Source organism: Anneissia japonica, unplaced genomic scaffold (genome assembly GCF_011630105.1).
Source record: "Anneissia japonica isolate Jap-2015-1 unplaced genomic scaffold, ASM1163010v1 scaffold1489_len2284818_cov182, whole genome shotgun sequence".
NCBI classification, from domain to species: Eukaryota; Metazoa; Echinodermata; class Crinoidea; order Comatulida; family Comatulidae; genus Anneissia; species Anneissia japonica.
The window spans coordinates 295,278-367,366 of record NW_022698455.1 but is presented as its reverse complement, the minus strand read 5'-3'; the positions used below and the strand labels follow the sequence as shown (position 1 = coordinate 367,366).

Sequence of the window (72,089 nt, the reverse complement as noted above, 5' to 3'; positions counted from 1 at the left end):
TTCAACGTTTTAAATCTGGGGCTTTCCTAGAGAAACAACATGCAACTATCGGAGTTGATTTTACTATGAAAACATTAAATATTGATGGAGCTAGAGTAAAGGTTTGTTGTTAGTAGTTTTAAGTCTAGTTAGTAGTCTATAATCTGAAGTTAAGTTACTTGTAAATTTAAAATCATACGTACGGCTGCCATAAGTAAGCTTGTGAGACATCGAGGTTTACACTAATGGAAAGTAAACACGGAACAGATTCACTAGGACTGGGAGGTGTTGGCTCAGATGGTGGTGGTAGGAGAAGGTCAAGGGCTAGCCAGAGTTTTATAGTAATAATATGCAGGTCGGTATTACTTCTGACTACATATTTATGGCTAGGAGCCTTAGGCAATTTTGGTCCTCTAGCACCATATAGTAACTATAGGCCTAGGCTAGGCCTAATTCAATTATATATAATTAGGGGAATCCCCTAGGCTAGGGTAGGCCTACACCTTTTCTGAATATTTTAATTGGTTAGAAATGAATTCACTGTACATTTTCAAATGTTGCTGAACAAAGAACAGGTCAACTTGGCCCAAGTCAAACTCATCCCAACAAGTCAGTGAAGAGTCGTTTTGACCTGGGCCGAATTGACTCAGGGCCAAAAAACAACCCGGATTCAAACAAATCCCAAGCCCAAGTCAAGCTGCCACAGAGTCAACTTTCCCCCATGTCAACAGCCTAAGAATAACATCAACTTTGTCCAAAGAAAGTCAGCTTGGCCTCACATCAACTCAACCATGAATTTGGGTTCCCCTTCCCAGTTCCCAACCACTACATTGATCTTTCGGCATACAATTTTTTACGATGGCCAGTGTGCAAAATTCCTTGCATATATATCACAGCCTATCGAGCCATTAACATCTATTGTACATTTGTTTTCATTTGTATGTAGCAACCAATCATCACGTCATTTTCCAGTTAAGTGACTTTAACTATTCAGTCATATGAACAAATTACAGCTTTTGATATTTTAAATTACTCAAAAATGATATACTGTACTTCTACTGGCCCAGGATACTAATCAGTGGTGATCCAGGAATTCAAAATACTGTAGAGGGGGTCCCAGGTGGGAACTTTCACACAATGGACCCTACAGTAGACCACCTCAGCCCGTCATGGTTGGGGCTGAGGTAAGAAAATCAATGATTATGGCACCTCTAGATGGCCGGAATTTAGGGGTGGGAGCAGGCTGGCTGGGCACTCCTCCACCCCCCTAACCATATACGCTACCAATATTTTGAATTGAAATTATACAGGGTACCCTGTCATTGATATTCATTACTGTGCACAATAATACCTCAAAATATAAATTATATCCTTTTATTTATATTTAGCTTCAAGTATGGGACACAGCTGGTCAGGAGAGGTTTAGAACAATAACACAGAGCTATTACCGAAGTGCAAACGGCGTAGTATTAGCTTACGATATCACCAAAAAAGAATCATTTAATAACATTCCACGATGGATAGAAGATGTACAGAAGTATGCTGGTACCAACGTACTTCAAGTTCTTATAGGTAAATTGTCGCCCCCCCCCCCCCCTTGATTGTGAAGTGGATGGTTTCTTGTTTTTATTATATTTTATAAATGTTAACAGCCAAGCTACAGCCATTTTATAACTACAAAATATTTATTGTTTTTGTTTTGATCTTTATCTTCTATCCTTTTCTCTTTTATTTGGTCATTTCCTTAGTTTGAATCTTTCTGTAAAACCAGGCTTATGTAACGAAAATAATTTGATTATAATTAACATAATTCTAAATATTTTTTAAGGTCTTGGTATAAACTAGTATGATAATTCAATTCAGTTCTGTATTTATCCATCTTCAAATCAATTTACAAATATAAATTTTTTAAATGTTAAAAAGTTCATAAAAGATGAAAAGGACCTTTCTGAAACTCTAATAAGGAGCTTGTAAAATGAAGACCTGGATGTACAATATTAAAATTTTACGAGGACACATGACAATACAACCTCACCTAAACTAACATTAAGAAAAATAATTTAAATAGCAAGCAAGAATTTAAATAGTAAGCAAACCAATAACCAAGTACAACTTTCAATGGGTTGGGGATGCTTGGTAATACAATGATAAAAAATCTTCTATTCTGTACTCTTGAAAAGTATAAGACTGCTTTTTCTAATAATCAACCTGAACTGGAAACAACATGCAATTTAAACAAGGATTTCACAATACTTTATATTTGTCATCTAGTGGTTAGAAATTGCCAAGGCAAGTCAACTGACAATCTAAGACAAGAATAATTCTTTCCATACACTATATTACCATTCAACATTTCTTGCATTTGGCATAGCTTTTATGGTAGCAAGCTTTCCCTCCTAAAATAATAATCATTAAAAAAAAAACAAATCTTTTTATTGTACAAAATTACTTTCATTTCCATTCTGACAAGGATGTAGAAACGTACCATTACCGGTATACAGTGTGCAAGCGTGGAGCACATTGTGCAAAAGTCATTGCAAAATAACTGGTTAAAATTCACACGGAATGACGACAGCATTTTGCCTACACGCATACAGTATTGTATAAATTCCATACTTCAAATACTGTCCTTAAGACAAAGTTAAAGAAGCAACAAGGGCTTGAACAATTGATCTGCGAGTTTAACAACTTTACGCCTCACTGCCTTACTTCAAAACACATTTTAAATACAGTACTTCAATATGATGACCCTTGATTGAATTTTTAAAAGGTTACAGTATGACCTTCAAGATCTAAAGAACTTAAAATTCCTGATAACAGACTTTGATTAAGCTCCAGATAGCCTTTTGGTAAGAACTTGTGGTTAAAAAGACATCCTTTGGGATTATTAGCATACAATTGTTCTTTTTGTATTGGAATGTTCATAAGATCAACTTGTAGATCCATACAAAATATTTATAATTCAAGTTATATTATCTAAATATATCCTTATGTTTTATGTTACTACAGTAGTTGCCACTATTGTTTCAATTCACATAGTGTTTAGTTATATCTTAAATTATTATTATTTTATAAGATATATATAGTGGACATATCCAATTAATGGAAGAACAATTCTCAAGGCGCTTCTTTTCTGTGGTCATTGGATACAGAATCAATCATATACAACATGCAGACTCCTCCACTCCCTGGGGATTATTCCTATCTATGCTTGTAATCAGCATTACTGCAGTAATTTTATTCTGAAGCATCATCTCTTACCATGCTCCTACCAAGTAACAATTTATACAAGCATCGGTCTCGAACCCCCGATCTTCCGATAGAAAGCTCAAGACCTGACATTCTGCGCCTCATGCAAATCAGGTTGTATTAGCATAAGGGTTGATAGGAGGGAGCCACGATGGGAAAGTTTAGAGGAGTTAGTTTAGGATTGAAGGGATTATGAACTACCAGGGGTGCCTAAGGGAGGAGGCACTAACTTTACATGGGGGGGGGGGGGTGCCTCCACTCCTTACATTTATGCTGCTTATCTAATCACATCTTTACCACTGTAACACTTTATGCATTACTGTAAAGTAATTTATTCGTTTTTAGATTTAGTGTTTTTATTTCTTTATTATTAATTGATTATTATCAGCATCTTTTTCAAAGAAAAGTATTTGCTTTACATTTTTACAGGTAATAAAAAAGACTTAGAATCATCAAGGGAAGTAAAATTCTCAGATGCGCAAGCTTTGGCTAATCATCACGGAATGCTTATGTGTATGGAAACATCGGCAAAAGATTCAACAAACGTTGACGACACATTTTACCAATTGGCAACAGTTTTGAAGAAGAGGCATGGTGGAGGACCGGCACTAGACACAGGCGGAAACGATACTATTAACCCAATGGATTCAAAAAGGCTGGATGGTTGGGGATGCTGTGGTTCGTAGGTAAATTATTAGTCAAATGAGGGCAGCATTCATCTTATGAGTGCTGTTGACCTTTGAGTTCAGCATTCATTTCAATGAATGCTGTTAACACGAGTTCTTATTTACTTGCCATTCGTATTATTGCCTCCCAGCTTTATCACTCTCAATCAACCCTAAAGTCTGTACCAACCTGAACATACTGTGTGGTCTTAGAGAAGAGGCAACAATAAAAGTGTAGCTGAAATGAATGGAAACAAAGAGGAATGCAACAGTTAGAAAATGTGAATTGATTTTTGCTTTGTATGTCTAGCATGACGTTACTGATTTAAGCAGTAAACAGATGATAGGTTTTTTATACAATAGAGTATTTTTGAAACACCATGCTTCCAGCAGAAAGTCGATGCAAGATTTGATAGAAAAGAAATGAAATATTAATCGTACAGTAGGTCTCACTTCTTCTGCCTAGGAAACCATTCCATTATAATCTAATTTTATATGCTGATAATTTGTATTGCACTTCAAAACATTGTTTTAAACATTATTGTTATAATTTTACACTCATATCAGTATACAGTAGTAGCACATATTTATTGCTTTCTTTTTTAAAAACACTGTTCTACAGGAGTGCCCAGAGGTCAAAGATAGTTCACCAAAGATATGTTTATACTGTATGTATTCAATATTAGACACAAAAGTAGACTGGCACTTCCATGCAGCTACTGTAATACCCAAACAACATAATACAATTATGGAAATTAGGAGTGTATCAATTCACCTTTTTAGACAAAAAAAATGATTTCATTTATTAATTTTATTTATTTATTTTGGACATCATATTTGTATCTCGAAATGTTCTATAATATTGAACAGTAGACACACCACCTAAAGGCCTGTTTATACTTCAACGATAACGATATGCGATAACAACATATTTTGACAAATCAAATCAGATGACCGTCATAATCATGGAAAAACATTAAAATTGTAGTAGTAGCAACGATTTTATCGTTTAACGATGATTATGATGTCATCTGATTTGATTTGTTAAAATATTTTGTTATCGTATACACAATAAATCGTTATCGAATCGTCCTAGTGTAAAAAATTCTTATTTCTTTTGTTTTCTATATGAACAATCGCTTTTTAGCTTTTTTTTTATTGTCATCATTATCGTTGAAGTATAAACAGGCCTTTAGCCTGCTTCTCTACTGAAACCAAATGGTAATGAAAGAATAGAAGTATTTGAGGCCTGTTTAAAATCTTGAAAATAATGCCAACTAAAAACTTAGGTGATTGACTTATTAATTGTAATCGACATATATTAATAGTAATTGTAAACTATACGCTGGATGATACTATCACCAGGGTCCCAAGTTGGAAGGAGCCACTACCAAGAGACCTGATGAGCTTTCTAAACACATTTAATTTTATTTTTGCTGCGCATGGCGATACCAATCGGCACAGAATTTTGGGAGACATTGATAATACAGTGGTAAAAAACATGCAAATATTGTGAATTTGCGGTAGATGGGTTATTTTCTTGGAGATCTTGCTTGCAGGAGTGCAGGAGGAACTCCTGCGAGTTGTAAGAGACTTGGGACCCCTCTTATTATGTCAGATTAGTGCATTCTAGAAATTTTCTGCAAAATTTTACATTAATCTTAACATTTCTAAGCAATGTCTAACCAGCATATTGTACTGTACTGAAATCACCATCAACCTTCTGGTACAAGAAAAAATTGAATTCTTCCATTGCATGGTATAAAAATGACAAATTGAAGAAAGCAGGCGTACACTTTTAGAGTGCAGGCCTGCTGTGATGACCTACCTGTTGTCTTTCCACTGTGTATTGCTTTACATGTCAATTATTCAATGGGATCCTCAAATAGTGATTTTGTCTTTCCAAATTAGCAAGCACTTATATATTATTAATTATACTATCAAACATGTTTTTGCAATATTACCAAAAATAGACCAATGCGATAACTGCTTGTATTTAATATAGCAAGTACATAAGTGTAGGATTGGTCAAATGCATTGGTAAATAACTGTGAGTCTTCAAGTGCAACTGTTTATTATAACGTGATAGCGTTTGTAAATTTTCATATTCAGTGTTGGCATTTATCTATATTTTAAATGAGGAACATTATCAATTCTTGTATTTCATGATGTTTGTACCATAATTAATTTTTAAGTAGTTTATCTTTCCTTGAACAAAATAAATATTTGAAGCAAAAATATGGATCAAATAATGAGTAATTACCTATAGAGTCTGCGGTAGTAAAAAAAATAAATATCCTTAATTTTTTTGAATACAAATTATTTAGCACATTTCTGTATTGTTTTTATGTATCATCATTTTATGTGTATTACTGTACATCAGTGTTGTTTTAAAAATGATATTAGTTTTCTGTTGTAAGGTGTGTACTGTAATAGTAACTTGAATTATTATTGTTTAAACAAAGCTAAAGCATTCCATGTATATATACTATATATCAAACATTACATAAGATATATCCATCAACATACAATATGTAAGCATATCTGTCAATGTGTAAACCACACACAACAAAAATATTAAACTGAATAACAATAACTTCCATAACAATATAACAACAATATAATTTGCATTATTGTCTACTTATTAATATGGCATCAACTTTCAACCCATGGCTTGTATAGACCATCATATACTGTAAACACCTGCATACATTTGTAAAATGTAGACTTACTAAAAGTGAGTTTTCAAGTTGTATTTTTATTATTTCTTTATGTGTACAAATGTATTTAGCCTACATGTACATAACTGCCCATCTAGTTATGCATAATAATGTTAAATTACCTTTTTTTTTTGCATAATTTTGCTGATTACTATTAAAGAAGGTACTGAGATTAGAGGGGAAGATATATTTTCATAATTGTTTATTACGATATTATTATTTAGCCATGTTTTCACTAGAAATTAGTGAACTGTATATTTAACTTGTAAGAAAGTACTTTAATACTTATGTATCCATTAATTGACAAGGATTTTTTTTTTAAAGCTAATAGCATAGGTATATGAAAAATTTGTCATTTGATCGTGATAAACTGATTCCGAATTTCCAAAGAACTCCAAAATTATAACTAAACGCTAGATCCTATTTAGAGTGGGTTCCAGTCCCTAAACTTTGTCTAAATCAGTGAAAATGTTTAAAAATAAATCGATTTTGGCACCAATGGCGTTTCATAAGTATACATTTTCTGCGATTAGGAAGTTTCTCGACATACTGTAAACCGATCGCTGGTGCCGCTTTCCAAAATTTGCTAAAGAAAAATTAATAAATTAGAGACTTTAGTTATATTATTAGCTTTTCCTTTACCTTTATGCACTAACAATGTCAGAATACAGAGGTGAAAAAATGATATATGCAAGTAAGAAAACATACAAGCAAATTTGGGGTGGGGATGCCATTCACCTGCCACCCCTGTCTTCACAATTTCTGTTCCAGGGGTTGGAATATTTGCTATTTAAATTTATATCCACCACATTGAACAGTGTAAGATCATCCACTTTTAGCAGGCTTTAATAGAATGACTGAATGAATGAGTTGTTAAAAATTATAAGGTACAATAAAGTGGGTTTACCTGAACAGAATGTTGATTTGTAAGTTTTAAGTTACAGTTTATTTTTAATTTAAAGTAAATTGATTTTGTTGTTACTGAATTCTTGTATGTTTATAGTCAAATAAGAAGTATTGCATTTCATTCAATTCTGGTATGGTGCTGATTTTCTTTAATGATTAAATTTTACATTATCACAATTACATTTTTTAATCAGATTATTATATTTGGTATTAAGCCCAAGTCACGGCTTCGGGCTTTCAAATCAAACAATTTTGTGATCGAGTCCTAGGCTGGGCAAGGCACTTTTGTTTGTCATATATCTGGGGGTTGGGTGTGGTTAGCACACCTTCCAGAAAAAGGTTTCATCCCTCCCTAAACTAAAAATAACCTCAAATCACTGTGCACCCTCTCACTTTACCATTGCGACCTCCTATAATTCATTTGTCAATACTTATAATTATGCCACTGGCCTGTACTGAATGACATGCATGGATGTGAGAAAGTTGCACATTAATCATAAATGTATTTTGGTATACAAATCCTACCGAAGCCCAAGGCTTCAATTTGAGGTTTTACGGTATATTAGAATTTGAATACAGTTGAGATTATATAGCTGGTTAATTTGATAAACAGATGACTAATGTATTGAATGATTTCATGTACTGTATTGTAATTATTTATATCTTTCAAATATTTAATTATAATTAATATCAATTTGTAAATCATTTTGTTTTAATCACTTTGTTGTAATTTTACACATTTAACAAGAAAATATTTGTTGAAATTTCTATAAATAATAAATATGAAAGTTTTATGTTTGCTTTTACTGTATTTAGAAAAAAAATATTAAGTTTGTACAGTTGATGTATTGTTTTTCAGGTTTTTATTACACGATATTTACAAAGGTGTTGACTGCTAATTAAAAGTAATTAGAATAGTATAAAGGGTTGTTATTCAGACCTGAAGCACCATCTAAGAGGAACAGCATTTATTTGTTACAAATTATATATTTCATGTTCAACATCTGTCAATTTTACTTCTACATTTATAATATAATAAATGACATCTGGTGAGAATTGTCAGTGCCAGGATTTTCGTGATCATTGTCTGACACTATCCAGTAAGGTGCACAGGCCTAGCCCCCTGCTGCATCTGACCAATATTGGACCATTTTAAGCTGTTCCAAAGCACATTTTACCCACTAAAAAGGTTTTTTTTTTCATTCCTACTATAAATGATTTTATTTTGTCATGATTTTAATTAATTGTGATTAGGATGGTTTATGGTAGTGACATACTTATTACGTTAAATGTTTCCTGTGAGGTATCTATATCTTCCAAACGTAAGAAACGTGATTTCTTTCCTTTTTAAAATAAAAAAACCTGCAATATATTTGGGTATAAAGAAAACAATTTGTGGTGACTTTTTCTTCTCTACAGTTGTGCAATAGTTTTAGAAAATTTAACCAGCCATTTGCATGATACAAAAGGGTACATTATTTTTGTAAACACCCTTATCCCACCTCTATTCTACCTACTTAATATAGTTAACATTTAGATTTTTATGAAGATTCTTTTAAGCACTTTTCTGTAGCGTCATTCAAACTTATGGGAACTGAGCAAACAAAACAACAAGGCAAGGCTTACACAGAAGCTGTTGTTTTGTGGGACCTAGCAACAATTTTGAAGGGGAAAGGTGCGGTGCTCCAGAAATTTGCCGACAAGGGGTCCGACCAAGGGGCCGACTGTACAGTGATGGTACTACACTAAAAAAAATACAGTACCTGTACTGAAATTAAATTCCTGTAACATCCTGCAGATTTTCCTAAACAATGATTATTAGACACCTACAAATCTAAAAGGCCATAGCTTTGGGAGCTTCAGCCCAAGACCTACACTTGCAATGATAAAACAATTTAAATTTAAAAACATCCAAATACGGTGCCTAGGTGTAGTCTTCCGGAAATCCACCAAGACCCCATCTTGCACCCTGCCACTCAACCCCACCTGGCCCCTAGTCATCATGATCCTCTAGACCTATTCATTGAGTACCTAGTGTCTATACAGCCTGAAGGTTTTATCAATGATTTCCTCTTCAACTAATTCCAGAAAAGCATTACCGTAGGATTAGATAATATACTGTACAGTACATAACAACAGAGCCATAGTTAGAATTTTATTGTTAAGTGTCTTATCTGTTGTATGTGAATGATTATAAACACCTCACATTAACTCAAATCGCTTTTCAAACAAAATCTTTCATCATTATGCTTTTATTGAAAACATCATCTACATCATTGAACCAATGTTTCATCTAGGTTCATAGTGCTAATATACCATAGGCAAATAGCATCCCCAACAAAAAATTCTGACACTCCAAACATAAAATAAATCAATGTTACAGTCTGTCGAATAAATATGTCACACATATACGGCACTTTATCCAAAGAAGTATTGAGTACATAAATGATCAAATTAGCGCCTCTTTCCTATAAGCCTCGGTGCATATTATAGATTTTGTCATTTTGCATAAACAAGCACCTCAAGTGTGTACAGTATAATGTATATCATAGAGACTTATACAAATGTTATCGGGATGAGCCTTAAATTAAATGCTTTGCTATGAACAAAAATATCAACTATGGTATGCTTCATAGCATGCAGTGTAGGCCCATAACCAGTTCATGGGAAGGACGGTTTCCTATTAGCCAAAACTAAACAACATTATGGTAAGATATTACTGCAGTAGTAAACTGTTCAAAAAGGGGATTCAGCTGAACCCCCAAACCACCCCACCCCCGGTTAAGAGCCTGCACTGCACTCCAAAAAGACTATGACTAATAACTGCAATACTTTAGACAAATAATTTGAGTAAACAAATTGTTCTTCATAGACTATTTTGAATCAGGAATCTAAAAATGTACACCGCTACATGTTTTGGAATCTTAGCAAGAAACTTGGATTTTGATACAAGTGGGTTGAGCAGATTGTACTATAGGAGGATACTGTATGGGAATGATATATATAACTTACAAAGCTTGCACTTTATGCTAATTTTGACAAAATTCATGTGAAAGTTCTGAATGAGAGGAAACTCCAAACCCTAACTATCTCTTAAATATACAATATTCATTTAAAATATATTAGTATCACCTCTGGATATGACCACTGAACTCCATAAGTTTTTACATAAAAAAAGTTGTATGCTTTGCCTATATATGGGTCACATAATATTTGATAAGTATGAATAGGGCTTTATAGTTAAAAGGTGACATTGATAAAACTTGAAAAACCCTCAAATACAACATTTAATTGCTCATATGAGGCATGTTGTGGCAAAATGGCAAAGTTGTAGCAAAAATTGAAATTCATGTTATTTGGTATTTTCAGATACCTGAGTTTGTGATCATTAAAATGAGTGGTCAATTATTTAAATTGGACATTTCAAGCTTAAGTTATTGGAAAGTAAAAGTACAGCACTCAGTCAAGATAAACATGATTTTGAGTAATTGCCTTCCAAAGTTATTTGTGCATACATTGTTTAATAGAATTAACTATCTTAAATAACATTAAATAAACAATTTATTGACCACTTCCAGAACTAATGCTTTGGGACATGATTAAAAAGACATTAAACTGTTGATGTATAGTGAAAAAAAATATTGGATTTTTAGGCAGTTTTTTGAGCTCCCATTTTTTATAGCTCATTTACTCAATACTAGCCTGTGCGACAACTTAACCATTTTGCCATGACATGCCTTATATTTAAAAGGATGATGTAAGTTACCAACTTCCAATATGACATAGAACGAAACCATTCAGTTTTTGCTGATCTACAATTTTTCGTTAAATTGATTGGGTGAAAATTTTTGTATGCCTTGTTTAGTGCACCCACTGCCCGCTAATAATGGTGATTTTGAATAAAAATAAAATTTTATATTTGCCCAATTAGCACATCACCGCCACGAAAAAATGGAAATTTCAGAAAAAAATTCTTTATTTTTATTACGCATGTCACTGCCTTCAAATCTCCAAAAATAAGATATGTATATTTCTTTCTATTTATATAAATTTAAAGCACTTAACCATCCCATTACTTCACTGTTTATATTCACCAATGAAATTGTATTCTTATTTTCTCCTCCGTCTGGATAATAATAATGAGGATAATAAGTTCTTCTATAGTGCATTCCGACTCAATGCGCTTGGATGTTAGTTAGCTAAATGAAAAACCAAAGATTTATTTTTATTCCAGCCTGCTCTGATGTCAATCTTTAAAAAACTTAATTTTGCAAAACAAGGTATGAAAAAAGCCTCGCTATTGCATCCAATTCAAGGGTACACGGTAAGAATATAGAAAATCCTATTGTTGGTGCATCAATTAATTGGCAAGGGGTTAATATTGTTTTGTTAAAATATTCAATTAGAAGTTAATAATTTACTTCAATACAGAGTAACAATGATGGTACCAGAGGGTTCCCGATGGGGGGGGGGGGAGTGGTCAAAGAACCTTAACAGTGGATCAAGTCCCCAGAGGAAATGTCCAATATCCCCAATAGCGAGTCTACATCCACCTTCAAAGACGAGGAAAATTTTAAGAATATGCATCACCTCCAGATGACCAGAAATGGACCTCTCAAATTGCGAAAATGCTATTCAAAGCAAAGTCCCCCAAGGAAATAATCAATGTCTTCCCCTACAGATGGTCTGTGATTTCTGGACAGGGCCCCCTGCTGCCGTCACTACAAGGTAAGCCATTCAAATACAGAAATTTATAAAGAAAAAAAAGATATATACCGGTACACACAATACAGAAAGTTTTTTTAATTGCGCAACAACTGTAAGATCTAGGACATAACATCACAGTCACCTATACATGAAATGACTCACAAAAGTTCTCAGAGCCTGAATTCTAGGACATGGTTTTGGTCAAATCTATGCTGTGCAGAGAACATAGGACAATGAAAGACAAGTGAATACGTCCTAAGTTCACATTGTCGTCACAATAAAAAACAAATCCTAATTGAAAAGATCACATCACCACAATTCATAATTTTGCATAATTCATATAAAATTATTCTTATTAATCTAGTTTTCAAACTAAAAAATCAGCTTTTAACTGTACCAGCACATTACAAAACTTTCATCATTAATTACATCTCATTTAATTTGTAAAATAAGGAGAAACACTTAGCTAAAATATTTTAAGTTTCTCACTCGTGGCTAGTTACTTTCGGTTGAACAAAATATCCTACAAGGAATCTGGCCTAGGCCCAGTTAGTTTCCTTAAAACTCTACAACCCAAGATGACAGGGACTCAACAGATGCTGGCACGCCCATGTTAGATCCTTGATTAGCACCAAGGATACAACCTTGGTCAGCTCTGAAGGCATATCCTTATAACACGATTTTGATGCCAGGTTTAGAGTGCAGAAAACCAATATTTTGAAGATTTTTCTATTATATTCTTTTGAAATTTTCCAGTTCATCATTTTCACATGCGTGCATAGACTATAATAGTATTTTGCACTAAAAATGTTACATTTTACCACTAATTAAACAAGTAACCGTTAAACATGATGCATTTTGGGTAATAAATTTATTACCTAATTGCCACAATAAGGCACAAAAAAATTCAGTGACTTGCAGAGATCGCATAGAAATAACTTACAATAATTTTATAAACCATTTATATATAACAATTTGAAGAGCTGCACACTATTAATAAATACAGTATATTAAAAAACATATGATTTCTGAAACTTTTACAACATATTAGTTGGCTTAAAACTTTATTAACTATACAAAAAATGATAAAAGGCAATAAATTACATTAGATATATACCGGTACACACAATACAGAAAGTTTTTTTAATTGCGCAACAACTGTAAGATCTAGGACATAACATCACATAGTCACCTATACATGAAATGACTCACAAAAGTTCTCGGAGCCTGAATTCTAGGACATGGTTTTGGTCAAATCTATGCTGTGCAGAGAACATAGGACAATGAAAGACGAGTGAATACGTCCTAAGTTCACATTGTCGTCACAATAAAAAACAAATCCTAATTGAAAAGATCACATCACCACAATTCATAATTTTGCATAATTCATATAAAATTATTCTTATAAATCTGGTTTTCAAACTAAACAATCAGCTTTTAACTGTACCAGCACATTACAAAACTTTCATCATTAATTACATCTCATTTCATTTGTAAAATAAGGAGAAACACTTAGCTAAAATATTTTAAGTTTCTCACTCGTGGCTAGTTACTTTCGGTTGAACAAAATATGCTACAAGGAATCTGGCCTAGGCCCAGTTAGTTTCCTTAAAACTCTACAACCCAAGATGACAGGGACTCAACAGATGCTGGCGCGCCCATGTTAGATCCTTGATTAGCACCAAGGATACAACCTTGGTCAGCGCTGAAGGCATATCCTTATAACAAAATTTTGATGCCAGGTTTTAAGAGTGCAGAAAACCAATATTTTGAAGATTTTTCTATTATATTCTTTTGAAATTTTCCAGTTCATCATTTTCACATGCGTGCATAGACTATAATAGTATTTTGCACTAAAAATGTTACATTTTACCACTAATTAAACAAGTAACCGTTAAACATGATGCATTTTGGGTAATAAATTTATTACCTAATTGCCACAATAAGGCACAAAAAAATTCAGTGACTTGCAGAGATCGCATAGAAATAACTTACAATAATTTTATAAACCATTTATATATAACAATTTGAAGAGCTGCACACTATTAATAAATACAGTATATTAAAAAACATATGTTTTCTGACACTTTTACAACATATTAGTTGGCTTAAAACTTTATTAACTATACAAAAAATGATAAAAGGCAATAAATTACATTCACAATTTTGAGATTCAAGTTTATTAAAGATACACCATCTGTCAAAAAATGAGGAAATAATTAAAAATACAGTTTAATAGCTCATATAGATCAAATATTCATTATAAAAATACCTCTCAATACAAAAATCCTTATTGATTGCCTGCCGATTTAAAGTCAAGTTCCGGATGAAGGGGTGTTTGAAGAATTAGGAACAGCTAATAAAATACAAATTTTGAAAATTGAATAATTGAAAAAAACTATTATTATTACCCCTTTCCCTCTTTTTTATTTTTAAAAATGTATGTTATTAGGCATTCCCAATTAGTCCTTAAACACCCTTCAATGTCTTAGAATATATATTTGTAAAATATATCAAATCCCATCCCTCCCCACCCCCACCCCAAAAAAAAAAGCCTGACCTTAAGGGTTTAATATAAGAGATTATAGAAAAGGTGTAATTTGGCATAGAAAATGAATTAATTTTCTACTGGAAGCAACAACTAACATAAATATACAAAGTGATCAATTTAAATATTGAATATATATTTTTAGTGCATTACAGATGGCATACCTTTAATATGACAAAAAAATATATACTTCTGTCTTTCTATAGTGACCAACACATCAGAATCACGTCTCCCTCCAATTAAAGATCGCTTTTGGGACAGTGGTTTGCAGGGTTTTTAGCAGCATTGGCCTTTAATTGGACAAAATATTCATATTAAGGTAGGTAGGTGCTTACAGTACTGTATTGGGGAAGGAGGGGCCACAGAAAAGTAGTCTTTAAATTGGAGGTGGCCTTTAATTGGAGGGATTTTAATTAGAGGGGTCTTTAATTAGAGGAAGACCTGCAATTATATCTTGTGATTCATTTTAAAACAAATAAGTCACAAAGATAATAATGATGTCTGACTCTACTCTAAAACTGTCCAGGTTTTCAATTTTTCTTTGACAAAAAACTGTTGTATTCCCATATATAGTCATGATGTGCCTATATATGGCAGGGGCGGATTTAGGGGTGGGCCGGCCCGGCCCCGGCCCCCCCTTTTGGGAGGTAAAAAAAAAGGAAAAAAAAGAAAAAAAAGAGAGAAAAAGAAAAAAATGATAGCCCAGAATGCCTCAAATGTTATGTTCGGGCGTCTAGAACACAACAATTTCGTGGGTGCATGCCCCAGGACCCCTACGACAGTGTTGTCTCAATCGGCCCAACTTTCGGCCCCCGCTTCCGGCCCCCCCTTTTGGACATTTCTGGATCCGCCCCTGTATGGTTATGATGTGATGTCATCATGACCATATTTAGGCATGTCACATGTTTTTGTCAAATAAAATTTGATAGTCTGGACAGGGCTTAAAATATTAAAAAACATTGGTTTATTTCGGCAACTAAAATGCTTCTCTTCCAAGAGACTTGCATGAAGAGGCTAACATTACACTACACTATAGTGGTGCACCACCCAAAAAATTAACAGAAAAAAAATAATTGAATTGATCAATTAAAAAAGCAACCACAGCTTCAACTTTCACAAAGAAACAGATAAAAAAAAATGATGATGATTTAATATGGAAATCCCTAATTTGTTTTTTCTATAAATTTATCGCACCTGTTATCCAAAAACTGTAGGAATGATATTTTCTAAATGTCTGTAAACTGCAAAAAAAAAATCTGTTTTTTAATAATGCAATTTTTAAAAATATTTTCAAGTCTGTACTTGGATTTAAGTGGCAGTTATAAGTTATTGGCTAGACTATCAAAATTAATTTGACAAAAAACTCACGTATACACATATATAGTCATGATGTGATGTCTTCATGACCATATTTAGGAATGTCACATAATTATTTTTGTCAAGTAAAATTTAATAGTCTGGCCAAAGTTTTACTGTAGTCACATGTTTTAAGCACATACTTTTCATTTCCTGTTCCTACCACCCTCTGGTTTTTGTTCTATTAAATCTAGAAGCACATAATAACCTTCTAACGACATACCATCAATGTGCAATCCTTCAAAAAAATCCATTTAAAAAATTGAATTGCTTATTTAAAAAAAAAAAAAAGAAAGTTTTCCCTTTCATAAGATGTTGATCCAAACAATTCTGATTTCGAAACATCTCACTCAGAAAATTTATAAATTGAGTATTAGCCACATACAAGGACCTATGCATTGACTGTCACAACACCATGTGATTCCCAATGGTTATTGAGCAATGCCACCAAAGTTGTATGTAGTAAACATAAGCCTATGGTCCCAACCAGGTTGGTAACTATGATAGTTATAGATAGTGAGTTTTCATGTTTTTATCAGATTTTTATTCAGAAATTAAGTTTTGATAATTCAGTTAAAAAAGCTAAAAAAAATTGTAGCTACTTAGGTAGTTGCTTAGTAACAAAGAGTTGCCACATGATTGAGTGATGTCGTGATGTGGTACTTTATAAGAATAGCGTTATCTATGCATCAGTTTATTGGCAAGAAAAATATTTTCTCAAAACTAATTATTGTATTCCATTCTACAGCATACCTTGGAATATAAGAAACAGTGGCGTATCTAGAAGGTGTGCACGCCCATCCCAAAAAAAACTTATGCCCCCCCCCCCAGCTGCCTCCACCCCACTAAAAATTTTTAAAAAATTACACTCATATGTCACCTTATTTTGCAAGAAAACATGCTCTTCTTGCTTAATCGTTGAGCCCCCTCCCCAGCTCACCTTTCCCCCTATCAGCCCCCATTTTAAGAATCCCTGATACACCACTGATGGGAAATAGTAAGATTATAAAGTATTTTCCTCTCTATCTGTATAAGAACGATTGCTTAAATTTTATGTGCAAGATATGATTTTTAGAAAAACAATTAAGATAAAAACATTTACATACTGTACTTCAAAATTTAGGCAATTATATTCCTGGTTCTTTTTTTTATAGAAAATTCAGTATCGTGTGAAAATACGATCTAATAAATACATGTTGCACAATTTCTAACATTGCACCGATGAGGAGTCTACATGGTTATGTGAATGTAAGATCCTGGTCTCCACGGAAATTAAATTTCAACTAAAACGTTGAAACAAAGCCACTTTTCCCCGATTATGCTGAAACCAAACCCCAACGCTATGTCACACATTATTTTCGTCTTTTAAACCAACCAACAGAGTTTCATCAATCAAAGTTCTCTCGCTTGAAAATCTCCTTAATCGCCAGATGAACGCACGGAACTTCAATGGACGGAGTTGCTAATTTAGGAACAAAATGAAAATCCCGGTGGCCGTGATCTACTGGATCCTTTTCCAGAACTTCAAGGCTTGTCGTTTTGGAATAAACACCGGTACAAACAAGAACAGATTCCATAACTTCCGCGCAGTTGTGCTCCATATTTTCAATGACAACCTCGCTGGAATCTAGGAAGTTGCTGGAATTGCCACCAATGGCTACAGACTTGGCCTGGCTCATCTGTTGCAATAACTTTGATCCTAAGTATTCATTGTATAGATTAGCCCCATAGATGTCAGTAGCAGGGTTATCTCTGTTGATGAACAAAATTGCGTAACATTTGCATTTAATTGAACAGTAATATTCTAGAATTTTTAATAGGTTCTTTGTGTTTTTTTTTTTAATTCTCAGCCAACAGCAAGTGTCTTTCCTCTTACAGGAGTGATGCTCTGGCAAAAAATGTACTAATCATAAAAAGGTATATATTTCTCAACCAAGATTTGTCGCTTTCACACGACTAAATACAAACCTAATTTATACGCACAGTGAAGTTACATCCAATGCTAAAGTGAAAGATAAAGCTGGACCCAAATAACGCACAGATATTTGCTAAATAACTTTACAGGCCTACTGTACTTTTGTCTGTCTTTTTACCAAGATATCTTGATGATAATAATAAGCCAATTAATACCCAATTCACAGGACAGAAAATGTACTATTATTATAGAAATATCCGTTCTGATATTTCCCTGCCAAGATTCATCAGTTTCACACTAAATAAATTTGCTAATAGTTGGTACAGCATAATCGATACGCAGAAAATGAATATACATGCCCCATGACCGTGCACACTGACCATTTGGTTTTTGAAGCTTTTTGAATTATTCTTTGTAACTCGTCACCACCCTTTGCTCTTGCTTTTATTGTTGAAGTTTTCTTTCTTTGTGTCTCGTCCTGTTTTTGTGAAGCGCTTTGAGGTTGGATCAAAAGGAGGCGCCATATAAATTAACATTATTATATTTTCTAAATATCTCTAGAACTTAACAGGCCTCCTTCGAAATCTGCTTTTTTATTGAGTTCCTTGGTAAAGGATTTGCATTCTCACAACCGAAATACCCTTTCTAGCTTTGCTGGCTAGAGAAAAAAAATATTTGTGGCACAATTTGGTAACATTTAGTACATTTTTGTTGTTTAGGGGGTGGAGTTGTTAAGTTGCGAGAAAAACTCCTGGTGTATTTGAACCATCGACAGTGGATTCAATCATCTTAACCACCAAGCTATAATTCCACTCTTGTCTCTGTGATTGTTTAATACTAACAAAAAAATCAACTACTGTATAAAAAGTCATCATCACCCCTTTCCCCAAATCAAGAATATGCAACTAGTTGCTTTTTGTGAAGTAGATATACTGTAGGTAATCCAGATGGTCTGTAAAATACCACAGCACCCCATTACCTGTACTGAACACACATGAATTTGCGCTACACTTACCCTATTGCATACAGGGTCCTAATTGGGGACTGGATGCCCATCTTGCGTGCTTGTTGTATAAGAACCGTCTCTGCATAATGGTACGTTATTTCACTAGGTTTGCCAGTCAACACAGTGTACCGTAGTTTATGGCCAGTTATTTTCTACAATGGAAACACAGATTTAAAATATATGGAACAATATATTCTGTAAAATTGTGACAACTATCTACCAATCAAGCCTGCAATGGACATGTTATCTGTAACAATATATCTTGCACACCTCACCCATACATTAAGTACAACTTTGATTGTAGTGAGCACAAGAAATGACAAAGACATTTAATCTTAAACACAGTTGAACTTCCCCTAAGTCAAATCCAAAATGACATTGAAAAATTGTTTGAATTTCATATTAATTAGTGGAAAACACAACAATCTAGCATGTAAAATACTGTAAGATCAATTTAGAAATTATTTGAGTTACGCAAAGTCGACTGAGGCAAGTTTAACTGTATATAATCATATCATGGACTTAAATAGCATTTAAGAAAATTATGTTTAAAAATTATTAAATTCAAAAAGTAGAGTTTAAAAAAAGACCTATCATCAAATGAAAATTAAATTAGTATTATATTTATATAAGCATAATTTAGAAATATTCATCAACACATCAAACCTGATATGAATATAAACACTGTTATAGAAAATAACCAATTTTTAAACCTTTAATCATTTATTTTTATAACTTAAATTGTATATAGTTGGCCACTATTTTTAACTGTAAGTCATATAATCAATAATATTTTCTGTGTATTTTAATTATAATTTTATTTTATAGGCTTAATATTGATCTTAAAATATTGTACGATTTTCACTTCGCTGTACTTTTTGTTTAAAATTTTTCATTGAACTGTCAACAAAACAGATTTCCGCATGAACAATAAAGATTTCTGTATTCTGTATTGTATTCTGTAATTAACTGACATAATTTTAAATTTACAAGAGTGAGGCATCATAAGTAAGCTTACCTGGTACAAAGCTTCAAGGCATAGTAAAAATGATCCATGTCCAATTCTATAAAAACAAAAATAAGTATTGTCATTAGCCATAATATATTTCTGCAATGGTTGTTGTGGGTTCACATTCACATTAGGCAAAAAAAAAAAAAAAAAAAATTTGTGTTCGCACACGTTTTAGGAAAATCCCAAAAATGGGTATGTTGGTAGGGAAAGTTTTTTTTTTATTCATTTTACCGATGTGTTTATGCCTAAAATGTAGAAAATACACCATTTTTAAAATCTATATTAAAGAGCAAAACAATCACATAACACTGTCGTATCGCCTAACAGTCGCAAGAAAAGCCTATTTCAGCTTTTTTAGTTCATTAAAAAAAAATTTTACGTTGTAGTCAATTAAAAAAAAAAAATTATAATAATAATAATAAAATTCTGAACCTCCAATTTCAAACATTTTGGGTTGTTCGAGCATGGCCAACAAAATAACTTTATTTATGTGGCCTTATTAGGGTATTAAAGCCGGTTTTCTCCACTACGCAAGTGAAGTGCAAGTGTTCAAACGTACGCACGCGCAGTTTTGATTTTCATACACAAGTCTTTCAGCAGATTGTTCACTTTTTTGCTGGTGGTGGTTTGCTGGCTAATATTGTTACATGCTATACATAGGAGGTTGAACAATAATGGTGAATCTAGAAAGTAAGTTGATTGGTTTTATTCTCAGTGGATAACCACACATGGTATGTAGAAGAAGAATCCTTCTAATGGCAAGGACTGGGGTTATGGTGGATCACAACACAGGGTTAGACTCCTCTGAACATTTTAAAAGATGTTGGAAGAATAAAATGTACAATATCTTAAATACCAAGCAACAGTTCCACAACAATAAAATTACTAAACCTGACACCCCCATGGAGAATGCAACATGACAAGGCGTATGCAACATTTTTATTAATTATCTGCTCAGTCTACCATCGACAAGTAGCAGACGGCTTTGCGTCGTCAAAGGCTCGCAGAGAGTAGAGATGGATTCATTGACTGATGGTCGTATGGTATAACGCATTGTGTACCTGGCTTACCTTGGTAAATGGGCTTCAGCCATCCATAATAAATCAACATTGCATGCAATGACGGGTAAATGTGTCTTAGGAACCTCCGTGGGTCTGCTATAAAGGCAGCCATTGGTTAGAACAGTGTCAATCACAAGTTGAAGGCTGGTCTCCCATCTGATTGGCTCTCCAAACAAAACAACTGCTTCAATTTGAGGATGATCAATTTTAGGTTTCTCTCCATTCGTCATTTTCTAAAAAAAGTTAGATTAGGAAAACAAAAAAAATATATAGCAAATTTCATGACAAAAAACCCCCAAAAAGATGCAGATTTAAATTCCACAGGCTTTCATAATGGTACAACAAAAATTAAGATACTGGACTTTGAGAATTAAATTGCACAGGCTTTCATGATTTTGATAAAAATTAAGATCCTGGGCTTTGATATTTAAATTGCACAGGCTTTCATGATGGTAAAACATAAATTAAGATGCCAGACTTTGAGGATTGCACAGGCTTTCAAGACTAATATGGATACACAGCCACTTTACAGTGATATCAAATGCAAATCATTTATAGTAATCATTATTATGCTAGCTGTACATTTGCTCCAAAAATATATTGTACAGCTGGTACCAGTCAGCACAAGCATATAAGTGACCGTCTGTGGCAAAACCCTCCCTTTATCGCAATTTCTAATTTCCCACAAGCACCCAAAACGTTAAATAGAATCAGAATTTTGAACATTTTCATGTTTTGCATTTTATAAAAGGAGATATATATTCACGTACATTTCTGCAAAATAATAATCACTAAATCTAAGTGAAAAGTAAATATAAAATTATTTTAAAAATAAAAATCTCTAATAAAAAACTACTGATTTTGGAATCTTTGGAAGCCGATTCTCATAAAAACTATATGGCTAATACCCAATCAATTAAATATTCATAACTTCACTAATACTCAACTGATTTCCATCAAATAAACAGTTTTAAAAAAAGATTTCATGCAGAATATAAAAAAAACCAAAAATTATTAAAATTTTAAATTTTTCCAACAAACAGCTGGTTTTGCTAGAGCTGTCCACATATTATACTGTACGAGGCTATATACAATACAATACATCTGGCATATAAAACAAATATATAATTATTTAAAATGTTATGATCTAGCACTGAAGCAAGAGGATTAACTATATTATACTAAAATCATTTGTTCTAATATCATTGACATATCTAAAAGGAAGGGACATTCACCATCCCCCAAAAAAGCTTGTGCACTCAATCACATCCCATTGGACATCTTTGAATCTAGAAAGTAGTTAAACATCAACTCATACAACCAATATTTTGCCAAATAGCACTCCCTCATTCTATCATCTAGCCGTCCCACTTCACCTTTGCACCACTACCCCATTTTAATACCCCTACTGTGTAATATTGTTTTACCTTAAGTATAGTCCTCCTTGAATGGTCAACAGAATCAAGATGCGGGTACATGTCACGAAGTTCATCAACAGTTGTTATCTTATGAAAACCGAGTCTTTAAAATTGAAATATGATGTTAAGGAAAAAACACACTAAACCAATATACTCAAGATAAACATTGGGCCCAGCAGATGTAGAAATCTATGAAAGGAGAAAATTATGTATGCCATGTATATTGAATGTAAAATTACAAGTGCAGTGGCGGATCCAGGAATTCAAAATAGATGGGGGCCCAGAGAGGGACTTTCATACATGGAAGGTAAAGGCTATGTTCTCACATGGCAGCTAATGGTTAGCAGGAACCAGATCCTGCTAACCGTTAGCTGCCGTGCGTCCATGCGAGAAACTCCCGATCCGGATACCAACAATATGATGATCGAATCACCGGCCAATAAGAAACTGGAAATTGTAAACGTGTACGTGTGATTGGTTGATAATAGAAACGCCCTCAACTTGCTAACCGATAGCGCTTGCTAACTGTTAGCGTATCCGGATACCGCTAACGGTTAGCGCTAACTGATCGGGCATTCTCACGCAGGTGCTAACGGTTAGCTCCCGATCTGGATACTTGGGTTCTCGTGAGAACCAGGCTATAGACAATCTTAGCCCATAATGGTTAGGGCTGAGGTAAGAAAATTTATGATTTTTATAATTTTCAAAAATTTAGGGGAAAAACTGGGCCTCCCTTGAATCTTCCACCGCCAAAATGATTGTATCTGTATTTTCAGCGATACCATACAATCTTTGTTATATTTTATCTGTGATTTATAATACCATTATGACATGTAATGAATTAAATAGCAAATTTCTAAAATTTTATGATTTTGTTTGTTCATCCTTGATTTTCTTTTGATTAGTCATCATGGTTTCAGTCATTTGGCTAGACTAGGTTAGTTGTACAAGACCTGAAGCCCTAAATATCACACTAGGTATACTAGTGACAGGTTGCCAAATACGGTATTCCACCACATAATTGCTAATAACAACAGCAATAGAGCACACTGTTAAAAACAAAATGAAATACAGGATATTAGCATTATGGTATTCAATTCCATTTGAAAAAAAAATACTTTAATTACTTAGGGGTTTTTATTAACATGGAAAGAAAAATCGAAATATATATACACTTCTACTGAACTCTGTTCTGTTTTGTTACTTAAAATATCCATGATGTCATTGGTGTTATTTACAAGTCGTAAAGATATAAGGACTTCTGGATAATTTAACTGGTGGGCTAATGTGGTTAATCAAATACAACCTAGCTATTACCTCCAACAAGGACATGCATGGTGTACTAATGCAACAATATTTACATTTGCGAGAATACTGTTGTGTACTATTTGTAAGTAAAACTACAACAAAGAGATCAGTATCAAAAACATGGTTTTGAACACATACTGTACTTATTTGTTCTACAGTATATAGTCACACATGACTCAGCAAATAATAACAATTCTGATCATGTAATGCTTACGGTGCAAAGTGCAACAGTGTCGCCAGTAACAGGGTTAGGAACAAGCTTTAAGCCGTCGTCTGTGACTCCCTCCAACAAAAAAAGGGAAACATTGTTTTCATAGTTTTTGGCGCCATTTGTAACCTTTAAACCTGTACTGTACAAGCTATGCTAAGTGAGTGGGGAATTCCTGCAGAAAGGCTTGAGATGCTCAGGGGCAGATCCAGAATTTCTTCAAAACGGAGGGTGTGGGGGAAACATCATATTCAAAATAGATAATGAGTAGCATTAACTTCAATTATATGCACTGAAATTTGAAAATTTAGTGGCAAAACTGGTGGCATTTAGTGGCATACTGGATCCACCCCTGGTGCTTAAGGGTAGCGAGTGTGATGGCGAGTGATTTGGTGCACTTACACTGTACAGTGATAAAATAAAGACTCTATAGTTCGCATTCATTAATTACTTCTGTTTGAAAGTCCACTAAATTCTATTATGTATCTATCTAAGAATGTCTCAAATGGCAAAATAAATCGAACTTGAAAAGTCTATAATGGCGCAGAATTTTCAAGTTTCTCTAGGGACAAGAGAGATGAACACCATCAAGGCCTAATGATCTCACAGGCACCCTCTGAAAATTGTCAGACAACCCAGATGAACAGCTCTTCACCCCCTGTACTACTGTACTACAGCCAGCCAACACTGAGTACAACAATGACCTTCCTACAGCACTGTAGGCTAACATTAACAACAAAAAAGTCAGAAATTGATGTAAATACTGTAACAATGTAGGTTATATATATGACCCTTCTTAATAATTGGACAATCTCCATAAAAGAACAGCCTGTTGGTTATGTAATATTACTAAAACATTTTGAGAGAGTAACAATAGGATATCTATATAATTAAGTTTTAAAGCAAAATAACCTGTAGGTTATTTATATTGAAATCTGTAATAAATTTAGAATAACAATATGCTATCTATAAAATAGAATCTGTTAAAGTTTTAAAAATAATAGGCCTACTAATAGGTTATTTATAGTGAAATCTGTAATGAATTTAGAATAACAATATGCTTTCTATAAAATAGAATCTGTTATAGTTTCAAAAAATAATATGCCTACTAATAGCCTGTACAAACTATAGTTTATTTACAGTAAAATCTGTAATAAACAAGACAATTTCCAGAGAATCACAGAAGGCAACATTGTAGAATCTGTAAAGTTAGATTGAAGACCTACAGTCATGGCAGACTACCGTAAATTTCTTCCAATACTGGTGGAAATTTCATCTAATGTCTAAATTTGTTTTGAGACTCTATTATAATGACCCTCCTTTTCTTAAACACACCACAGAAACAAACTTTCAAACCACCAGCAATTTTTAATATGTTCATTTCTCATTTAGGAATTTGTCAGGGCATGATCAAATTCCTCTTTGAAGTTCCCTCTCCATGGGTGACTGAACAAATGGAGAAAAACAAACTATGAAATATAGTTTGCAGTGCAATTCAAGATCACCTACTGTATGAGACCTGACAATCTGGAGTTGTCTCAGGGTTCATTCTCCAATTATAGGATATTTATTAATAATAATAATAATAATAATGGCATCTTGTAAGGCGCACGTATCCATCTCAGAGAGCTGCTCGCGGCGCCACTTCCACTTGCAAAGAGAAACCGCCTTTTCTGCATTTCATTTATTGTATTTTTAAAGGTTATTTCATTTTATATAAATTCTATTTATTTCTTTAATTTTTTAAAGGTTATTTCATTTTATATAAATTCTATTTATTTCTTTAATTTTTATTTATTTATTTATTTTTAAATACTTACATTAATTGTCAACTTAACTACAGAGAACAGACAAACAAGCACAAGATTTTAGAGGGTCATCCATCCATCGCCTCTGTCGCATTCCCGAACCTCTACGTGGCTCGAACAAAGCAACAGGAAACACATTTGCCCTGCCACAGACGAACGGGTGCTCAGAGGCAGCAATCGGGATAGTGGCCCCTAGAGATAGATGTAGGCCTGACAAAAAGGAGGGGGTTGATTGTAGTCAAATTAATAAAAATAAGAAAGGAAAAGAAAACTTGAACTCGCTTAGAGACAAAATGCAACGGATGTCTTGAGGAAAGTCATTCCAGATTTTTCCTTTGCGGCTTGGAAAGACCTCAATCCCCAAAGGTTATTTGTCCGGCGTTCATAAAGCAGCAAAAGATTAGCAGAGCGGAGACTTGATCGTAACAGTTTGTATGGAGTCACAAGCCATTTGATGTAAGTGGTGAAACATCGTGCAAAGCTTTGAAGACCAGCAACCCTAGCTTATACTGGATTCACTGTTTCACAGGTAGCCTGATAGCTCCTTTAGGACAGGTGTTATGTGCTCCTGTTTTTTTCCTTCATCATTATCAAACGTGCAGCATTGTTCTGGACACGTTGTAATTTGCCGATGAGTGACGAGTTCACACCATACATTACAGAATTACAATTATCAAGTCTAGATGTTACAAAACAATAAACTAAAATTTCAGCAATGTGAGTGTTTAAATTTTTTCTAATGCGGCTAATGTTATGGAGTGAAAAGAGAGCTGATCTACAAACCACATTCACATAATGAATTGTGCTATGATTTGCGAAGATTGGTACTTTCCAAAAAGTGTTCTATAGGAGCCCCAGAATTTGAGGGTGGACTACAGAATACCGCAATTTTGGAGAAAAGACTTACAGGATATCTGGTTTAATGATCTTTCTTAATCCATTATATTTACACTATTATGATGTACATGGTATAATACCCATGGACAACTAAACATCAGGATATACTTAATATAAGAGTCAGTTATAAACATGCAAAAAGTTTGAATTTGCATGAAAATGGGTAGTTTACAGGACACTTTTGTTTATTAGCTGGAGTTCTGGATATTTGTCAATTTAAAAAAAAACCCATGTGACTTACGCCAGACTTGGAACGTAATGCTAATGGTCATTTATATAGAACCTTTTCCTCGCGACTACAAAACATTTGTATCAAGTACAATTGTGTAGCTAAGGTGAGACCTTTTTTATTCCTTGTCTCACGTACTTATTTTTAGTCGGCTGGTTCGTTAAACAAGGTACAAAAAAGTCTTACCTACAGAGTAAACATTAAAAAAAAAGCAACAATGTAATAGACATATTCAACAATTAAGACATATTTCAAAGGATACCCCTTAGCAATATCTTTGACGGGTCCTTGGCCTGACACAAGTATATGCTTATCATGTAGGTGACGACACATCTTCAAAGGACTGTGTGACATCACAACTTGATCTGGCGTTACCTGTAGAAGAATAAAATATTTTGATTATTATTATTATTATAATAATTAATTAATAAATATTAATCATTAATATTTGATAATTAATAAATTATTACTAGATGTTCATTATTAGTTCCTATTAATTGATTAATTAATAATGATATTAATCGCTAATCTAGTCCCTGTTTCTTGTATATCATACTGCAGTGTAGACATCAAATCAATTAAACATAGGCCTAGTATTCAAAACATAATATTAACATTTGAAAGTAAACCAATAAAATCACCTGTTATATAAAATCTTTATTACTTTAGTAATTTTAACCAAAAATATTACACAAATATATAGTGCTATGACACCTAGTCATATTTTTTCTAATTCATAGATTCAGTTTTCCTTCCTGAGTGACTTACAACAATAAACCGTAGACACAATTTTTTTATCAGTTTGTTTCATTTGGCCAACCTGCATTTTTACTCATATCGTTACAAATAAACCTGCTGAAAATGATAAGGTTTTCATGAAATCTTATATCGAAACTTAAATACGGTACTGAGTGATAAGTTTTCTGTCAGCGGCTTTAACTGCAAAGAAATTATACTAATCATTCAGTTTTTACATCATTTTTTAAAGACAATACAAAACACTCTTTTCTGTGACCACCTTCCCTTTTCCCTTACAGTAAGACCGAGGTCATAATAAAATGTTGACTATTTCATAAATGAGAATGTTAATATTTTTATTTCCATAAAAGTACATACACGGATTACTCTCTCTCTCTCTCTCTCTCTCTCTCTCTCTGCAATGTTTGTTGTATTATAAAATAGCACTGTAAACAAACGCCATAAGAAAATGAAATAAACACTTGTTTGATACTGTACGTTTGTACAGTAGTTCTTTTTCTAGTTTGCTTTTACTTGAGATAAAAGCTGGCATTAATTGTGAGAGAAAGGTACGTTTGTAAATTCACTGAAAGCCAGGCAATTACTGCTATTCAACTCCACTCCCTGTGAGTGTAAGATGACACGACACCCGTCCTCCGCTTGTTGCCAGTGGCAGTTTGTCAGTTGTGTGCGTGTTGGCGTTGCATTCTTCATAGAATTGCATCCTCCGTCAAATGTCGGGGTGCAGTTAAGTGCCCGGCTTGATACGTATAATTTCAATCAACAAAATCCACACAGCAGTATTGTAGAAAGGATATTTTGCACTTAACTGATAGTAGAAAGTTGTACAGTATTATAGGAAATACAAATTTTACTGATAGTGTTACTTATAATGAGTTTGTACTGTATACTGACTTACTAATAAGCAAATAAACAGGAAGTCTAGGAGTTGTATTACAGTAAGACTGCTCAAATATCACATAAACATAATAAAACATTTATTGTGCCTGTAAATCCACATAAGTAGGGACAATACCGTGCAAACAGACAATTTCGATTGTTGGTTTGCCACTGGGAAAATTTATAAAAGAATACCTCTTGCGAATAATAATGGCTTGGTGCAAGGGCCCAAGGCCCAATGATTCTCGCCCATATTAATTTGGGATCACCATCCATGCATAGCCAGAAAAATGCACACACACAAAAAAAAGATTATTAACCTTGACATATACAAAAATTTCCACAAGATCATTTTGTAGAATACTGTTTACGCCTTTAAAGTACATTTATAAATAGATTCTAGTTTCATGAAGCTATGTTATTCTATAGAATCCTATTAAATGCCAATTCAATAGAAAGACTACAAGGCTAGAACGTGTTTTTAATTCAATCCCGGTTGCTAGTGGGAGGAGTTACTGTACATTGTAACAGCTGTTTAGTACGGTAATTGTGACTTGCTAAAATAACACTAGGATACTGTAGGCCACATTTTAGACTACACCTATGATTTAATTAATCACCCATTAAAACTACTCTACATACTGGGTATTCTACTCACATGTCATCGCATCATATTTCTACATCACAGTAAATACAAGTTTAAAATCATTATCAATAAATATTACTTCCACAATCATACAGCACAGTAGTTCATGGGCAAATCTAGGACAATAGAAACAGGAGATTGTAGAAACTAGAAGGGTGGAAGGGAGGGGGGTTGAAATAACATGTTCAAAAAATACTGACATATATCTGGTGGAAGGAGGGTTGGGGGAAACATACCACAACCCCATTACGGTCTTGACAGTTCTGTAGAATCAATGCCCTTCACACATGCTTTCTTCATTTGAGTTGGGATCCTTCCATAATGTTATGACAAATATTCACAAAAAGTGGGCCTAATTAATTAATTTAAAAGTCCACTATGCACAAAATCAGATCTCTGTAATTTGCACCTTAGTTTTCTGTCATGTATCTTTGATAATCATCCAATCCCGGTTGTAAATTTGTTGATATTCCATTGCCATAATTTTCGCCTACTTGGCAATGGCAGCTTTAAGCCTAACCATGGTTTTTACCTAATTCACACATTACTGTAATACTAAATTTTGAACATTTTTTTCATGCTCAGTCAGTCAAAAAAAATAATAATTTCAAGAAAAAATGTACATGACAAATATTGGAGGCAATAAGCAAACCTCGTTGGTTAGGGTTAACAATACCTTCAGTACAACTTATTAACACTTCACCTCTTGTAGTCCTATTAATTTGGTTTCTGTTTATAAACATAAATTACTTCATCAATTAGGTTTTTTTTTAATCGGTTACCAATTCCATGTTTGCGTAAAGTAAAAATGTCAACATATTTTTTTTTTATCTTATTTATGATCTCTGACATTAAATACATAGTCATAGAGCTTTTGGGAAGAATGTTTGTATTGGGAAATCCATAAATCAAATCAAATTTATGTGATGTATTGAACAGTGGCACACAACAGGTAGAAACTATGTATATTTTCAAAACATTTATAGAACCATATTCAAAAGCCACAAAAATATTAACACATTTTTCAATAGTTATACTAACCAGTAACAACAAAAAAAGTACATACAAGATTACGTACCATAGAGGAATTGCAAGCACAAGCCAGTAATAATTAACAAAAAATATTAATGAAAATACACTTTTTAACACTCTGACCGCCAGGGGTTTCAAAAAATAGTATCAGCCACCGCCAGACTTTTTAGCGAATTTTAACCCTTTTCCGAAGCTCATTGAGAGTGCGTATGTGATCAAATTGACATATAATTAATACTACAGTACAAGAACCACAAACATCTTAGCTTTACAATGGTACCAAACACTTTATTCTAATCACAATCTATAACCCGTAACAATAAAATGAAAATTTCCGTGTTTGGCGGTTGAGCGTTGCGTTACCAAACACGCGGGCAGAGTGTTAATTATCACATTACTATTCATAGTTGTTATAATAACTGTATACCTGGAGGTCAAAAACTTTTCCAGTCTTGTTTAAACAATTGATTTACTTGCAAAGCACATAAGCTTATCTTTAATACTTTGCAATATCATGGTTATTCCCTAAATTGTATCCGTGTCCAAAAATCAGAGAGCTTATTCTACAAATACTGGTCACTTCCTGAATACTGTAATCACCTAAAATAATTACCAACTGGAAATGTGTAGGCCTACAGTTTTGCAAGTCATAAAATATAAAGTAAACTGGTAGCCAATGAACATACACATTCCTACTGTAGCAAATAAAAATCATAAATTTTTTACTACTATGGCATACTGTACTGATGTCAATCCTCAATTAAGAACTTAAAGTATTACTAATATTACAAATTAAATATTACTTAGTTTCCTGGTAGCAGTATAAACAAAAACTAATAATTAAGAAAAAAAACCAAAAAACAGCTACGACTACATCCAAGAGCGTACAACGCTACCTGTAGTGGCTCTTTGTGTGTAAACATTAATGGCATTGTTTTGAACTACCAACTACAGTAGCTATTCTTATCCACCTAACGATGAGAAAAGAACAATTTGCACACCTCAATAGTGTTTTTTCATAAATGATGTGATGCTTAGACTAACATACACAAGTTATCTACAGACTAAGATATCTGCATAGAAAAGTCTCATATGGAGGGAGTGCAGTTGATTCAAAAATTGAAAAATTCAGGATTCCATGACAGGAACTGAACCCATGACCTTAGGATTGGAGAGAATCTTATACCCTATTCAGACTAGACTTTGCATTGCGACCGGTTGCGATGTAATCAGTGGTAAACAGTTGTAATCCACATTGTTTGCAACCATTCGCAAACTTCGACAGCATTCAGACACCTTTTTACTTTGATACTTTACATCACTAGCAACGATATAGGTCGTCCTGTTTTACCTCAGCCAATCAGTGCCTGTGCAATCCATTGCGAGCGGATTCCGTGGTAATCGGGAGAAATAAAGTTTGTAGCACCCAACCGCAATGGGTAACAATTGCGAAATCGATTACTTATCGACTACTGTACTATTGGTGAGCTTTCAAACATGGTTTTACTTTGCGATTGGGTGCGATTGGGTGTCGCAATTGCTACAACCGATCGCAATGCGAAGCTAGTCTGAATGGGGTATTAACCACAATGCTATTCAACTCTACAGTACAGTGCTTTTTAAGCGAGTTCTGTCTGTAGTCAATGTCTGTTATTATTTTAAGTGTTGGCATGAAGTATGTCATCTATTATTAATATTATTATATTATATAGTATTTCCACCAGGGTTTATCAAGTAGGTAAATTAAAATTAAAATTTTATGAAGTGCAGCAGGTGAGTATAGTTTGTTAGTTCACTTGTTTACTTTATTACTACTACAGCTGATACTGAAATAATAGTAATTATAGAGGGTCGGAATGGCTAACAATCAATGCAATACAATGTCAAATGTTATTGATTATAACAATATATAGCTGAAAATAAAATTTTTTAATAACAGAAATATAAAACTGAATTATTATATACTGGTTAACAAATATGATATAAAAAATAATTAAATCAAATTTAGACTACCTTAAAATTAAGCATCTCTGAGAGCTGTTCAGCCTTGGTTTGTCGGAGACAGTTTCCAGCATTGGTGACAAACACAACCGGGACTCGGAGTTTGCCATGTCTGTCCCTTAGCTTGTTGAACGCACTAGTGGCCTCCGGCAGAACTTGATGTCCCCGGCATAGAACCCCATCAATATCAAACAGCAGACCAAAGCCAGCTTCTTTTATATGATGCTTGAAAAAAAGATGAGGAAAAGATTCTTTATTTCAAGATGACACGAATGAAGACAGTGTATTCAGTATTTGTAATCTCACCTCATTATTGTTGGTACAGTATGCATTCTGTAAATGGTAGGCAGAATGTTCAATAATAATATTGTTAAATGTTAAATGTTATAATATCTAGGCCTAGAAAATTATTTTTTAGTGCCTAGTAGAGGGCCTAGGCCTATTTCTAGTAGGCCTAGGCCTAGTAGGACAATCATTTGACTGATCAGTGATGCTACTAAACCGGTAAGATAGAATTTCTTGATATCTATTTTATACAAAGCTAACATATACATTATTGAAAATGTAAATGAAAAACAATAACAATATTGTATTCTGTGGTAAAGATCATGAGGAAGTAAGCATTGAATCTGAACTACGCCACACACCAGAGCACGAGTGCTACATACTGGGAAACGTGATCGACTCACAATCACACAGTCCAGTTGACACAGTGCCGGGTTTGGGCCTACAGGTTGGATGTACTCATAGTCTTTTTAGTGTAGGTACTTACCGAATTTTCAGAATTACCATTCAAACATCTTCTGCTTTCTGTGCTTGTAAACAATTTACAGTTTGACTGTCGTAAGAATTTGTGTAGTCCGCGAAAAACAACATTTTCTACGGCAGTAGCCATTTGCATCAGCTGGAAGTCTGTTATCGGAGCGTATGACGTTAAAAGAAGGTGTGACCAATAGAAACCCGTGTGAATGTGCATGTGACGAATTCCGTTCCGTATCAATGGACTGATCTAGAGAGTACAGTACTGTATTTTGTTTTGTCTCCATTAGCCTATATTCATTCTTTGTCAGTTAGACGAGGCTTTTTTATACCTTGTTTACAAAACCCACCGACTGCAAATATTGATAATTTCGAATAAAAATAACATTTTATTTTTGGCCAATTAACGTACCCGCCTCTAAAGTGTAAACTTCAGAAAAAAATAAAAGTTTTCTTTATTTTTATTACCGGTATACCCTCTGAGACCTTGAAATCTCCAAAGATAAGATATGTATATTTCTTAATAATTATATAAATTTGAAGCATTTAACCATCCTATATTACATTCATCAATACAATTTTATTTTTATTTTCTCTTCCGTCTGGATGATTTTTGTAAAATTATTCGCTAAAAAAAACCCAAAATTTTATTTTTTATTCTGCCCTCCTCCGATAATCTTTGAAAAAAATAAGTACGCGAAACAAATAAGAAAAGGTCTCTCGTTATTACCAGAGGCGTAATGGCCATGAGTACATGGAGGCGCAGTCCCAAGCCAGGGCCCCCGTCGGAGAGAAACAAAATTTATACGTATTTTCTACGTTCCCTATTAGTAGACTCTAAAATCGATTAAATAAGCCTTTGAAACCCAGGAACACTTTCAAAAGATCTGGGACATCGCCACTCCCTCGTCGGACGCCCCATCACGCAAATCCTGGCGCCACCCCTGCCGGTCCCCCACTCCAATTGGGCCCCGGAGGGCCTGGGGAAATTCTACTACATAGAACAACTTTAAAACGGTAACGCCTGTGCGCTTTTGCGCAAGGCAATTCAACAGAAGAACGCATCTAGGGACATCAAAGGTTGTAACTCTGGCAAAGACAATGGCAGTAATAATAAGCTCATCAATAATTTATTATACCTGTCTCTTATACACATCTAGATGTGTATAAGAGACAGATATAATGGAAAAATAAATAATATAGATAAATAAATGTAAAAAATAAATAGAAAATGAAAGCAACTTTGAGGAGATGGGAGTGATGAAACCCAAAGAGTAACGGAGAGGGATAAAAAAAGAGGAGAAATTCCAGAAAATGACTAATCAAGTGGAGTAAAAGTGGAGATGATTAAATTTACTGCTTATAGGCAACGAAACGCATTTTTAAGTGCAAGTTTAAAGCTGTTAATCGAGGGTGAATTTTGGGTTTTTACATCAAGGGAGTTCAAAAGATTTGCACCAGAATATTTAATTGATTGGCGTAAGAGATTAAATTTGAAATTTGTGAAAAGAGAGAGTAGCAGGTCTTGTAATTATGAAATTGGTTATTTTTGTGGAAGAAAATCCTTGAATGATATTGGAAACATAAAACTAATTTATTTATATATGTTTAACGTATTAAATTGTAAAATAAAGGTTTTGTATGAGAGATAATAATAATAATAATAATAATAATAATAATAATAATAATAATAATAATAATAATAATAATAATAATAATAATAATAATAATAATAATAATAATAATAATTTTAGCTTATATAGCGCATTATGCTAAAGCCTCAATGCGCTTAACAGTAAAAATAAAATTCGGGGGAAAAAAATTAAGAAAAATACAAGTTAAAAAGGTGAGTTTTTAAAGCTGCCTTAAAATCATCAATGGAAGTTGCCTGTCGGATTGTAATAGGCAGAGCATTCCAAAGAAAGACAGAAGCCCAAGAGAAAGAACGACTACCATAATGCTTTGTCGACGGGCGAGTGGAATGAGCAAGTACTGTAGAGACTCTGAACTAGATCTCAGAGACCTCTTAAGAATGTAAGGATGAATGAGTTGTGAAATAAACATTGGCGAGGAATTATGAAGTGCTTTGAAAACAAATAATAAAATCTTGTAAGTAATTCTCTGTGTTACAGGAAGCCAATGAAGGTGCCTTAAAGGAGTGATATGATCCCTAATTGGCTTAAAGTGACCAAACGGGCAGGTATAATTGAATACAAATTCGTAGAGCTTTCTTTTGTACTTTAAATATGTTGTCAAGTCTTGAAGTTTCGGTACTAAACCAAGAATATTAACTGTGAACTTATCGTTTAACACAGCCCATGAAATATTGCAATATGAAATATGTGGAAGGATGAGTGTATTATAAGTTTAGGGGCGTTGGGCGGTTCCCAACTGAGGGTGGGAAAATTGTAAATACGGAACTACAAAGAATCAGTGGCGTGTGGGGTGAAGACCCCAGCCGCTCCGGTGTTTGTATTGTTTTGTGATGTATTTTAATGTATTTTCTCAAAATATGGATTGAAAACGAACTAACGAACATCATGCATATTATTGCGTCACAAATAAAATAATGAAGGTACCTGGGCCTAGCCAAGGTCTGTGTAAAGTGATGCATCCATCAGTGATGTTCTTTTAACTATCACAACGTCAGTGCCTCGTCAACTTCGGCCTTATATGCAATAATATGGGATGTGTTTTGGTAAATGTCTCCATTATTATACACTACTTCACTTAAGGTTTATTCTATTACTTTTATAACAAATGTTTCCAAATTTGTAATCTAAATCTAATTATATCTCCTCAGAAGTACTGCAACGGTAATGATTTGAATGTCAAGTTGAAAGATATGGCAGCTGATTACGAGAACATTCAGGGATGGTTTGAAGAAATATAAATAAAGTTTTTGCTGATTGTTAAATAAATAATTTATAAATTACTGTGCAGTACAATTTAAATAAGAGAAAATAAAATAAAATGGCAGTTAATAATTTTACTACTGTATAAAAGAACGTTTTTTGACAGTTGCAATTCTGTAGGTCTATAGAAACCAAAATAAAGTTCTAAGGAAACTCTATACATGTAGATGATTGTGTTCAAGTTCTAACAAAATTCTTTAGAGTTTTAATCGACTTTCTAAAGAACCATATAGAGTTTCTGTAGAAACTCTATAGGAATTCTGTTAGGACGTCCATAACATTTCAATAGATTTTCTACAGAAATTTTATAAGCCAGGTTTTAGAAAACTATATAGATTACCGGTATAGGCTTACCTATAGAAGCTCTATAGAATTTTGAATTGTTTCTATTAACATTCTATAATTTTAAATAAGTATTCTTTAGAAATTCCTAATTTTGTATCGTGATTTGACAAAATAACTGTAATATAAGATAATACTTTGTTCGTCTGTAACCTAATTTCTTGTTACACATTGTTTCATTTACATCATATTATATAAAACAAATTATTAAATAAAGTTTAAAAACGTTCAATTAATTTTTTAATTATTACTGTTTCATGTGTCATTGGTATTATTGAAAAGATTACATGGAAATATGAATGTAATTAAAAAATAATAATGGCGGCGTCATGTTGATATATTTTAAAAATTATGATAACATTTAAAACCCATTAATTCACATTAGGCTGTTGCTTCGACTAGGCCTATACATTTCTCCTGGACTGTATGCTATGTTCTGTACGGAAGAATGCTGTTTAAGAATCTTTTTCTTTTTTGCTCTGATAGAGTTTGAGGCACACGTCAATTAAATTTGATAATTCCAACGATTAACCCCTTTTTCCATATTTCTCCCAAGTTTTTAAATATTCAAAAATTTATCCCATTAAGCGCTTTTTATCTCATTAACCCATTTTATCGTCGAAGTTTAAGAATAATAATTAGAGCATGATAACTTTTCTAGTGTTTATTGCATTTTCTCTTGTGTAGATACCAGAGTCCGTTTTAATATCGCAATCCACTGGCACAAAATTTTTTATGCAGTCTGCCCAATAGTGCGAATAATGAATTTTGGCTCATTGTCATAAGCATGGGCAGTAAAGTGAACTTCGTAGTTAATTGTTGAACATGCTTGACTTCCTCATCGCGAATCGCAGAAACAGTGTTCGCTGCTTTTGGAATATAAAAGCTAAGGCGTATTTGTTTCAAAATCTCTTGGAAATCGGTCGAGGCAGTGTATAGTCAACAGTGAAACTTAATGGACTACAGTATTCAAATTATAGTACCGGTATCACTATGCCAGACACTGTTTATACGTACAGCATCTTTACAAATATAAAAGCAGTTGTTTGAGTATTGTAAAGTATAGCAATACATACTATTCTGCTATGTACTACCGATTCTGAAGGATATAAACGTTTATAAATGCTCGGACAATTCTGTATTATTTAAATGTTGATTTCTCACGAACATTTCGTTCATAATCAACATGAATAAAAGTAATAGTATATAGCAAGCAGATATACTATAAACATTACCATATCCGACAATATTCTATACACATGATAACGTATTGTTAAAGGCTGTCCCAATTAAAAAAATAAATAGCTTATTTAAAACGATCAAAATCAGATGAAAGTTTAAAAAAAAAATATGCGGTTCTACAAAAAAATCCTTAAATGAAATACCAGCTATGAATCATTAAAAAAAAACACAGCAAATACGCTCACTGTCCCAGCTAATTTACAGGGTTTTTTCTTTTTCTCATAAAAGTTTTTAGTTGTAATACTAAGTTAACTGTTACCGAAGTTATCTGAGCATTTCTTATCCTTCAGAATCAGTACTGCTATATGGGGCACAATTGCTAAACACGTGTCATATGTAGTGCTATATACTACGGCCTACTCAAATAGCCAGATTCAATACCGGTAGTGTACTATACTGCGCTTTTTTATATTTCAAAGACCATGCTTTACATAAACTGTGTCTATAGTCATAGGGATATTATTACAATTTATAGTCCATTAATCTTCAAACTGTCTTGACTACATTTGGAGGACAGCCAGGTTCAGGAAACTGTTACCGCTGTCGTCCGTAGAGTTCACCAAACGCTGATGTGTGTTTGGTATCAGCGATGCAGAAGTAAATACTCGTTTGAAATTGTCAATGTCTTCATTTTTCAGCATGTGGAATAGTGTATGTTTAACTTCTTCTTCATGACATAGCTTAGTACTACCACACTCTGCCATAATGAGTACGGTACTCAGCAATCTTTTCTCAGCTGCTTGTTTTTGTTATAAACCTTCTTCTGCTATGGATGCAGGAAGCAATATTTTTTTCCTATATGAGAATTTGCCAATAAAGGAAAATTAAGCAGCCTGATTGGCTGCTGTCTCTTATACACATAATATAAATCAAGATATATATATTGAATAGACATAATTGAATCGTATTTAAAATTTAGCTCAAAGTTGTACTGGTTATTACGCAAGTCCTCTACTTAACTGTAACTTAAATGGTGTCTTATTTTGTCCATTGTTTACTTTTTTGGATCCAATATTGCCATTATCATCCTGCAAAACTGAAGACGACTATGATCATTCATTGTATAAGTAGCATCAGTAGAAAAGTCTTCCAGAGATATGAGATTATATTCTGGAACAAAGAATGAAGGAACTGTGCCTTGTTTATCTGTTAAAAACTTCTCCAACTGCTTAAAAATGGCAAATGCCCATGCTCTAATTTGTTCTCCGTCCGTTACGTCATTGTTTAGTTTTTCTTGGTCCTCACCACTTGTGTCACTGTCAAGAATATATAAGAGACAGGTTTTCAGCATGTAACTTGATATCAGTTCACTCGCTAGATGCTTATATTCACCGTCATCGCTAATTCGTAGCGGAGGAACCAGCTCTATCATGTTCTTGGCGAGCTTGTATCCTTTTTTTACTTGGTCACTCTGCTTTCTAATCAGGAATGTTTCTACTTCAGAAAATGAAACACGCAGAAATTTTGTCATCTTGTAGGCAGGCACGAATTGAAACTTTTCTGATTTGTCAGATTTAGTTATTAGTAAGCATCCGATAGATGAGACGTGTTTGTCTGTTGTTAATCTTGACTTTTGAATTTGTGATGGCCACCATTTTCTTTTTGGAATAGTGGGAACGAAATCAATCGATATCACCAACTTTTTGATCAGCCATCCCATCCACTGCACAGTTAAGGAATGTATTCTACCTTTTGCCACCTTTGGTTGACCATATAATAGGAATCGTGGAAACTTTGACAAGATATCTTTACCGGAAATCACTTTTCTGATAAGCTGATAAAAACATCTCGACACCCGGTCCTGTTGTAAAAGTGAATCGTTGAAAAATTCAGCAAATTCTGAACGCTGGCTTCTAGTATTTTGCGTATTCATGACGAGGGATGCAAAACAGGCTGGTCTGTTTGGATCTGTTTCAACAACAGTGGTGATGCTATCAAACTTGTGTAGACAGCAGAGATAGTCAAATTCATTAGGAAGAAATATCTTAGTGCCTTCGCTCACACTTCCAGACAAAACGGCTGAGGCTTCAAATCTAGAATCAATATCTGTTATTTTCATCAAAATCTGTCTGACAAGTTCATCTATAGAATCATGGATATAGTGGGCTTCTCTTGAACTTGCAATTTCATCAAAATATGGGTTTTCTATGATGTGATTGAGTGTATTTCCATGATACAACTTAAACTGTTCTATGAATTGTGGAATTTCCTCCTCTTTGATAGGTGTTAAACTGTCAGGAGCTATTTCATCAATATCTATGTCGCTGTTGTCAGCTTCAACCTCTTCAGGTGAAGTATTAACTACATCACTTTCATTGCTCTTCTTAATTTCCTCGTTCATTTCGGAAGATTCTCCCTCACTACTGGAATCATCTGCATTGTCATCTTCACATCCGAACAGTTCAACAAACTGCATGTTACCAATAAATTCTGCAACACTGACAGCAGTATTTCCTTGCATGTCCTTTCTTTTCAGGTCAACGAAGGTTCGCAGGAATTCTACGCAGTTAGGATGTGTTCCTGCTGAGTACCAAGCTGCATAGTGTGCTACAGTAGATCCATTAATGTCTGTCGCTTCAATATCTGCCCCACTTTTAAGCAGCAAATCAAGAAGACTCTTATATTCATCAATCCATGCTACAGCAAAGTGAATAGGAACAGTTCCACTTTTGTTTGGTGCATTCACATTAGCGCCCTCTTCAATCAGCATTTGCGTTATATCATATGAAGGCAGGTCTATGGCATAGTGTAAGGGTGTAGAACCGTTTATGTCGTTTTCATCAACAGAGACTCCACGTTTGATCAGTGATTTACATATTTGTAGCATTTGAGTAGGTCTATGGTTTTCCTCTGAAGAAGTAAGACTATTCATTATACATGTATGAAGTGGCGTTCTTCCTAAGTTATCTTTGACGCTTATATCCGCACCATAATTAATGATCATGTTGACAATTTCAGTTGTTGAGTTACATACTTTATGTAGCACACTGTCACCGAATGTATTCACATGATTGATATTACCCCCTTTGTCTAACAGTACAACAAGAGCTTTTTCAGTTTCAGTAATATCAATAGAATCATTGTTAAATGCTTCATCCTTCAATGATTTTGCATTAAAATGAATATTGAAGAACAAATGGTTGAGCGGTGTTTCGCCATGAGAATCTACTACATTCACAAGTGCACCATTATCCAGCAGATAAGTTATTGCTCGAGCACAACAATTAAGAGCCGAATTATGTAAAGCAGTGGTGTCATCTTTTTCTTTTGCGTTAACGTCGGCACCGGCTTCGACCAATAGTTTAACTATGGCGAGACATTCACATACATCTTCAGGTTTTAAAGTAATATGACTACCTTCTGTAACGATTGTTTTTGTGGCTTTGTGAAGTGCAGTGTTTTCACACTGATCTAAAGCATTCACATCCGCTTTAGCTGCCAACAGAATCTTTGTTTTCTCCGGCTGATAAAATTCACATACATCATGAAGAGGTGTTTCAAATACTTTGTTTGTTACGTTTGGGTTAGCTCCATATTCTATGAGCAGTTCCACTATCGACACATCAACTTCTGGTGAAGCAGCATAATGTAATGGATACATTTGCCACTCTTGATCACCTACATCAGGGGAGGCACCGTTTATCAATAAAAAGCGACACAACTCTAGTTGATTCATTTCTACAGCCAGGTTCAGGAAACTGTTACCGCTGTCGTCCGTAGAGTTCACCAAACGCTGATGTGTGTTTGGTATCAGCGATGCAGAAGTAAATACTCGTTTGAAATTGTCAATGTCTTCATTTTTCAGCATGTGGAATAGTGTATGTTTAACTTCTTCTTCATGACATAGCTTAGTACTACCACACTCTGCCATAATGAGTACGGTACTCAGCAATCTTTTCTCAGCTGCTTGTTTTTGTTATAAACCTTCTTCTGCTATGGATGCAGGAAGCAATATTTTTTTCCTATATGAGAATTTGCCAATAAAGGAAAATTAAGCAGCCTGATTGGCTGTTCTACGTCACGTAACTCCTCAAATTCAGTCGAGCATAGAATTAACAAGTACAGTAGTACGATTAACCATAGAGAAAATATCTATTTTCTCAATGGATTAACAGCCCATCAACAAGCACCACTTGGTTCGTCTGTATATGTTCTGTCTTTCAGTGTGACCAGTGATTAAAATCAAATTATGCCGAGGCTGATGGAAAACTATGCTAAATTATGCCATATGGTAAATTTCGAATAAGCACCCCCCTCCAAATTTTAAATTTCGAATAAGCGTACCCTCCAAATGTTCAATTTCGAATAAGCGCCCCTCTAAATGTTCACTCTTATTACAGTAAATAGGCCTATTTATGTGTGTATATGTGCATAAAAAATTGAATCGCATACGTATTCTTCTTTTCATGAACCGATGAACCACAAAGGGGAAGGGGGGTCCTCCCCCGGGAAAATGTTAAAAATTTTCCATCCCTAGATGGCAGGAAATTAGCTTTGCCGACTTCTGAGCTGTCTTTTAATGACTTTAATTCTTGAAATTTTAAGTTTTCCCCCTTGAAAACGGTCAGGTAACTTTCTCATTCTTATTACAGTAAATACTAGTAGGCATATTATGTGTGTATAAAGTACATCACATACATATTCTTCTTTCCATGAATCGGTGAACCACAAAGAGGAAGGGACACCCCACCCCCAACAAAGGAAAAAAAAAAACAAATCCGCCAATGTGAATTGCGGGAAATAACTTAGTCGGGGATTGCATAAACACTCTCTTTCCCCTCCCTCTCCTCCTTCTTCCCTCTTTCTTTTCTTGCATTTCTTTCCGATCATACAAAAATCTCCATGGACATTATATATTTTCAGCCACAAAGTGAGAGGGGTCCCCCGGCCACCCCGGTTCGGCCGGCCATGTATAACACATTACAAAAACAAAATATGTATTTGCACAGACATTGCATAGTTGAGCAGCAAAAGCGAAACCACTGCAGTTGTTATAACCAACTCCCTGATCAGTGTAGTATAGAGTATCAGCCCGAGTATCAGTATCTTAATTTAAAACTCAGTAGTCGGTAGAGTTAAGGGGGTATAATATACCTCCTTGACTACTCCTGGACGTATGCCTCCCGGATGAACCGAACGAACGCGAACTCCCGCCTCATCAGCAATCACTAAGACATACTCTGAGTCTGGTGTCGACTCGATGTTTAATGTCATGCCCAGAAGGGCGCAATCTGTTTTGAAAGATGGAGGTGGGGTGGGGACATTTCGTGAGCCGACACCTACCTCAGACCCACCATGGTTGGGTCTGAGGTGCGAAAATTTGAGGAAATATACCTCTAGATGACCAGAAAATGACATTTTTTTTGTAAAATTCATCATCATCCCATCACTGTTTTATATAAAATGCTGTGGCCAGGATTTTCAAACAGTGCAATAAACAATATCACTGTGGACCCACTTCACGCGTAAATTCAAATAATGTGGACCCATTTTCTTAAAAGTGGACCAATTTTATGCAAAAATATCAATCAATCAATCAAACATTTATATTGCGCCAATTAAAAAAAATGATCAAAGGTGCAGAAAAAAGTCTTTAGGTTTATTTTAAAAGAATCAAGGGAGGACGAGTCTTTAACAAATGATGGTAGTTCGTTCCAAAGATAATATGCAGCACAAGAAAAAGTACGACCACCGTAAGTCTTAGTACGGAAACAAGGAACAGAAGTCAGAAGTACGAAGGCGACGAGATGGAACATATCGAGGAACTAGTTGAGTGATATAAGATGGACGGGAAAATAATAAAGCTTTATAATGTTAAAAGGAGGATCTTGAAAACAATTCGTTGTTTAACGGAGAGCCAATGAAGGGCCAAGATTATGGGAGTAATATGATGACGGCGTGGCGTAAGTGTACACACACGGGCTGCAGAATTTTGTATTTTTTAAAGCTGGTAAAGAGAATAGGCAGCCGAAAAAGAAGGGAATTGCAGTGATCAAGTTTTGTTGAAATAAAAGCATGAAGAAGAGTTTCACCTGCGTTTTTGTCAAGGTACTGTCTGATTCGGCGGATATTTCGAAGATAGTAATTTGATGATTTGCAGATGGAACTGATGCTGGTGGAAAGTGAGGGATTGGTCCAATATCACACCGAGATTATGGACTGATGTTGCAGATTTAACTTCAATTGTATTTAGTTTAAGCGATGGAAGTTGATTCGGTGATGAAGTAAATTTGGAGTGAAATATAATAAATTCGGTTTCAAAAAAAATCTGTACCCAATTTTTTTAAATTTGACGAATTTTACGCGAAAATATGAGAAATCTGGACCCATTTTTCAAAAACAGGATTCATTTTGTGCTAAAACAGCATAATTTAGACCTATTTTTGAAAATGTAGACCCATTATTTGTGACCTCAATGGAAAAATTGTGTGGGACTGCCCAACTGTCCCAATAGCTGGCTATGGCATTGATTACTATACTCAAAATGAAGCGCCAACATATTTCTCATGATCTTTTATCAGCGATTTTCGACAACCATAGAGATCTTATTAATATGTGTGATGTACCATAGAAAATAAAGCATATAAACCTTGTTTTTGAGTATGTACTTTATATAGGCCTACTTTAAAGCCATGATTTCACAACCACCTCAGCCCCACCATGGTTGGGGCTGAGGTGCGAACATTTGAGGAAATAGTATCTCTAGATGGCCGGAAATGACACTTATATAGTAAAATTCATCATCATCACATCAGTATTATATAGTCAAATGAGAACTAATTTCTCATAATCTTTTATCAGGGATCTACTTAATATCCAAGATAATTTAGGCCTAACTATAGCTCACTACGCTTTAACTGTACTATAATAATTGTGATCAACAAATCACAACTTACGTTTTCGCCTTTAGCACAATTTTCTTCACTTTTTAATATTATTATCTATTATCACCATCGTCATAATAATAATAATAATAATAATAATAATAATAATAATAATAATAATAATTATTATTATTATTATTATTATTATTATTATTATTATTATTATTATTATTACTAGTAGTACTGTAGTATTAAAACAAAACTTTATATAGCTTGCAAAACGATAAAAACCAAACTGAACCATACATCACATTTCTGTATCTGAAAGACCTGGCCTGGGACTTATGGATTTAAGATTTTTTTTAAATCACTCTTAGACCTTTTGTGTTATTATAGTAGGCATATGTATAACGTGTGCTGATGCATATTTACATAAATTAGAAGTATTTATATAGTGATCCTTGGAAAGAATTTGTATCTAGCAAGAACAAGCTTTAAAATTTTAACACCGATACGTCCCTGGCGCATAGCATGGGATTTATTTGATACTCAATCAATGGACAATCAATATAATTCATTTTTATTATGTGGTATCCACGGTTATTGACAGCTAGTTTAATTCAGATTTTTTTTTCTTCTGAAGTCAAAATTATGCTAAATATTTTTAAAATCTTGCCAGTACTTATGCTAAATGGGTCTAAATTATGCCAAAAAGCATAATTATACTAGGTCTTTGGAGAATGACTGTTGTATTATTAGTCAGTCTCTAATTTGCGTCTACGCTCGTCTTTATGGCTTCAGCACGGCGTTACACAGCATCGGTATGAAAAAGACAACTTACATGTATTGACAAATTACTGTACTTAAATATAGGACTTTTAATAGCGAAATGCCAAGATTTCCATAGGCCTTACTGTGTATTATTGTAAATACAGGTACTTCGAAATCTCTAAAAATATCCATTGTGTGTGGGGAAACAACAGACTTGAAACGATGATGTTGATACTTACATTCAACTACCCCTGTACAACATGCTTAATATTCCATACTTGCTGATGGCATACAATAATCAAACCTCTTTGTTTGATAATAACAGCCCATCCAAGTAAGAAAGTGTGAGTGGAAATAGTTTATAGGGAGATGATTATGATGGCTTATCTTAGTAATTGTTTTTATCTTCGAAATAAACAACTTAATGAGGGTGGCAATCCTTGCATATGCTTAAATAAGCGAAAGTATTATGAATTATTTGTTACTAATTACCAATTATAATTATTTAATAATCATTGTTAATTACTGTATTATGAAATATTTATTATGAAATTACTAATTAATTAATTTATTTATTTATTGGCACTACTGTTCAGTAACTTTCGTCTTCTCTAGAGAAACAGAGTTAGTGGTAAGTCTTAGGCCCCATAAAAAAAAATTATTAGTTTATCACCTCCAGCTTATCACTTTTGGGGAAATTCTATTTTTTTTTTCAATCAACATATATTTTTATTTCAAACAGTCGTTTTTCCATCCTCCTCCCTCATCAGTTTTGATTCTTTGATATGATGATAAACTAATAATTTTTTATGGGGCCATAGAAGCATTTGGTTTTCTGAAAGGAATTTGGAAGAGGCTTCGGCATATAACTAGCCAATGCTACTCAAAACATGGTAGTTATTCCAGCTGGTGCAATTTTTTATAGCTACTTGGTAAGGTTATATATAGCAAAAATAAAATAAAATTATAATTGCCTAAATAAAATATACTTACAGCGTGGTCTTTTACAGCAAACAGTAGATCCCTTGGTATCAAGTGAAGTGCGTAAATTAGAATGAACAAGAGTGTCCCTGATGCTGTTATCGCGACGATACGCACAGATTGGTAGTGATTTAAAGATAGTCTCAGTGGATGGTTCGGAAGCTAATATGTCGAAGTTCTTGATGATAATTTGAGCCACTTGTTTAGTCATGGGATGGTATGTTAGGACTAGGGGAGTCCTGTCAGAATTGCTGGTATTATTGCGTGGTTTAAGGGCTTCTTCTTGAGAAATACCATTGAGTTTTCTGATGCATTCATTGGTGATAGAAGCAGGGTAGCTTCTTGTAGAGAAGAAATTCATCATTTCATCAGCACGGGCTTTGAAATCATCATCGCTTTGGCATATGCGTCTAAGGCGAACTAATTGTGAGTATGGTATAGAGTTCTTACAAGCAGGAGGATGAGATGATCGGTAGTTCAGAAATGTGTGAGCGTCCGTAGGCTTATAATGAACAGTGGTAGTCAGAGCAGAGTGGCTCAAATTATTTTATTATAAAACTTATTGAAAATATGTATTCAAACGTTATATGTAAAGAGGCCTATTATTTCATGATTTGAATCAGATGTGTAAACATTAAGGAAGAAATTAAACAAGGATGCATTGTCGCTACTTTCAATGAACTTAGTAAATCAATTAAAGAAAGGAAACTTAGTATTCATTATATACTATCTGCTGACCCTCTTATGATTTTGGCCAGAAAATCGGAGAACATATCGGAGAACTTAGTGGTAAAATGGGTATGTAATATACACTCATATAAACGCCGTTATAATTTCACTGTAAATGTGGAACTACAAGACAATTACCGTCAATATGGTTATTGCAAGATCATTGATCCTGTTAGGTTAGAAGAAATGCAATTCTACAGGAGTAGAACAGTACGGTAATTGAATGTGTTGAGAATGATGTTACTATAAATTGTTTTATAATCATGTAGGGGAAAAGATAATCGCCTCGGAGCGTTTATTCGAGGGAGGGTTTTATTCCAAATTAGGCTCTAGAAAGGGAGTTTATTCGAAGGGGTGTTTATTTAAAGCCAGAATTTTTTTTAAAGCGGGAAGGGGCATAATAGTTTCAGAAAAGATAAATGAGTAACAGATAACACTAATGCATTGAAAATTTAGTGTCAAAACGGGGAGTAACGTGCCCCCGTTCCCCCTACTGGATCCGCCCCAAAAGCGCGCGTTTATTCGAATAAATATATACGAATTAATGGATGAACAGATGAGAACACAAGGAAAAGTTGTGCACTGGGTGTTTCTTGTTGTAACTTCCTTTTTTTTTTAATACATTGGCAGTGGCGGATTCAATGGTGTCCCTAGCCGGCCTCAGCCCCCCCCCCCCATGGGGCTAAGTGGTATTACACTCCTTGTGAAATTCCCACTTCATGGTTAACTATGGCGAGCCGAATTGCAATTTACTCGAAAATACAGATAGGCCTATCTTGGTTTTTTTAAATAGAGATATCTGCTCGCCATTCTTAGGGCCATATCGAGCTACAAGACCAGGGAATGAAGTAAACGCACTGCCTCTAGGGTTGCAGACAGGGTATTGCTTATAGGGTTAATGCTCAACCCCTATATCTAGATCAGAGAGCAGCTTAGCTCAGTCGGCTAATCTGGTGGTAGCCACTGATTGTGCGCTAAATCGTGGATCTCTAGGTCCCCGGTTCAATTCCCACCGCTGCCTCTCCTTGTGTTTCAGCTGGAGGGCTGAAATATAAGTTACAATAGCGCACCGTCTTTCGTATGAGACGTTCAAGCCGTGAGCCCGTGTGCATTTATGGCCCATGTGCACGTAAAAGAACGCAGTACACTCTTCAGCAAAGAGTGTCTCCCGGTGTACTGCCCAATCACCACTAGAAGGACCCCACTGGAAATAAATCTTGGTGTTTACACCGAATAAATCAAATCCTATCCAGGCATGGCAAGCACATTAGTTTTTACTTAATGCACCAAATCATTACTTGTTTTTATAGACAACTATCATACACTTACAAACTCATACAATACATTACAACTCTATTAGTCGTAGGCTTACTCAAAACTCTTTCTCATGTTAGATATTTAATATGTATCTTCATAACTTCACGCACATAATAACAACTATACCCAAACTATAGTTCTATATTGTATTGCAGTTACACCGTATAGGTCCCTAATAGCAATGATGGGTAGCTATAAAATAGGCAAATACTATAATACAGTAGGCCTATGAGATATATACCACAAATTTATAAAATACCAAATCATTGTTGCTTGGATTGGATTGGATTTATTCACCAATCCAAGGATTGCCCACGAAAGTTCGATTCCCACCAGAGACCTCCTTTTCATACAACTGTAAAGAACTTTCGATGACCCCAGAGGGGTCCTCCGTTTGTATCTATTCAGATTCAGAATCATAGCTTGTCAAATTAACTAAAATAAGTTATTCGTCAAATTGGGATTTTTGTGCTATGAGTTTTGTACTGTAAATTCAGGCTTATGTCTGAAAATGGTTTGCTTTTTGTTCACTTACTAAGTACACTCGTTGTCCTAAAATTGCAAGTTTATTATTAGTCGGTGTAACAATGCTATTGAGGAAATTGGGAATTGGCCTGACAAGAGGAACGGAGAATCATACCACCGCCGATCCAATGCCATAGTCTCAATGTGTTTTGTTCTATTGTAATAGTTTTTGTACTTAATTACCAGGCCTAAACCTTTAATTATGCTCTATAAGCCTGGTTTTTAATTTCTTTAAATAACTATTTTTTAGTTTTGATTTTACTGGCCAAATATATTCTCCAAGTCGCGAAACCATTATGAAACTGAGGTAAAATTCTGGGATTACTGTGGACGGAGCTCCCTCGCTGCAGATATACTATATTAAACATGTTTTTCAAATTCTCTTTTTAATTGTACCACACTACAATATTTTGATACTGCACTCATTACTATTGTGTAACTTTAAGTAAAGAATACAACATTTTCTGTGCACATGTTTGTCTGTGGCAATTAGATAACGAGAATGAATAAGAAAATTTAAATCTATCGACGTTTGAATTGCACAACTACAATATTGAATAAATATAGACGTTTCAATTGCACTCAAAAACTTTAATTTATTAATTTATAAACAAACACGAACGTTTTTGGTTGTGATACTGCTTCTTTACGTCCGAATTACTATTTCGTCCATACACTTGTGTAGCACCTGAAGAACTATTGTGTTCGTTTCAAATAAATAAAATTTAAGACAAATTTTATTTTGTATTTTCTTCAGTATTTGTAAGTATTATGAAATTGTTGGCATCATAAGTTGTCTTTCAAACGCAATTTTAAATAGACAATAATAAAACATTGCAGTTATTGCATTAGAGCAGCTTAGCTCAGTTGGCTGGTGGTAGCCACTGTGTGTGCGCTGAACCATGGATATTTCTTGGTCTCATTTTTCAAGTCCCATCCTGCTCTCCTTGTATTTCAGCTGGAGGGCTGAAATTCAAGTTTCAATAGCGCACCGTCTTTCGGATGGGACATGTAAACCGTTGGTCCCATTTGCAATGGTCCATGTACATGTTAAAGAACGCGGTATATCTCTTGAAAAAAGAGTAGAACATTGTCCCTCGGTGTAGTGCCCAATTCACCACCAGAAAGGCCCCCTGGAAATAAGTCTAGACTTTTGTGGGTTACCCTTGGTGTGTATCGCACCGAATAAATCCAATCCATGCCTAAATAATGTATCAAGTAAGTAGTTGAAATTATCGATAATTGAGATAAATATCAAGACTGATATAGGCTAAGACTAAACTTTTACATTTTACCATTTTATACTTGTTAATTCTTTTTTATACGCATTTCTTTTCAGTTACGAAGCGCTGTAAGCGACTCTCCACAATAAATCAAAAAATCCCTCCGAGTAAAGCTTGCATAGAACCAAACCCAAACAAAGTGTGCTAACTTAACTAATGCAATAAAGCAGTAGAAAAATAATAACAAACAAATAAGATCTAAGCAAGGTGAGGGGAACTATTGAAAAGGTGTGTTTTTAAATGGGCTTTGAACTGCCTAAGCGAAACACAAAATCTGAGAAGATTAGGCAGACCATTCCAAAGTTATAAGTAACTCGGCTTTCGAACTGTACAGATAAAAATCCTTGCTTGTCTATTGAAGTTAACTTTCTAATCACCACCATTTATTTTATTACCATTGAAAAGAGCAGAATTCGGTCACCAAGGCCTCTGGAATCAATGTTCTTTCCTGAACAACAGTGTATATTGTATAGTGTATAGTATTAAAGGTAATCCAGCATATAGAGTTTAGCCACTTATCCCACATAAATGCACGAAAGGTCAGTTTGTAGCTGCTTGAGTGAGAAACGAACTCACTTTGAATCTATTACTTACGTGAGTAACCATCCGACTACATTGTGTACCGTATAGTACTTGGAATTGATCACTATGGACGATTTAACACAAATACCTGTAAGAGACCATATGGACGACCCTAACATTATATGGCGACACAGTAAACCGGATTATGAGTTGGTTAATAAGAAGTACATGGCAGAAAGAACACGCAACCACGCTCCTGGTTCGGTAGAGAGAATAGTGGAAAACCTCGTAAAAACTTGGGAAATGGAAAGTTCGCATAAAATGAGTTCCGAGGTACGTGATATTGCAAGTATTACATCATCACTATCATATTCACCATCATTAACAAATGTTTTAAAAGTGTTTTTGAGGCACATTTTGCAAAGGTTTTTTTTTCAAAAATGTAGGAAAACCAACACAAAATATATCGGTTATTCATCTTTGGTGGCGATTTTCCCTAAAGTATGTTTTCAGACTTCTGAATTTTAGATTGATCTTACTTCGGTTGTTCCTAAGCTAGGAACCTGATCCAAGACCAACATGCAGCCTAATACTCATCTATCTACATGTATCAATAGTTCACTTTTCATTTTTTGTACAACACGACTCATCAACATATCATTTATATACGGCTTTCACTCATCTTGAATACATCCCATTAACCGTTTTCCGTCAAACATAATTTTTGTGTAGGCCTAAGCTTATTGGAAAAATCAGTTGTAACAAACAGGTTTCCTCCGTGTTTTGGAGATACAATGTGTGACAAGATATGAAAAACCTCATTAAAATATATAATTACCGGTACTCATTTTAAAAGATCAGATATGACAACTTCTAATACAGCTTTGATCAAATAATTCACCTTTCATTGTTATTAATTTCTTTATCATGCGAATTCTGTGTTTTGTCGAATGACAGTGTATTTATCTTGTTGAATAAATCGTTACACAACAAGAACATTGTTATTAGTTCTACTTCATATTTGGAAACAGTCAGTGTAAGATCATAGGATTTAAGCGAAAGATATTAGAGGTTGTATCGGCCTATATAAATTGTTATAGATAATCAATTGAGCGTGATCAAATTCGTGCAAGATATTTCATTTAACACAATTCTTCCAACTAATGAGCGCATTTCGTTGCAATTTCTCAATTCAGTAATATGTACGCCTGTCTATTGATTGACTTTGGTTGGTGACATTCGCGTATTTGCAATTTAAAAATGATAATAGACGTTTCTAAGACAGAAGGTACAGTACATCACTTTTATTTATTTTTTTTAATCAAATCACTATAATGGACATTAATAATGCAGTCAAAGACAAAAAATACCACAAAATAGCTTCCCTGTCTCTAGATTTGGCATTATTTATAAATAGAATAATGATGTTCTTATAATTAAACAACGTATTTTTCTAATAGGTATTGTTTAAACTTCACAATTACTATTTCCACAAATAATAATTTTCATTATATTTCATTTCATATATTTTGTCTTCAAAAAACATAAAATTCAAGTACACGAGAAAATACATACAAAGAGACGGAAAAAGAGCAATCTTAACCACCAGAAAGCGAAAACCAAACAGCGAAACAAATCACTTTCGAATGGCTTTCCTAGATTGAAATATATACATGTAAACACGTATATATATATTATATTATATTATATCATATTATGTTATATTTAATTTAAATTGTAGGATTGGAAAACTGTAAATCTTGAAAAGTACGAATTCATCGTGAATGGAGGAAAGCCATTGAACGTAGCAGATAACATAGAGATGGGTAACTATAACATGCTCCTGAGTGAGTGTCCATTGTACAATAAAGAAGGACAGAACAATGATACTTCACACGCAGTCTTTAAAGAGGCTTTTCCTGAAGGCTTTGCATGGGAACTATTGGAGGTTTTGTCAGGTAAGTGAACACCTGATAACTAGTTAGACACGGGAATATGATGGGGTAATTTTTAACAATATGACAAGAAACAAGCATTGATGAGTCTCTGTCGACATGCGCTGTGTGAGGTTTCTGGACAAAAATATTTTATTTTCTTATCTCTAAGATCTTGTGGTAAGTTCCTGAATATTGTGGTCTAAAACAACCTGTCGACCAAAACTTACCGGTAAGTCGCGAAATTTTGTTGGTTCGTGTCATCAGTTGAAGATATCTAAGTCATGGTTCAATTTTAGTAGGTCACTTTATCAGTAATATTATTGATCACAATCCCAATTCTACGTCTAATTTTAGACACAAGATGTTCATTTCATTTCCTTTGTTTGAGAACTATTTTTGATACGAGGAATACATACGTTCTTTGAAATTTTTTGGCCACTTATCATTGGTACACTGACGAAACACAATGAAGGAATTTAATACAGACTACCGTTACTAAAACTCATCGGCACGTCTACGAATTTATTTTCCTTTGTCAATTCCCTGTATTTCTTCGTCAATAGACTATTTATATCTATCTCGGTATCAGACTGTGAGGTTATACTGACAGCGAAATGTCTAATTAAGCGAAAAATCATTATAAAACTATGGATTTACTTGTACCGTATTATGCTCACTCTAAAGGAAACAAAATCCAGTTTCTTTTGCCGAAGTAACTTATTTTACCTTTTGCAAAAAGCTATTATGCGAGGAAGCCTAAATATGTAACAAATCAAGCTTCCAATATAGAAAATCATGTATATTTTTATTGTTCATCTAATTATTATTTGGAATACACTAAAGGCCATTATGTCTTTTATTAAGGGCAACCGAAGGTAACGTTCACTTGGCGACATTGGGCGAATTGGAGTGGACCATACAGAGGTAATGAACCAACGAATGAACCCATCGAAATGACCGGGTGTTGCATAGCGACAGTTGATGACGCGCTCAAAATTGAAAAGCTGGAAATATTTTACGATCCAAATCCAATGATGGCAACGTTGACGAAATTTAAGACTAGCAACTGTCCAGTTGCTAAGTGAATTGGTTACTTGCAAGGGCTTATTATTTTCTAAGGTGTCGGCTTCTTAAAGATAATATTTTTATTGACATTCTATAAAATAATGTCGAGATTTAAAATTTAATTAAATGTGTCTTTTTGAACTATTTTAGGAAATGTTAATGACTTTATGTTAATAATGATTTCGAATATTTAATATTTAATTAAATTTCTTTTTGAACTATTTTAGAAAATGTTAATAACTCTTATATTATGTTAATAATGATAATGATGATAATGATGATGATGATGCAGAAATTTCGCCTTTTTGTTAAGGGATACAAGGGGCAATCAAAATGTTCATACCTGTTATGATAATGACGATGATGGTGATAATGGTGATATGATGATGATGATGATGATAATGATGATAAGGATAAGGATAAGGAAAAAGATGATGATGATGATATCAATAATAATACAGAACTTTGTATCGCAATTTTTCCTAAGGGCTACAAGGGGCAATCAAAATATAAAATTAAAAAAAAAAATTGCGATCAGAAGTTAGACCAGACGAAACAAAAACATTTAACCCCATGCACTTTCTCTCATACAACTGACTGAAACGCTCACACATAGTGGAGTTATACATAAGGTAGAAAAGATTATAGGTCACAGCTTGGAAATCATAGTAAATAATATTCAAATTAGGTTTGTTGCGTAGCACAGCACTGTGAACACAATATAAACAAATGGATAAATAATAATAATAACAGTGCTTATATAGGAATAGAATGTTATACAGTAATCGTATTAAGCAGCCCTTCAAAAAAAAAAATCAATACAATTTTGATAAGCAACAACAAAAAGAAAACTAATTGAACAGCCAGAAATGGAACCATAACTTATTTTATAGCCTGTCTCTTATACACATCTAGATGTGTATAAGAGACCGACAACAAATCGCGTCGGGCTGCGTCGGCCGACGCTGTCTGAGTTGGCCTTAAGTCTTCAGACTTCTGTTTTAACTAAGTGTTTAAAGTTCAGTACAGTAGTTTAAATTTATATTGTTGACAATTTACAGTACAGTACCTATTTTTATTCATTTAATGCTTCGACATTTTTTAGACAATTCTATTTTCCTATATTTTTGTATGTTCCTTGGATGCACCATACAATTCGTATGAGTGCCACTGTATCAAATGTGGATACAATAAATTTAAATTTAAATTGAAAAATCACCATCCTATAGCTGACTGGCCAGTATTAAGAGAATGTGATTACTTTGCTATTATCTTTTAACTGCATGTTTGCATAAGATTGGTGTTTACATGTATGAGAACAATGCACTTTAAATTTCCGCTATCTTTGGGGCTGAACATTGTTATGTCTTCCATAATAAAAAAAAAAATAGTCTACTACCTAATATACAGGAGTTTTTGATTTTGAGTTTAATCTTATGTTCTTCAATATGCAGATGTGTGTATTTATTGTATTGTATCTGGATTTGTCATAAAAAATTTTTCTTTCATAACAACATTCAGTATTACATTATATTACACTAAAAACATTTTATTATTCATTTCCATTCTACTAAATTTATTTTATTGCCGGATACGCCATCATAGGCATCCACACAACATAACATATACACTGGTTAAATGCAATGATAATAATAATGTGGGGGGGGGGGGGTAGTAACAAAATTATGCATGGCCTAATATCTAAACAATCGTTATTTTAGAAATGCACCAGGAGTCCATATTCAGTGAGCAATTCAATGAGTTTTCCTCCCAAAGTCCCTCAGCGTGGATCTTCTGGAAAATTTCTCCCTTTATTCAGACTCGGAGTACATCATCCGAGTTTGTTGAAGTGTGATGTCATCATTGCAAAGAAAGAGACAGGTCAATTAATGATGTTTAATATCAAAAGGCTGAAAATGAACATACATAAGAATCAAATATGAATGTAAGCCAAGAAAGTGGTGGCGTACGTGTTAACTTCAAACATTACATGTATGTGGATTTACCTATAGGGAAATGTTTTGTCTAATGGGATACAACATGCAATGTAATTTCTGAAGGAGGTATCTATTTAATGGATACTTTTACCCTGGGAGAAAAAAGCATGCTTGGTTTAATATTTTTGAAAATAAATCTGATAAATTTGAGGATTTTAGGCACTTTGAGAGGATGAAAAGGGCATTTATCAAGGGGTGGGGAAAGATTTTCCTCTTGTCCCCCGGTGTTTTTAATTCTAATTTCGTCGGAATTGATCCAAAATACCTAAAATGTGCAATTTTTTAGAGGAAATTGGCCTACTCTGATAAGAAATGCGCGAAATTTGAGATTTTTAGGCACTTTCAGGGGATGAAAAGGGAAAGAAAAAGAGGAGAGAAAAATAAAGACAAGAATAAAAAGGAAAATATCATAATGGTACGGTACAAGATCTTTGCATAGTGTCTACAGCCCTCGTTGGAGGAAGTAGACACAAAAACGCATGACTGCACATATTATGATTCCCCGTATTGTTGTAATGTTGCACCATGGAGTTAGTTCCCTGTTTGTACTTCACCGACCCCTAAAAGGTAGTTGCACTTATAACTCATTTCGGAAATCACGCAGAGCGCGTCAGTAGTTATTTTATAGCTCTACGAGACAACGATAACTTGGAATAATGGCTGCAGACACGACAGTACCTGTCAGGGACCACATGGATGACCCTATGACCAACTGGAGACACGGTAAACCGGATTTTGAGTTGGTTAATAAAAAATACATGGAAGAACGAACACGCAGCCATGCTCCTGGTTCTCTGGAGAAGATAGTAGAGAATCTTGTGAAAACTTGGGAAATGGAAAGCTCGCATAAAATGAGTGCAAAGGTATGAGTTGTCAAGTGTATTGATTATTAAACAAATTATTTACACAGGCCACTGGATAATATAAAATGAAACATACAGAAAAGGGTGAGGTACAAGACTGATATGTTAAAGCCTTTTCACAGTCTTTTATTTTTGCGAAATAGGCTATTTTTGTGATTTTGGTTCCAGAATATATGTATTTCTCTACCCACCGATTTTAAAAGTTCAAAAGCTACAAAGTATGAATTTCTCGATTCGGTAGAAAGTATAGTAGGATGTGGTCAGTGGCGTATCTGTCTTGATTAAATAAGACTTTGAAACCCCTAAATTGTCATATTTTCGAGGGGGGTGGGGGCTACGTCCCCTGGACCACTTTCTAAAGGGTTTTAGCGACGCCCGAAGACGTCCACATTTTTTTCTCGTCGGGGACATCAGCCCCCCCCCCCTTCTGTCGGGAAATCCTGATGTCGCCACTGGAACCCCCTTTTGGGACACCCCTATTCAGGGGACGGGGACACTTTTTGAGTGTGCCAAATGGCCAAAACACTCCTTTTAGGGGTGTTTATTTTTTTTTATTATTGTATCACAACACACAGCAGTCTTAAAATAAGAAATATTCATTTTTATAAATTTTGACCCATAATTATCTGAATTTATTTTTCCTTGCTTTTTCAGGATTCTATCCTATACCATAACATGCACCCTTAATTCTAAATCGTTACTCTATTCATCCTACTATCCAATAAAAAGCTCAATATTAAAAAAAAAAGAAAAAGAAAATTTTGGTCAGTAACATTGCATCACGAAATAAGATTGGCAACATATAAAACTATTGATGTTTTAATTAAATTTCTGCTGATTTCATATTATAAATAAATTTTTCATCGCTAATTATTGTTTTAAATTTGTTATAATTCTACTGTAACTGAATCTTATGTAAATAAAAATAAAATTATAAATGCATGCTATGGTTATGCAACAACATGCCAACAACACCTATTAAGGGGACAATTTCACGTTTTTGGTTTGGGGAATAGGGGTATCTCTATTCAAGGGACACAGACCTATTAAGGGGACATTTTTTAAGTTCCAAAGGTGTCCCCTTAATAGGGGTTTTACTGTATTTATAAAAAATATAATAAAAAAAGAATCAAACATTACACCCATAGAGTACTTTAAAATCTCATTTTCCTTGCATAATTAATGTCACTTTAATAACATTCTTCCTAAACTTAAAGTACTTGCGTCTGAAAACAAATAACAACATACGTTGGCCTGTTATTGTATTCTTTTCCAATCGATGATGAAACAAACTAAGTCAAATACACAACATAATTTTTCGTTTGTAACAATAAACCACATTTTTTTTTTACAAAATGCTCATTATAAGTAAAAAAAAATCATAAAATTTATCATCAAATTACACTATATAAAGCTTTATCTATAACACTATCAAATCTTATGTGACAAATTTAATGAACTGTCCATAGGCCTGTGATCATTTTTATGTCACACCATAGAGAAATTAGAACAGCACCACATCCATAATTCTTATTCTTATTCTTTATTCATCTTCCAGTCGCAGGCAAAAGGCTGAATTACAAGAGATTTACAAGTTACATTTACGTTAAGAGATTAAAAATTACAGTACCATTAAAAAAATTAAAACAGGAAAATATTAAAAGTTTGTAGGTAAAAATACATATATAATTAAATAGTTATAAATACAATAATGATAGTGAATATAAGTAATAAATACATTATAAAGGATGCTCAAGAGTCAAATTAAAAATACAATATTCAAAAAGGAGAAACCGTCAGTGGTTCAGGGGGAAGAACAATTGTTATCAAAATTTGCCTTAAAAAAAATTTAAAAAAAATATAAGGTAATACTATTAAGTGCATAATGGGAATTATGTCATATCATACCCATATATTGGCAAAGCATATGTGTTTATTACATAGAATTCGATAGTGTGGATGGAGATATGTAATTTCGGATATCACTGCATGTGCAAAATATGATAAAACCTGAAAAAAAATCAAATAAAGTTTATACTTGGATCATTGGCAGAGTACAGTGTTTGTTATATATTGTTTGAAGGTTTGCGTGGAGAAGTAATTATATATATTTAATCATTGCGGTACACCACGTAAGATAGTACCTTTTGATTGAGTTGCTTCAATCGTCTTCAGGAGAAAGAATAATATCTGCTATTATTCTCCTCAAGGCGATTAAAGCAATTCAATCGGAACGTCTAGACATTTTCAACCAACAACAATTCTTTTCAAAACTATCTACGTGGTTTACTGCAAGGATTAATACAATGATTGTGCTAGAAACTATTTTTGCTAGAAACTGTGTCCAGCTTTTGCTGAAACAAAGTACTTAGCATGTGTGTGGACACAAAAGAATACTTCCTTATTAGAAACACTCGCTTTAAGAAGTACTGTAAAATCATAAGACTATAATTATATACGAGAGGTATTAGAAGTTTTAAACGAATATTCGTCCAATATACAGTATTTCATTTACATATAGCATACAGTGCTTATTTTTGTGGACATTTTGGTTCAGTACAATTATCAACAGTTTCACAAGTGTACAAACAGTACGCTAGTGGGAGGGGTAGACATATTACGAAAATGTTTATAATGAACATTTCCGCTAAGCCCCTGGCACTTGCATATTGTTGCTAAGGCGACAGTGTTAAAACATACGCGAATACGTGCGTTTTGTAGTACAACACGTGTTGTTTGTGAGACGCGTGCGTGTTCCTAGCGCTGTTCTGTTTAGGCTAAAGCCTTGTGTTTACACAATAGGTTTACCGATGATCTCCAGTCGTGCGTCTACACGATTACGGCTAATTTCCCACACGGCAGCAAACGGTTAGCAGGATCCGGACGGCAGCAAACGGTTAGCTGTCGTGCGTCCATGTGAGAAAATCCCGATCCGGATACCAACAATATGATGATCGAATCACTGGCTAATAAGAAACTGGAAATTGTAAACGCGTACGTGTGATTGGTTGATGATAGAAACGCCCTCAACTTGCTAACCGATAGCGCTTGCTAACTGTTAGCGGTATCCGGATACTGCTAGCGGTATCCGGATACTGCTAACGGTTAGCGCTAACCGATCGGGCGTTCTCACGCAGGTGCTAACGGTTAGCTCCCGATCCGGATACTAGGGCTCTCGTGAGAACCAGGATAAAAGAATTATTGGTTGTACCAGGAAGTCATGTGATTAAAACTGACCTGAAAAAAATGCACACATTGCTGCTTGTTTGAAACCCTGTCAAAAAAGTTAAAAACGGAATTGATAAAATCATAATTCAAATAATAATAATGGTATTCCCGCTGTTTATCAACAGCGACTTCCAGCGATGACTCACACATGTCAAACAACAGCTAATTTGCATAAAAATCACGCCGATAATCTATGTTGACACCGCTGCGATGCAGAAGTAACTGCGTAGGTCATCGCGGTTACTGATTCGTTATGTGGAGTTAACTCCGTTTACTACGGTGGCTGATTTCCGCCAAACAGTAATACAAAAATTAAAAAAATATTAGGGCGTTCTAACGCCCTATTTACGGCGTTATATCGCCCTAATTACGGCGTTTCAACGTCCTATTTACGGCGTTATAACGCCCAAGTTTGGCGGAAATCAACCACCGTACCGTAATTTTCCTATTGTTTAGCTTCACGATTTCTATTTTCGCAAATGATAATTTTTATTGTAGGATTGGAAAACTGTAAATCTTGAAAAGTACGAATTTATCGTGAATGGGGGAAGGCCATTGAATGTAGCAGATAACATAGAGATGGGTAACTACAACATGCTTCTGAGTGAGTGTCCATTGTACAATAAAGAAGGACAGAACAACGAGACTTCACACACAGTCTTTAAAGAGGCTTTTCCTGAAGGATTTGCATGGGAACTATTGGAGGTTTTGTCAGGTGAGTGAATACCTGATAACTATGGGGAGATTGATATTCAATTACGTGTTGAAAAAAAACCCCCTTGCGGTGATATAGTACTTGCGCGCTAACAAAGACAATGCCTACCAAGGCTACACCACCGGTGGACAGGGAAGTTTTATCAGGCTTATAAATTAATAACTCAGGTCAAAAAACCAACAGATACGGTATTTAATACAATTTAAATTGTTTCATAACAAGTTTTGTTTCGATATTCTCATAGAATATCGAACCAAATGAATGAAATGAATAGATCAATTTTAGTGGGTCACTTTATCAATAATGTTATTTATCACAACACAAACCCTGCGTCTGGTGTACACAATTTTTGTTTGAAGATTACAAGTCACATGTTTATCTTTTTTGCATTGTTTGGGAACTGTTTTCAATACGAGGTACGCATACTAGACCTGTCCCTTGTGATTTTATGGCCACTTTTCATTGGTACACCGACGAAACACAATGAAAGAATATCAAAATATACTGTGTAACCATAGAGAAAATACCTCTATGGTGTAACTAAAACTTGTCGGCAAACTTGTTTTGTCAATTCTTTGTGTTTCGTCAATAGCCTTTCTCTTCTCTCGGTATCAGACTGTGCAATATAATGTATGTAATGTAATTGGATTTATAGAGCGTTTTATACCAAGCTGTGCTTGAAAGTTCCTCTTTTGGCATACGGTACTATATTATGTCGTTCCATAGATAATGTCAGTCAACAACACTTTCATTAGACAGGAAAATACCAGCATCAGATCTTGTATACACAATATAATTATATCAAGCCGCTAAATCTAGAAATGGCCAGACTATTTCCATTTATTTATTTTAATGATTCAATTCAATTCATTTCAATAATGATGGCAATGATAGAGGCCAGTCAGGTTCACATTATGTTATCACTAATCATAATCATAATGATCATGGAGAACGACTGAATTATCGTGACAAAAATTATGCTAATAGTGATTGTACACAAGTTACACATACAATTACATTATTGTCGTTATGTCTTTCATTAAGGGCCACCGAAGGTAACGTTCACTTGGCGACATTGGGCGAATTGGAGTGGACCATACAGAGGTAATGAACCAACGAATGAACCCATCGAGATGACCGGATGTTGCATCGCGACAGTTGATGACGCGCTCAAAATTGAAAAGCTGGAAATATTCTACGATCCAAACCCAATGATGGCAACGTTGACAAAATTTAAGTCTAGCAATTGCCCAGTTGCTAATTGAATTGGTTACGGGCAGGGGCTCATTAATTTTCTTTTTTCAGAATTTCAAAAAACATTTGTTTTTTTTTATATTTATTTTTATTACACCCTTTTATCTTTAAACAAATAAGTTTGCAAACAAGGTATTTAATACGTCTAGGCTATTCTAAAATAATTTCGTTCGAGATTTAAGATTTGATTAATGTGTCTTTTTAAAAATTACTTTAGAAAATTGAAATAACTCTTATGTTTATAATGATATTAATATTAATGATATTAATATTAACCTAATACGAATAATTAATAATAATAATAATAATAATAATAATAATAATAATTATTATTATTATTATTATTATTATTATTATTATTATTATTGTTATTATTATTATTATTTTTATTATTATTATTATACAGAAATGTGTATCGCACTTTTTGCAAAGGGATAGGCAATCAATGCAATAATGCAGTAGGCCACTTTATTTTAATTGCTTAATTTGTATTTTTGACAGATGTGATGCACCTAAAAATCATATATCTGCTCTTATATCTTTGGGACTGAGTTCTCACCAGCATGTTAGGAGTGGTAGTAGACTACACAAAAGATATATGGTCCCTGTAGTACTAGCTAGAGTAGGCCTGGCTAGGCTAGCTCCACCTAGGTCCACTATTATAGTATTAGTAGGCCTCTAGTCGTGCGTAGTGATAATCTTCTGAAGTTTTTCGTTATTTCTTTTAACCTTTGTGTTGCTGTTATAAAATATCACGGCAATATCGGTTTTCGCATATTTTATAGGAATCTCTAAAAGTTCATCACCAACCCTCGCTCGATCGCGAGAATTTTGGACATGGCGGTTTAGGGTTGGCACGGTGGGTTTACGGAAGGGCCAAATGCATCGGGGACCACGCACACCACTGGGGGTCTCGGACCGAGGAGGGGTAAAAACCCGCCTAAAATTCGGGCAGATAATATCGTGTTATAGCTATATGAATGTACCCGTGAATCCTCGGTGTACGAAAACCAAATCTTCCCCAAAAATTGTAAGTGTTATAGTGATTTTAAAATACAAGCTTAATCAAACAAATATTTGTAAAAACTATGGAATTTCTGCTCTGTTAAACCATTTGAACAGCACGCGAATCGAACCAAAATTTTGTAGACAGTTACGATTCAAAAGATTGGACCCCAGATGTTTTACGTTCGATAGGTGTTTAATTATAATTTTTCTGTTTTTATTAAACATAATTTACAGTACTGTATTACGTATTTCAATCATTTATAAATAAATAATTATATCATTGTGTAACTTTTCAAATAAAAGTGATACTATGAGCTGGAAAAATTGGTATTCTTTTCACTCTACTCACGTTATTTGAATGACCACACTTGACAAAGTACTTCGATGGCCGCGGCTATGCCGAAACATCACAGAGCTTTCTTGCTAAAACTAGCACTCATCTGCTACGAAACCAAAACAAAACGCCGAAACATCATAGCCTTCTTGCTAAAACTAGCACTCATCTACCACGAAACCAAAACGATAATCTTCTAGGCCTAAGCCTGTATTTTTTCAGGATACTCAATCATACTCAATAGATGTTTTCTGTCCAAGTTATTCACACGATATTGACAACCTTATATATACGTGCAAGCAGGTAGGACTATCGGGTATCACCTGTACGTCTTGATATTATCTTTTTACTTGAACTTAGTTGTAGTTAGTTTAAGTGGGTGTTACTGTTTCTTGTTCTTGTTATTACTCTTAATTAATTTTTAATTATGGTTGTATTGTACTTGCCTCATTTTGGCCCCTATTTTGTAACAAACACCTTCGGGCTTCATGAGAGTTAATTTTTTGTCATGCTTTTATTCTTGTCTGACGAAATAAAGAATTTTGTATTTGTATTTATAGAGTGGTTTTGTTAACCTTTTAGATCGTAAAAATGGTAGATCGTAAAGTGGCCGATATGATCAGATTTCTTGAAACGAGTGACCGTGATTGATGGAATTACGCAGTATGATAGAAACCTAACCTATGAACAACACGGTTTCATATATTTAATAGGCCTACACATTTCACGAATTTCCCCATCACTTTTCCTCAAAAACGTTTCATACTATTAATTTTCCAAGCATTCTCCTCAATGTACCAATGGTTACAGTCAAATATCGTCAGAAAAAAAGCCTCTGATAGCAAATGTTTTGTCCTCAAACACGATGGCATAAGACCGGTCGTTAGCGATCAACATTGTGACCAGCAGACGAAACAAAAACCACAAAGAAAGCATTAAACATGGACAGTTCAAAGAAATCTAGTTGGGAAACAAATGTTTCTTTTAAAGAAGATTAATTCTAAGATAAAAATGAGCATTTCTTACGTCGCTCTGGGAAGAACATCATTCCAAAACTTAGCTGAAGCAATTGAAAAGACCTTTCATATTAAATCGAGGTATATGACGGCAAAAGGAGGTATATGAACCAGCCTGATATGAACGGCGATAATTACCATGGGGATATTGTTGATTAGCGATAAGAGACTAAATGAAAGCAGAGGTGGTTACAAGATTAAATAATAATATTCAATTTGGATTATTTTTTTAATAAATAAAAAATATATATAAAAAATATATATTTTTATTTTCAAACATTGTTAACAATGAATTAAGTTAATAATAATAATTAAAAAAACTCGTTTCTGCCACCAAACACGCATGGACCGACACACCCTCACACTGGACACCAATAAGAAACATATTCATAAATTAGGAATGAAAAATTTCATTTATTTAATAATGGGTCCTTACCTTTTATTCAAAATGGATTGTGTGAGTGATTACCGGTATTGAAAATTAATTCTAAAATTAGGCCTCTTATAAATACAATTAAATTCCCAATATACGGACACTGATTTCTAAACGGAACTACTGTTGGTACCCCAACAATTTTGCATGTTTTTGATTACAAACAGTACTAATTTTCTGAGCCCGTCAAACCCCCTGAAAGTGTAATAACGAAAAATGACGACAAATAATTGTGTGTGTATGGTAAACTAAAAAGTATAAACATATCTTATAAACTTGTTGCAATATAATTGGTCAAAAAAACCTATTATTTTATATGTTGCAGTTTATTTTGAATTACATATTCATGTATATGTTAAAGTGTACAAAGTTGTCTACCCCTCCTTCTAGCGTACTTTTTGTAGGCCAACACTTGTGAAAATATTGATATTGTGAAAGGCCATTATAGCATTTTAAAATCACTTGCGATGCAAAATGCTAGGGCCAACTTTTTCATACTCTTGTTTAGTGATCCGCATTTGTGGGAATGACGAATGTGAGGCTAGGATTGATCCGCCTATCCATACTGAATATTTTCTCGTCGGTGTTGCAATTATATATTTTTTTCATTGCAGCCAGAGCCAACGCTGACATTTCCTTACGCATTCTCTTAGTTAATCCAGGAAACAATGTATTTCCACCTGACAGAATCATTTTTCTCAGAGTTTTACACGAACGTCAACATCACATTTCAGTATGTTAATATTTATGCACCGATACTTCTTGGAAATTCGTTTTCCCTACTGTCCTTTCCACCTCCAAAATACTGGGCGCTACGACATCCTTCCTCTTAGCTTGTTGCTGTTTTAAAGACTTTTTACTCCTGAAATTCGGTTAGGGGAAACCAATCGTGTGCAACGGTATAAAACACGACCGAATCACACTATCAGCTTATGTGTCACTTTATTGTGTACAGTGAGGGTGGTGGTCAAGTGTGGGGTCCACTCTTGACCATTACCTAGGAATACAATTTCAAAAAATTCTATTTTATCAGAATCACAATCGTGATAAGTACGGAAGAGCTTGGAAAAGTTGTAAAATTTTGGGATGATAGGCCTAATAAAGAACATTGGACATAAGAAGAACAAATGAAGAGGAACTTTATGTTGAAAAAATAAATCTAATTACATTATAAAAAGAAAACAAAAAAGTAGATTAGGGAGATGCTTATGCATGACATACTCCTTCTTAACTAAGGACTTACTGCCAACAATAATGACTCGTAGTTTTTTTTTTTCAAGTTGTGTATTTGTTGCAGCATTGTATCTCTTGTTCAAAATTCAATGCGACGTAGCACAATTCTTTCATGTCTCGCACTCCCGTTCCGCTGAAAGAAAATGATACCAGTTAACTTAAATGACCTTTACATACTATCGATCTTCAACAGCTGACCAATCGGAAGAGGGCCAGAAGCGATCAACTTCAACTCACCCAGAGAAAGTTAAAAACAAAAATTTCTATGAATTTATGGAACATCAGAGAGTAATTTTTGAGTAATGATTTAACATGACGGTCTATGCATCAAGAGCTGAAAATAAGTTTCTCACCTCAACCCACCGTGACTCCTTTCGCTCTCGACCCATCAACCGTTTATGATTAGATCGTGTTCTTAAGGCCAAATATCCTCTTCGATAAAGTGATATTAAGACAAATAAAATTTCTAAATAAATATTGTATTAGTACTAAATCATGTGCATGTCTTGCGCAGTCAACAGCTCAGTTTGTGGTTGAAGTGGGTGAGGTGGTCACAGGAAAAAAAATCTGGTGTAGAAATAATAGAAGTTTAAAATGTTTTAATATACCTGTCGTTGTAAATGAGTATTATCTTTCTTCGAGTATCTTCATCAAGTAGTTCGTCAAATCACGTCCAGCTATATCCGTTCTAATGACTGCATCTGGTAAAGAATATCCTTCATAAATTGGCACCGTCTGGCTAACGCCGTCTCCCGAATCTAACACAATTCCTGTAAATCCGACCTGAAGCGTAGAGAGAGACCGGACTGCTTGTATGGCACTATACATAACAGGACATTTGAATGTTTCGAACATAATCTATAAAATAATAATATACATATTATTAAAAATGTTAGCATCTAAGACTAGGTACAGGCTGCAGTAGCGGATCCAGGAATTCGAAACAGAGGGGGCCCAGAAAAGGACTTTTACGGACGGAGGGTCTAGACCACCTCAGCCCCAACATGGTTGGGGCTGAGGTAAAAAAATTTTGGCCCCTCTAGATGACACCATTGAACAAAACAGTTTTGTTCAATTTCAAGAATTGAGCTTAAACACAGGAAGTCTACCGTTGAGGAGCATTTTGAATGTTCTATGATGGTAAGGGTGAGTTTATAACTGAGGAACAATACGTAATTCGAGGGAACTATTACTTTTTAAGTAGTGTATTATTACATGGTTTTTCGATATCTTTTATCATGATGTTTAATTAGCTATAGAAAAAAAACTGTCATCATAGAGTAATACTTGATACCATAAATAGCGTCCCCATCTTTAATTATTTTGTAACTATTAAACAATAGGCCTATGATTTAAACTATCAAATAATGAATTAGACCCGACCCCAATCGCAAGGGGCCTCGCGTAAGTCAGGTTAAGGGCAACATTGACCGAAACTAAATGATATGGCAGTGATGGCGCCAGGATCTACCCGAGAGGTCTAAAGGCCCCGACGGTGTGGGGGGGGGGCTAGGCGAGCGAAGCGATCCTCACTTGGCTGGGGGTAGCCGCCTAGGGGTCACAGGTTGGGGGAAGCTACGGATATTTGTCGAATTTTGGTAAATTTTTATTAGTTATTTGATAGGCATCAAGCTACCGTAATATGACTTTATGTAGGCCTATGTTTTTTAATGTCGAAATTCCAAAACCGATTTTTTAAAATAAAACAACGAGAAACAAAGAGTAGGCCTATGCAATGTAACCAACTAACTTATTTTCAAATCCGTTTTACATTTTATATTATTAAAAAAAACCACCCTATTACAGTACAATAGGCCTACTACGCTCCCATCATGGCGAAATCCAGGTTTTTCATAATCCATGTGATTGTGAATTATTAACAACAAAATTACGAATAAGAATTCTATTGAATTGTAAGGCCACTAATCTGTGACATCATTATACTGTCACGCCAATATTGATCCGGGCCAAAAAAATAATCTTTTGCAGTGACAAAATAATTCGTAGGCCTGTTAAGCTTTTGTGGACGTGGTTGGCTTAGGTTTGGGCCTAAAATGGACCACAATACTGATTTATTCGTTTTAAATATTCCATATTATTGTGTGGGGTATGTCATACAATAGTTGTTCTATTATATGAAAATAAAGGGGTCAATAATTTCTTTGAAATGATTGCTCATGTATTTCGTCGTGGCGTTAAGCAAGCACACAACCAAAACAAAACAAGGTAAAAAATAAAGTAAAGCGGACCAATACGATTTACGATCATATCCTTTAACTTCTTTTTCTAACTTTTACACCAAAGAGTTTACTAGGAGCGAAGATCGAAAACAACATACCAATTTTTGTAGCTGTGTATACTCGATTGCACAACGGATGTAAAAATATTATATAAGAGATGAAATATTTATCTATCGTTTGATTAAAAACAAATCGCTAAAAAAAAGTACAGGCTATAACTACTAAATAGATGCCGGACCGATTTTGGCTTATGTGGACTACATTTGGCAGGTAATTTTAAAGCCAAATCGGTCCGGCGTACCGATTTTGGCCCCGGACCAAATTTTTCCTGACATACGATTAATTAAGAAAACACAATGTCACCGGGAACGTCAAAAGCTTTTAATTGAAAGCGAAGTTATAAATTTTGGAAATTTTGCCTGAAATCTGTAAACCACGAGGTTGCGCCCCGATCAAGATGTATTCCAAGCATCATGAGGATATCCAAACGAGCATTTGTCATAGTAGAACGTAAACCATTTTAATTAGTCCCATTGAACAGGGGCGGATCCAGAATTTTTTAAACGGAGAGAGGGCATTTGTATTTAAAAAAAAATTCAATACATAATATTAATATGCACTGACATTTTAAAAAATAGTGTCATAACGCTGTTTTGACACTTGACACTGTTCTGCTGACTTACATTCCAATAGATGTTTGAACGTAATTAATTCATTATGAAGAAGAATATCTGTTGTTTCATTAGCTTAATTCAATGTGAAAAGTAATATATACGGTAGTCGGATAACTTACAATAAAACGGCACGTGAATTTATGTTCTTAACACAAACGGTACCGTACACAAATAGGTCAATGAAGGCGATAGGGTTGCTAAACGAACAGACATGTAAAAATATTTTTTTAATTTTTTTTATTCCTCGACGGAATGTATTCGTCTTCCCCGACGAGGGAGATATAGCCCCAGCCCCCTCTGGCGCCACCACTGTGATATGGGGCATTTTATATTTTCTTGTGCCCCGGCCGAGTTCTTCTAACTGTACCTGTGTCATTTTCTCTTTGGCTTCGGATTGAGCGGTGCCTCTGTCAGCAAGATTGGGTGTTTCTCCGGGTCACCTTTTAGCTCGTTGTAGGTATAGTGCCAAATCATTTCCATGTCATTCCAGTTAGTTACTATGTTCGATGAGATATTTAAGTGTCAAGATACCTTGTTTGCTCTGAGCTTCATCCCCAAAATAGGTGTCCTTCTGATCTTTATCAACCATTACTTCCTGCAGTACAATTTACATCACCGTCATTATTATAGTAAGAAAAGTTTTCATCATCATCATCATCATCATCATCATCATCATCAATATTAACAGCATGTATACTAATGATCTGACTCCGTTGTTAGATAGATACTTCCCAGAATGATGCTGTTGTGACAACAGCGAAAGCTCGGACTTAGATCTAAACCAAGACTCTGTAAGGTAGCATTTTGATTACCATCATCATTATTACAAAATTGCACCATTTTCATCATTCAAAACATAAATCACACTAACTATTAGGATACTGATGATTACAAAGACAACAATATCTTTCAATTTCATAACTATATTTACCTGGTGTCGTAGCCTGCCGGTAAATGAAGGAAACACAGCTTTCGGAGAATCGTCCCTGCGAATCCAGCTTTACACGTTCCCGATCCATTGTCAATTGTCAAGGTAACGTCTTCACTGCTCATGTTGCTTAATGGAGTAAACTTTCTAAATAACAATTTAGGTACGTGCAGCACAATGCCATTTCTCTTGTTCTTATCTTTTACCGGTGAAAAATCGAACAATTATTTATCAAAAACTAAGCCCTATTATAATTAATTTAGCAATTTTATTCATTAGAAAATAATTGTTACAAAATACGGTACATATCTCACATAGACCTACAAAACTTACAATTATACATTAAACGTAGATGCAATCTGGTCCATCTGATTTAAGCTCCGAATAGCCTTTGAAAGGCAAGATGTATCTTAAAAGTTTTAAACGTTTATTTTTTTTCTGACGTGCCTTTAATATTCATTCTGTTACAATTTTATTTATGTTTGGACAGTGGTGTAACACCTCTGAGCTCTCACTGGCTAAAACCAGAGGGTCACAGACCTTAATGGCTTCGGGATATTACTCGGTTGCTCTATGGGAAAATTAATAATAGCCTACCGTTAAAAAAAATAAAATAAAAAGAACGCTTGCCCCAGGTAATAAGGTTCGAAGAAGCCTTAGCCAGGGGCCTCATGCCTTTGTTACGCCGGAGGGCTTCTGAGTTACAGTACTTTTGCTCAAGCACTTACTATATAAGAATTCAGTGATTAACTGTATAATCGTCTATCCGTGCTTGTTGTTCTTAGCTCAACAATGACATATGGTAATGTTTCCTTTAAAACATAAATACTTTGATACTTGGCCTTTGTTCAAAATGTATTAGTTTAACATGGACAATAGGAATATACGCCCTACCTTTATAAACTACCATAAATCTTTTTAACGTGAGGCGATAAACAAATATTCCACAAAAAATTATAATAAATCTATCACGTAGATGAAAATCATTAAAAACATTTTACCAATGTTCTAATTGTTAGAGTCGTATTTATATTGTTCTATTTACTTTGTTAATTTTTCAAGACAATTGAATGTTTAAACATATTATTTAATAACTGAATATAGTGACTCATATAACAAAGGTCAGGGAAAAGAGGAAGGATACGAGGTGCAAAAAGTCCGGAAATGATCTCATGTTGCAAGTGGAAGCGACTGAGGTCCAAAGTTTCCGTGCAATAAAAGAAAGTATATTGGCCCGTTTTTACAAGTTTGAGGCGAGAACAACAAGTACTGTATAATACAAAAAGGAGCACTTGAGTTCATAACTCCACCACACCACTTTACGTTTGTGATCTTCGACCTTTTACATCAAAATATAATAAAAGTACAATTTTTTTGTTTTCTGAAAAGGGGGGAGGGAAGGGGGGTTTTGGGGTGCAAGGTCCCAGACGAGAGCAAAGTGGGCGTGGTCGGGTGTCGATTAAAATGTTTCGAAAGTGGTCCAGGATGCGCAGCCTGCAATGATTGTGATTTTTCTTCTTTTCTGGGGGTGGGGGGGGAGAGAAAAAGATTGTCTGGGGATGCCCCACCCCCGTAGTGCCGCCACTGAAACGATGATTCATTAATTTTTTTTTTTGCATAGTCCTAATAATTCTGGGGTGAAGTTGTATTAGCTTAGTGGTTAAGATGATTGCTTTATAACTGCAGGTTCCCATGACTAAACGCAACTCCAATCCCAAGCTTTATAAAGACACATAACCATTTTCCACATTATCAAAATTGTATGTGACAAACTTGTTTGACGTGCCCATATATGGACATGTCATATTACACCCAAATATGGGCATACCACATTTTATTTGTCAGAGCTTTAGTTTGTAAATTATCGCTAAGTTCTGTAATTGACGAGTTACTTGCTGTTGGATGTGGACGAAATAAAAAAAACCATCAAACTGACCATTTTGTGAAAATTGCTGAAAGTTTCATAGCCAAGTGGATTGTTAAAGCAAGGTAATTTAACAAAAGGACGCACATCTCGGGACATCAAAGGCATTCTGATCGGATTTTCTCTGCTGTTCCGTTTTAATTTTAAATAGTTTTGCATTATGTGGCCGTTTGCTGTTTTATGGGTTTTTCCCATTTGCCTTTCAAACTTTTATATTAGTTAAGAATCTCTATTGAGATCCAGCGTCGCCATTGATGCACGGTAGAGATTGCATCTTTAGATCTCCGATCTTGTTCACAAATTCACGGGCTAGAGCTGTCTCGTAAGAATGACAAAACATTCTCTGTATCTACTGGAACCGAGCCGCATAGCTTGTATTCCACTATTTGCATTCACACCTGGGCTGTGTATATATATTGCCTTGGTTTGGCTCTGTAATCATTAGTGGCCGTGGGACTAGTTTGGAGTTTGGGCCCTACCTAAGCTGGTCGAACGTTTCGTTTGGGTCTGTACCCTAGCTGCCCTGATGAGGCCTGGAAGGCCGAAACGGATCCGTCTGCAGATATTGGGATTCCTTCCAGTGGATGCTTAGTTAATTTTGTCATTCTGATCGGATTTTCTCTACTGTTCTGTTTTAATCTTAATTTTAAATTGTTTTGCATTACAGTATATGGCCGTATGCTGTTTTATGGGTTTTTCCCATTTGCCAAAAATCTGCACA

The 72,089-nt window shown here is 34.4% G+C and overlaps 5 protein-coding genes and 1 pseudogene across 6 annotated transcripts in view; 3 read left to right on the top strand and 3 right to left on the bottom strand.

The window, feature by feature from the left end:
- Positions 1–4,464, top strand: part of LOC117102553 (ras-related protein Rab-43-like) — a 4,699-nt gene extending 235 nt beyond the window's left edge. Inside the window, exons 1-3 of the mRNA XM_033242843.1 lie at positions 1–101; positions 1,368–1,551; positions 3,658–4,464. The exon at positions 1–101 is cut by the window's left edge and continues 235 nt beyond it. Of these exons, the coding sequence (XP_033098734.1) occupies positions 1–101; positions 1,368–1,551; positions 3,658–3,914 (542 nt within the window). The 3' untranslated portion in view covers positions 3,915–4,464. The remainder of the gene's footprint in view (positions 102–1,367; positions 1,552–3,657) is intronic.
- A 12,215-nt stretch (positions 4,465–16,679) lies between these two features.
- Positions 16,680–33,253, bottom strand: LOC117102552 (haloacid dehalogenase-like hydrolase domain-containing 5). The gene is made up of 8 exons (XM_033242842.1): positions 33,082–33,253; positions 32,322–32,534; positions 27,255–27,367; positions 22,552–22,645; positions 21,134–21,357; positions 20,070–20,115; positions 19,061–19,203; positions 16,680–17,882 (listed from the first exon to the last, which is right to left on the bottom strand). The coding sequence occupies exons 1-8, from the start codon at positions 33,208–33,210 to the stop codon at positions 17,519–17,521; spliced, it is 1,326 nt and encodes a 441-aa protein (XP_033098733.1). The 5' UTR covers positions 33,211–33,253; the 3' UTR covers positions 16,680–17,518.
- A 5,180-nt stretch (positions 33,254–38,433) lies between these two features.
- LOC117102551 (ankyrin repeat, PH and SEC7 domain containing protein secG-like) lies at positions 38,434–42,317 on the bottom strand. Its single transcript, XM_033242841.1, has one exon. It carries the CDS (start codon positions 41,436–41,438, stop codon positions 38,562–38,564), a length of 2,877 nt encoding a protein of 958 aa, XP_033098732.1. The 5' UTR covers positions 41,439–42,317; the 3' UTR covers positions 38,434–38,561.
- Positions 42,318–50,478: 8,161 nt separating this feature from the next.
- On the top strand, positions 50,479–54,401 carry LOC117102520 (pathogen-related protein-like). 2 transcript variants are annotated; one of them, XM_033242809.1, is made up of 4 exons: positions 50,479–50,852; positions 52,261–52,477; positions 52,626–52,685; positions 53,321–53,418. In XM_033242809.1, exons 1-3 carry the CDS (start codon positions 50,646–50,648, stop codon positions 52,643–52,645), a joined length of 444 nt encoding a protein of 147 aa, XP_033098700.1. In that variant the 5' UTR covers positions 50,479–50,645; the 3' UTR covers positions 52,646–52,685; positions 53,321–53,418. The 2 variants fall into 2 exon arrangements, with proteins under 2 accessions (XP_033098700.1, XP_033098699.1); XM_033242808.1 differs by lacking the exon at positions 52,626–52,685 and having other exon boundaries at positions 50,490–50,852; positions 53,321–54,401.
- A 1,685-nt stretch (positions 54,402–56,086) lies between these two features.
- Positions 56,087–63,473, top strand: LOC117102549 (pathogen-related protein-like). Its single transcript, XM_033242840.1, has 3 exons — positions 56,087–56,381; positions 60,108–60,324; positions 61,369–63,473. The coding sequence occupies exons 1-3, from the start codon at positions 56,175–56,177 to the stop codon at positions 61,587–61,589; spliced, it is 645 nt and encodes a 214-aa protein (XP_033098731.1). The 5' UTR covers positions 56,087–56,174; the 3' UTR covers positions 61,590–63,473.
- Positions 63,474–65,644: 2,171 nt separating this feature from the next.
- On the bottom strand, positions 65,645–69,569 carry LOC117102625 (annotated as a pseudogene).
- Positions 69,570–72,089: the final 2,520 nt, after the last annotated feature.

Bases quoted from the DNA above. Each gene is read 5' to 3' on its own strand.
- LOC117102552 (XM_033242842.1), bottom strand. From the start codon at position 33,210: ATGCAAATGGCTACTGCCGTAGAAAATGTTGTTTTTCGCGGACTACAC. The intron at 21,358-22,551 runs GTAAAACAATAT...AACTTTTTTTAG, and splicing joins CAAGGAGGACTATACTTAAG to AAAATGACGAATGGAGAGAA. The intron at 17,883-19,060 runs GTAAGTGTAGCG...GTTCATCAACAG, and splicing joins AGGACCCTGTATGCAATAGG to AGATAACCCTGCTACTGACA.
- LOC117102551 (XM_033242841.1), bottom strand. From the start codon at position 41,438: ATGGCAGAGTGTGGTAGTACTAAGCTATGTCATGAAGAAGAAGTTAAA.
- LOC117102520 (XM_033242808.1), top strand. From the start codon at position 50,646: ATGGACGATTTAACACAAATACCTGTAAGAGACCATATGGACGACCCT. The intron at 50,853-52,260 runs GTACGTGATATT...TTTAAATTGTAG, and splicing joins CGCATAAAATGAGTTCCGAG to GATTGGAAAACTGTAAATCT. The intron at 52,478-53,320 runs GTAAGTGAACAC...TCTTTTATTAAG, and splicing joins ACTATTGGAGGTTTTGTCAG to GGCAACCGAAGGTAACGTTC.
- LOC117102549 (XM_033242840.1), top strand. From the start codon at position 56,175: ATGGCTGCAGACACGACAGTACCTGTCAGGGACCACATGGATGACCCT. The intron at 56,382-60,107 runs GTATGAGTTGTC...TTTTTATTGTAG, and splicing joins CGCATAAAATGAGTGCAAAG to GATTGGAAAACTGTAAATCT. The intron at 60,325-61,368 runs GTGAGTGAATAC...TCTTTCATTAAG, and splicing joins ACTATTGGAGGTTTTGTCAG to GGCCACCGAAGGTAACGTTC.